The sequence below is a fragment of the Salvia splendens genome, chromosome 11 (genome assembly GCF_004379255.2).
Source record: "Salvia splendens isolate huo1 chromosome 11, SspV2, whole genome shotgun sequence".
Taxonomy (NCBI): Eukaryota; Viridiplantae; Streptophyta; class Magnoliopsida; order Lamiales; family Lamiaceae; genus Salvia; species Salvia splendens.
Window position 1 is genome coordinate 7,725,288 of NC_056042.1, and position 62,469 is coordinate 7,787,756.

A 62,469-nucleotide genomic window follows, 5' to 3' on the forward strand; every position below is an offset into this window, starting at 1 on the left:
CATACAGTCATCTCTCTTGTTTATGTGGCTATAATGTTTTTAGAGAATTCTGGAGATTTTGAAGATTATATTATCTTTAAGCATTACTTCTACGTTGAAATGTGCATAACTGTGTTGTCTATATTTACGTACTTCCTATTTCAGACTAGTGTGAGTAGAAAGCGAGGCAAACTTGATACTGATTCCCTGAGCATGGAGTCCGAGGATAATGAAGATCAGATGGTAAAAACTTCAAAAGATGCTGGGAGTAAGAGTTTTGAATCTCACCAAGAAGACTTTCCCAAAGGAAAGCGGAAAGCCAGAAAACGCAGGCGACTTGCTTTGCAGGGAAGAGGTGTTGTCAGGAGGCGGCGTAGAGCTGGTGTTGTTAGTGATGATGAAAGTGAATCATTTTCTTATTCTAGTGAAGATAGTATGTCCAGCGAAGAAGAAATACAGGGTGGTGGGACATCTGTAGTTGGCAGCGAGGTCTCAGCTAGTTCGGATGAGGGGCGGTAAGACTTGAGTGCGTGGATGATGCTTTTTGTGCCGTGCTGTAACTCAGTTTTTCAGAAACAAGGAGACTTATTTGAATGTGTAAGCTGTAACAATATTGTACATATAGGTTCATAGCATAAATTTTGTTATAAAGTTTAGGTTAATTCCTAGGGTAGGCTGTAAATTAGATTCTTGAATGTAGAATATCTTCTTCTACTTATAGATTTAGGGTGTTTTACTTGAGCTGATATTTTCTCTTTATTGAATAATAGCATTTGGCAAGGAAAAAGAAAAAAGAAAAATTAATTTTACTCAGTGGTCTCTTCTCAATCTTTCTTTATTGAAAAATGATCCTTGTCACCATGGAATACTATACTTCGTTTGTTGTGGCAAGCATGTTTATGATGGCTCTGTTGGAGGTTTCAACTTTTTATAGTGGTAAAACACCACACGGTAAAATTAGTTTGGCTTACCGAAATCTCAAGGTAAAAAATAGTTTGGCTAACTGAAACTAGTTAGATAAAATAAGAGGTCCAAGTGCACGATTCCTAGTTTAATTGTCACAATTAGTTCGGCATCTTTATAATCATTCATCAACATCAATTTCATTATTTATCTCCTTTTTTTTCTTGTCCTTTATTTTTGGACACGTCTTTTCTATCATAAATATTTTCAGCTTTCTAATGCAATCTTTAACATAGAATATGAAGTGATTTATGTGACGACAAATTTATGGATCTTACTTGTTTTGAGTAAGAATCGTGAATGACTTATGGTTTAGATCTTCGATTATTATGCTTCTACGGATTTTTTTTCTATACTAATAATGAATATATTTGTTGGCCTCTTAAAAATGTAGATTAATGGATACTATGCATCTGTTGATGGATACTACCTATGATTCCATAATTCTAGGAGTATACTTAGTAAAAGACAATTCTTGTTGCATTTGAATTGATTGAAGTATTCATAATTTGATTCCCTTAATATGTTAAGTGCAATGTTAAATACCTTGTGATTTCTTCAGTTTCTGTGTTTTAATTTGTTGCATTTACCTTGTAGTTCTTTGCTACATTAGTACTCCCTTCCTCCGCTATTTTTTGTTACTAATTTCATTTTAGTTCGTTCATCAGTACTTATAATGATCTTTGGTTACGGACTCCATATTTCACAAATTTTATCTCACTAATATTTTCTTATAAACCTATAAAAATATATTGATATTTCATTGAATGTTTCAATACACTTTTATTTATATTTTTTTGATATCGGACTTGTGACATTTTATGGCGTACTGGGGGAATAATAAAAAAGTAAAAACTATCCTTTGGTTGGATTGAATAAATTTAAATCTTTATGTGATTCAACATAAAAAAAATACTACAATCTCTACTGAATTCTTGAAGTAGTTATAGTTTTAAAAATAATAAATATATTATGTTCATAAATTATTAAATAAAGTATTCTAAATTATATATAGTCCTCTTAACAATATTTTTATATCCAATATTATATAATCCTATTAACAATCTTGTTAAACGTGAAAATTTATATTTTATCAGTAAAGAAAGTCTCCATAGTGGTAAAATACAAACCAAAAACCAGGACTAGTAAATATTAAAGTAAACTAGGAGTACTCTAAATTTAATAATCTCTTGAGATATCTCACCATAAGTGATTTCTATTTTTTTTCGAAACGTTCCATTAAAAATAAGTTATTTCCTTTTCTTAGCAAAAGAAAAAAAGAATGCATTTGATTTCTTACCTATTTTATTATCTTTCACTTATAAGACATTATTCCTCTTCTATTTTATTCTCTCCACACTTGACTTTTTAAATATCAATTTTTTAATTTGTTTATCCAAAAATAACGTCTCATTACAGAACCTAATGTGAACAAATGTTAGATTTATCAAATCTTTCCTACTCAATCAAAAAGTGTGCAGCCACACATTTGATTCTTGACCATCTAACTCACGGAATCGCAATCATTTTCCTTGGATGTAATTTTGATTGCTGTCGTCTTCATTGATATTCAAGAATTTATGTTCTCATCGGTATTCAATTATTTAATTGTCATTTTTAGTAGTAAGAGCATCCGCGATAGAGGCGAGCGCACCGGCTCGCCGATTTTTGGCGCTCGTCGGTCCGCTCGCCGAACTATTGCAACCGGCGAGCGCCAAATCGGCGAGAATTTCGGCGAGCGCTCGCCGATCGGCTCGCCCCTATTGCAGCGTCCCGATCGGCGAGCGCAATTTTGTTTTTTTTTTTTTTTAATTTTCGAAAGTCTATATATACGCGATTTGAACTTCATTTTCATTCGCACCACTTGTTTTAACGAGTACTCTCTCTATCTTAATTTATGTACAAGAGCAACAACGAGAAATGGATCTCAACAACGAGAAATGGATCTCAACAACGAGCCTACTCCAGGGACGAGCAAGTCTCAAACGATCGGGTCTCAAACTCACACGGTCCCTGTTGGAGGTGGATGGGGTCATATGCCCGGGTACTACAATAACATGTACCCTTGGCAGCAGATGATGCCCGGGATTAGGCATGCACAAGGGTCGAAAACCGCCGGTTTAGGGTCATGAACCGGCGGTTCAAGGGTCGGGGAATGTATGAACCTGAACCGGCCCGCCTAGCTCCCGGCGGTTCCGGTTCCGGTTCAAAAAACCGGCGGGTTACGGGGCGGTTCAAAACCGCCGGTTTTCGGCTTGAACCGCCGGTTCCGGGCCGGTTCGACGGTTCGACGAATTGTTTTTTTTTTTTTGCATTTTTCAACTTTTCAATTTTAATCAACTTACATTACACTTTTCAAGTTTGTTTTTTGTATGAAATGTGAGTAAATAAAATTGAAAAAAATACGGATAAAGTTGCAATTTTATTGAAATTGCATGTTTACAAATTACACGTTACAAGTTACAACAATTACAAATTGAAAACATATGGCGGTCTTGAAGTCTTAAACAAAATTTAAATACAAATGAGACTACTAGTGAAGAACTAATTACAAATGACAAGAAACGATGTTGAAGTTCTTAAACGTATAAGTGTATTATATATATACTCTTAACCGGCGAAGAAGATCTTTCTACATAACTAAATTAAGGACACCTTTAGCAATTCAACTTTAAATGTTGAGTTTCGTCTAACAATCAACAAATATAGTAGAATTGTCAAAAGTTTCCCTCATTTAGCCGTATAGAGAAATATACTTCATCGACTAGAGTATATACAAATACAATTATGTAATTGTTTTTGCATATACAAAAACATATGGCGGTTAAACCCTAAACCGGCGGGTTGTCCACGGTTTCCGTCAGAAAACCGTCGGTTTCTGACCGAAAACCGGCGGTTTCTGACCGGTTTTGCAGACCTACACACTGACCCTACGGCCTAGCCTCTGAAAAGTTGTCGGAACCGTCAGAAACCGGCTCTCGAACCGGCGGTTTACCCCGAAAAACCGGCGGTTTACCCCGCGAACCGCCGGTTCCAACGGCTATACTAAACCCCTACGCGAACCCTACGAACCCCTAACCTACGAAACACTATTTAACCCTTTGAACCGGCGGTTCGAACCGCCGGTTTTGTACCGCCGGTTCAGATTCAATATATTGCCGAACCTGAACCGACCCTTCCGACCCTTCAACCCTTCTGCCGGTTCAACCCGCCGGTTCCGGGCTCGGTTCCGGTTCATGAACCGGCGGGCCCGAACCGGCGGTTAACCGCCGGGCCGGGTCGGTTTGTGCATGCCTACCCGGGATGGCATCCGGGGGTGGTATGCCGGGATGGCAGGGGATGCCGGGAGGTCCGGCGATGCAGGGCAGGCCGGCGGTTCTGGGCGGGCAGGGGGTATCAGGGATGCAACTCGGGATGCCGATGATGCCGGGTTGGGCACCCGGGATGCAGGGGACGCCGGAGGGGGGGACAACGTCTATCGCCCCATTCTTGATTTTGCTACTGCTGCTTCGCACACATCGACCCCAGCGGAGACGCAGTTTACTAGGTGTGATACTTTCTCCTTAGAGGAGTTGGGGATAGATCTCGGGGATGTGGACACTCCCGTTCAAACGGGAGGAGTAGGGCGGGGTCGGGGCGCGGCCAAGAAGAAGAAGGGGAAGAGGGTGGTCGGCGAGTCGTCGCAGCCGGCTGGTGACGACAGCCAGCCACGGAGGAAGTGGACGGACGCGGAGAACGTCGCACTGTCCAAGGCGTAGGTGAGTGTTTGCGATGACCCACTCGCCTCGAACAATCAGAGGATCCTCAACTTGTGGGCTAAAATAACAGCAGCCTACAAGGCATTTTGCCCGGAGGGGAGGATACGCAGCGGGGAGGAGTGCCGGAAGGCGTGGGACCGAATCCGGTCTGGGGTCTCCCGATTTTCGGGGTTATACACCAACGCCCTCCGAATGAAGTCTAGCGGCCAAACTGACGAGGACTGCAGGAGGGAGGCGAAGAAAGAGTTCCCCGTGCCCGGGCTTTACAAGGACTTCACCTACTGGAACTGCTATGAGGTGCGAATGGATTCCGAGAAGTTTCGGGCAGGTGTCGATGCGGGCTGGCCGAAGAAGCAGCGCCTGAACTATTCAGGTGATTACGCCGGCGGTAGCAGCGGCGGTTCCCACGACCTCCCCGAAGATGCTCAGGAGACCCTGTCCCCTCCCGCGTTTACTCGCCGCACTCGCCCGGTTGGTCAAAGGCGGGCGCAACGCGAGCGCCAGAGGTCCCAGGAGGTCCAGTCGGCATCCCCCCCTGTTGGCAGCTCGACAGCCGACCTCGTCTTCTTGGCGCGTCAACAAGTGCGGGCTCAGATGATCAAGATCATAGATCAATGGAAGAATGCAACTGACCCCGAGGAGAAGAGTTTTTTTTCACGCCGTGCTCGTGAGTATGCGAGAGGATTTGAATCCCGGTGCGGCACAGGTGGGGGGCTCAGATGTGGGCTCAGATGCCGCAGATTTGGGGGTCTCGGATAGCGGCGACGACGGTGAGGAGTGAGGCGGAGGCGGAGGTGGGGGGCTCTTGCGTGGATTATGAGTTTTTTTAAGTAATGTAATTTTTTTATTTGACTTTTTATAATTAATGTACTTTTTAAAATTTTAATATTATTATTGAATTTTCCCGTATATGTGTCGTAAATTTAATTTCGTATTTTGTGTGATTGTTTAATTATTTGTTTTTAGTGCTGATGATGTAGCTGGGCTATGACTGGGCTATTGCTTGTCCAGTTGCTTGTCCAGCTGATGTGACAGGAGGAATTTAGTGCTGCTAACGTGGCAGAGGAGTTTGTGGCTGAGCTATTGCTTGTCCACGAGATACGTAAATATTGTGGATGCTCTAAGTAGAGAAATACGTAAATCTTGAGCAATGGATCAGATCAAACTTAATTAAAGTTATATTTACAGGCGTGATATTACAAATTAAAGTATTTTTAAATTGGGATCAAACTTAATTAAAGTGAGATTTACAGGCGTGATATTACGAATTAAAGTGTAATTAAAATTTGTTAGCAGTATATTTAAACCGTACAAAAACAGAGCCAACTGCAACAAACAGCAAATGGTTGAAAACTGGTGGAGATCCTCCTCCCCTCTCTCCCTTGCTCTAGATTTTCTCCCACAATTTCTTCTTTCCATCAAATTCAATGTATAAACCTTGTTCCCTGTTATCTAGGGTTGCCTTCTCCATTTCCGTTTCTATACTCACGAACATTATGTATATGTAAATGTAACTATACATCGCCTCGTTGTTTAATCCCTCACATTGACTGATCTCCGGTGAGCTCAATCTTCTCTTCATTCTTTCTGGAAATTTCAATTTTGATGCTTCTGTTTGGTTGCTGAATCTATCTTATTGTTCTTCTCCTTTTTTTGGTTCTCTAGAGTTGAATTGCAGGACACGTCATGATGATTCCTGATTCTCCTCTTCACGATTCGTCGATGGAGAATGGAACAATGGAAATTCCATGCACGCCGGCGGAAGAGAGTAGGATCGTAGAGGAATTGACCGCCAAAGCCGAGGCTAATTTGCGCGAGGGAAATTCTTATTACGTCATCTCCAGCAGGTAATTGGTTGCCCTGATCGCTCCTGTTTCTTTGATTGAGTTTTAATCCAAACCAGAATCAATAATGTTCCGCTGATACGGAGATTCCGTCTCAGTTATGCACTTATGCTTAACTTTGAGCCTTTCAAGGAATGTAACTGTGATGTCATTGATTTTGAATCTCGGGTAATTCATCGCATCCATCTTTATATCGTAAATGGAAGATGAATGTTTGATCTGAAACTCATAAGTATTCTCTCCTTTTTAAAATGTCGATTTTTAATCTCAGCTAATTCATCTCCAACTTCTGTATATTTCTTTTCATGCCTTCTGTGAATGTCATAGACTGACATATTTTGGACATCAATACGTATGTCACTTTCTTATATGGTTAGGAAGTGACTTTGACTTCTGATGTTCTGCCAAAAAGTATGTAGTGCCTGTTTTTTCGGACATAAGCTTTTAGCATAGCTTGTCAATTGCCCAATAGAAGGACACTTGTTGTTTTAGTGTTGACGATTACATGTGTGTGTTACTCTGTACCCCTTTTTTGAGCAGGTGGTTTAAGGCATGGCAAAGGTACATTGGGAAAATAGAGAATGGTTATCCATTTGATAGCAATTCTGTTGGACATCCATCTGTGGCAAAAGATAGGCCTGGACCAATTGATAACCGTGACCTAATTGTAAATGAAGTAGTAAAAGATAAAGATGAAGATCTGCTACTTCATAGAACTCTGCAAGAAGGGCATGATTATGAATTAGTTCCCGAAGAAGTTTGGGAGAGGCTTCTGAAATGGTACTTCTACTAACCCGCCTCATTCTTGAGGCTGTTTCCGTTAATGTCTAGCGAATTTCTTCTTTTTCCTCAACTCCGAGGAGAAGGAATTCACACAAGCATTTCGCAGGCTACTGCATGCTGTTCACATAGGAATTATAAATATGTTTACGTGGTGAATCTGGTGATGCTTTAAATGGTATTTGAAGTGTTGTCAAAATGTCGTTCGGGTCGCTCGGGTCGCCCGGGTCGCCTGGGTCGAGACCATCACCGCCCCAACATGGGTGGGTTGATCGAGATACATGGTCGCCGTTGGGTCGCCTGGGTCGAGTGGGTCGCCTGGGTCGCCCTAAACACATGCTATCTCTGATTTTCTCAAATCTCTCACATGTTTTCTGACTATCTCAATCATGATTCTCTATATATATGCATCCACCACATCAAACTTTTCAAACCTACTTTCTACACTTTAGAATTCGGCCTCTTCACTCCGAAACAAATAAACAATTCAAAGATCTTTTGCTGCCACCCTTCATATATTCCTTTGTTTTGATATTTTCAGACAATGGTTTCAATTATTTATTGTGTTATGACTTATGAACTGATTTGATATTTTGATCATTTCTATTTTCCACTTTATCTGTATTCACATGAATTGCGTCTACATTTATATTATTTGATATATTATAAACATTAGAGCAATATATTTATTTTATTTAATATTAAAAGGCAAAAAAATTAGCCTAGATATGTGGGTCTCTCGACCCCGTCCACTCGTCGACCCGCGACCCAAATTTTCACCTCATCGACCCGGTGCGCCCCGCGACCCTAACAACACTGGGTATTTCACAATTTTCCTGAAGCTTTAATGTATTTCTCCCCAGGTATAAAGGAGGGCCGGTATTGCGGCGAAAAATGATCTCTGTTGGGGAACACCATAAGCAATTCAGTGTGGAGGTCTTCCCTGTACATCTCAGGTTGATTGACTCTAGAGACCAGAGTGAGGCAGTTATAAGGTTAAGTAAAAAGGTAAGTTCCTTTGTATTAGCGGTGATACTTTCTTTGATGTTATTTTGTATCGTAGTCTCTAAAGTCATAGTATTTCTTCCGACACCATCACATAACGTTGAGATATCCTCAGCACAAGAAGATGGTAGCACTTCAAACTTGCTTCTTTCGTGTTTAATGCGAAATTGTTTATGTCATTCAGATCTTGTATTAGCTTGATTGATTATCCTATCTTTTCCATTTACACTATATCGGAACTGTCATGTATTAGTCAAAGCTATGTGGTACTTGGGTACCATGCTTAGCATAGATACACCCATATGTTTTTTTAGTATTGAAGCTGAAATCTTGTAAGTTCTAATAAATAAGGGATATCCTGGTTTTTGGTGATTCTGTTTTCTGTTTTCTGTTTTCTGTTTTCTGTTTTTAGGCTTCTCTATGTAGCCTTTATGAAAAGGTCTGCCAACTCAAAGCTTTAGATCCAGAAAAGGTTAGTTTATATAATCAAGTGTTTCATTATATCTGGACATATAGTTGTTAATATCATGATTTGTTCTCTTTCTGAAATTTATACAGGTTTGTATATGGGACTACTTCAATAGGAAGCAGAAAACTTTATTAAATTCTTCTAGCCAAACTCTGGAGGAGTCTAATATACAGATGGATCAAGAAGTAAGCTCACACTGTTTTCATATATTTAGATATCTGTTTTTTTTTGTTCCTTGGGACGGAAATTTGAAATTATTGAGTGCTGACATCTACTAAGCATTGGCATTGCTGGTTGACTATATTTGTCTCTAGCAGTTATTTTTATTATACTCTTGCATTAACATGATTGTGAGTTTGCTGATTTCTGAAGGCCCTCTATCTCTTCCTACAGATTCTTCTTGAGGTACCAGTTGATGGATCTACCAGGGTCTCATCCGGAAATAGCTTAGCAATGATTCCAGTAGAGTCCCCAGGATCAACGTCTTCCATTGCTGGTGGGCCATCTATAACTAATGGGACCAGCAGACACGAGCAAACTACTTCAACATATGGGGATATGGAGGGTGGACATGATGGTTTAAAGCCTGGATCTGGAGGAGATAAAGGTCTAGCAGGATTGCAAAATTTGGGGAATACTTGCTTCATGAATAGTGCGCTTCAGTGTTTAGTTCATACACCGTACCTTGTTGATTACTTCTTTCAAGATTACAGTAATGAGCTCAACAAACAAAATCCTTTGGGAATGCATGTAATTGTTCTGTTCCATTTTCTGTGTAAGATTTTTGTACTCAATTTTTATTCAGAAAGTGTTCTGATCATTTTCATATTCCAGGGAGAGCTTGCGCTCGCATTTGGTGAATTGCTGAGGAAACTCTGGTCTTCTGGTCGAACTCCAGTCGCACCTCGTGTATTTAAGGGAAAACTTGCCCGTTTTGCTCCCCAGTTCAGTGGTTATAATCAGCATGATTCGCAGGTTATTTTTCATCTAAATTTGAGATTAAGATACATTGTCTCTTTTTTATAAGGTACCTTGAAAATTTATGTTTTGATGTTGTCATTCGGTTAAATATAATAAGACATCTGTACACATTCATATCTTGGGTTAGTTTGATAGAGAAGATTGCGAGAGGAGAGGATGAAGAATACACACAGAAACACACGAGCAAAAGATGAGCTGGAAAGAAAAATATATAGAATAGATAATAAAAATACAAGAGATAAACCTCTAACGAGGCCCTATGGTAACTACCGTCCACTAATTTCTAAGACACTTTGTTCTTCTATTGAGGAGTTGTTTATAATAAAAACTGTCATACTCCTACTTTGAATAAAACTCCTAATACAATACTAACTCTAAAAGATAATACATACCTCAAACTACTAGACCTCCTTCATAAAACAAATATGCTGATAAATAACAATTAATAACTAAGGACTGCACAGAATGATCTCTATCATAGTGTGTCAGGAACATTGAATTCTATCAATCAATTATACTCCCTCCGTCCGCGAATAGGAGTCCCGGTTCATAATTACCATAAATGGTAAAGTGGCCCCACATTCCACCGACTAATTCCACTCACATATCATTTAAAACTAATATATATATATAAGTCCGGCCCATATTCACTAACGTTCTTCCACCCACTTTTCTTAACATTTCTTAAAACCCGTGCCGGAAAGAAGTGGGACTCCTATTCGCGGATGGAGGGAGTATTATACTAGAATTTGAGTTTGAGGTAAGAGCAGTCCCTTAAAGTATGTTATGACATATTAATATTCTTGTATGCCTCACAAACTATGGATATTAAGACCAGTCCCTTTATATGGTGTCCTGTTTTATCGATGAGTTTTGGCATGGAATTGTAACTGCATGGATATAATCAACTTCCATTTTTTGTTGACATCAGTGTAAAAAGATGATTTGAAATTGTTTTCATTAGGAGCTCCTTGCTTTTTTTCTGGATGGGCTGCATGAAGACCTAAATCGTGTTAAGAAGAAACCCTATATTGAGGCCAAGGATTATGATGGTCAGCCAGATGAGGTAGTTGCTGATGAGTTTTGGAAATATCACAAGGCCCGGAATGATTCAGTAATTGTAGATATTTGTCAGGTGAATAACTTGGTCTTCTATGTGTTTCAATCAATACTAGTTTGATACTTTGATATATCCAGATACTCTTCTTTTTCATTCACTGGATGGTTTTGATCTACAAGAGCTGCATTTACCGTATAACATTTATTATATGGACTGAGAACCTCACTGAACATGTATGGAATATAATCATGTTTTGAGAATAATTACCTGAAAATGCACTGATCTTAAGGCATTTGTGATTGCATGCATACATGAAAAAATTGCCATGTGTTACAAAGATATTTTTATTAGGAAGATGGTTAAATTCTGTTGAATTTTAAAAAAAATTATGTAGGAAATTCAACCAATAAGCATATTGAATGGAAAAGGTTGGTTTTTTCAAAACTGAACAGGGTACTGGGAAAAATGGAAGGAGTTCAAAAATTGTCATGACATATTCATTGAATGTCATTGACAGATTACCTGTAATTATATCTTATAGGTCTTATAAACATAAAGTGATTGGAAACTATCTTGTTGCTGGTATAGAATGGTGTCTGTAAGGAAACAGAAAGAGGAAAACGATAGAAAGGGTATAACAGAAAAAACAGTGTCATAGTGTGATATGGACTTTGATTTCTGTTTTCAATATGTTACCTTCATTGTAAGTGGGGAACCGTTATCACCACGGACACAGGGGTAAATGGGGAACCATTATCGCCTTTTAAAAAACTAGCTTAAACTACTTGGAATGTGAAAATTGTTGAAATTGTAAGTGAAACACAATATTTTCCTGTTCACCGAACCCCTATTTTTATAATTTGCTCTTTTAATATTCATTACCGCATATCACCAAGTATCATTAGTTATCAGTATGTAATATCCAGAAATGAATTTATATGATGCAATCTGTTTCAGGAATAGATTTTTGGTAGATGTTTACAGTTGTAAATTTTTCTACTAGATGGAATTCATTTCTCTGACATGATTTTCTTTGTTTAACTACCTAATGATTAACATTTGATAGGGCCAATACAAATCGACGCTGGTTTGTCCAGTGTGTGACAAGATATCTATAACATTTGATCCCTTCATGTACCTATCATTACCTCTTCCGTCAATAGCTACAAGATCTATGACAGTAACAGTGTTATATGGTAATGGAAGTAGCCTTCCTATGCCATTCACTGTTAATGTTCAGAAACAAGGAAACTGCAAAGATCTTATCCAGGCATTAGGTATTGCTTGCAGCTTACAAAGTGATGAATACTTGCTCCTCGCTGAGGTAATAATATGTCCACTTCTCATCTCTAGTGTTAGGATTTTTTCATTAGTCTTGTCAAACCAGCTTATTTGAAGGCAGGATTCGACTTTTTGCCCTGTAGGTCTATGAAAATCGGATATATCGATATGTGCAAAGTCCATCAGAACTATTGGCTACAATTAAAGATGATGAACATATAGTTGCCTACAGACTTCCAAAGAGGGATGCTGATTTAACAAGAGTAGAGATATATCACCGACATCAGGCCAAGTGAGTTCCCTTTATGTACCAGGACAAGCCACTTATGTAAGCATCTCACAGGCTTGTGTGGTGAAATTAACAAGGACTTCAGTTTGTGTTGGGAAATATTTCTTTCTTGCTGTGCCACACTTACAGGATTGCATCCTTTGCTTCTTCTGTTTTACTATCTAGGTGTCTTCGAATATAACTAGAGCAGACTTATTTGATGATAAGCATGTAAAACCATTCATCTCAAGTTCAAATTACTATTTTTGTGTTAAACTTGCTATTAAAGTGGTGCAGTAATTCTAGGTCTAGCTGTTGTCAACTGTTACACAGTTGGGAGTCAAGAGCGTCACATTCGAACACTGTGGTGGTGGTTTTAGCTATAAACTCAATAGTATTATGAAAGTAATGAGAATAAACTGCAGTGTCATTGTGAAAAGCACTCACCCCTATCCAATGAAAATCCTAATGAGTGAAAATTATTTCTTTGTGAATGTATCTGATGGCCACTTGATCTATATAATTTATTTGTCTCACCTTCAATTATCTCATAATGGTTATTTTCTCCAGTGAGGGTAAGCTGTTCTTGACGCCATTAGTGACGGACTTAGAAGATCCACAATCTGGAGCTGATATTTATCTTTCTGTTGAAAAGATGCTCTCTCCTTTGAGAAGGAAAGGATTAGATACTTCAAGAAGTATGGACTACAGCAGAGAGAATGACTCCTCTTCCAGTACCCCAGAAGAGAAAATGAACACCTGCAGCAGTCAATTACTACCAGCAATCAAATCAACAGTGGAAATAGAGGGAGACGAAATACCCAGCAAGGACTTCACATTTCAGCTTTGCATCACTGAAGATAATGGTTACAAATGGAGGCCTATAATGAAGGATACCCCCATAAGACCTGGTCGTTTGACAAAATTCCTAGTTGAATGGACTGAAAAAGAACATGAGATTTATGATGGTAGCCATCTACAGGTTCTTCCTGAGGTTCACAAATCTCGAATCTTTGCAAACAAAAGCAAGCAAGAAGCTGTGTCTCTATTTAGTTGTTTGGATGCTTTTCTGAAAGAGGAGCCTCTAGGCCCTGATGATATGTGGTATGTAATAACCGTGAAGTTACCGTATATCATTTTTGGGCTTGTTTGTTTTTCTTACATGCCTAAACTTGGATGTAGGTATTGCCCTCAGTGCAAGGAACACAGACAAGCTGGCAAAAAATTAGATTTGTGGAGATTGCCAGATATACTTGTGATTCACTTGAAACGATTCTCGTATAGTAAATGGCTGAAAAACAAACTTGACACAACTGTTGATTTTCCCATCCACAATCTTGACGTAAGCAAATACGTGAAGAGTAAAAATGCTTCTGCTGGGAGTCATACGTATAATCTGTATGCCATTAGTAACCACTATGGGGGCCTTGGTGGTGGACATTATACTGCTTACTGCAAGGTAACTACTTAATCCGGATTCAATACACTCCGGAAATTTACATGATTGTAATCACCATTTGTCATTCTAGTTTGAATATAGCATATGTTCTTCCATGCAAATCCAAGAATTGGAACCGTTTGGTTTTTCTGGGGATAGCTGCATCTTGAACATTGTCATTACTGTATTTACATCCCATTATTAACCTCCTCTTACTTTGTGACTAAACTCAGATTTGTTATACCTTCTTGCAGTTAATTGATGGCGGAAATAGGTGGTATCATTTTGATGATTCTCATGTGTCACCTGTGAGTGAGTCCGAGATCAAAACATCAGCAGCTTATGTATTGTTCTACGAACAAGTTAAACATAATTTAAACTGAACATCGGGGGAGCCATCAGAGCATCATATTCCTTCTTCATGTGTGGCTGATGCTCTTTTTGCTCTAAAAGGCTATCATGCTACCCGTTGATTTGATAAAGCAAAGGCGCATTGGAGTTGACGGTGGGCCATCACGTTTTTAGCCCTGCTAACAGAAAATGTGTGGAAATAGAGCGTCAATGCAATCTAGGTGACATGTTATGCCGAAAAGCAAAGGCAGGAAGATATACTATGATATTATTTGAAGGGATTCAAATTTTGAAGGTAAGCTAGTTGATGACTTGACCTAGTCTGTAGTCATTCATTGGAAGCATTGGGGCTTTAGCGCTTATTTCTGTGTTACCAAATTAAAAGTGAAGTTTTGGCTTGCTTTCTGGCGTGAGATGTCTGCTGGAAAAGATGTGCAGCATCTCTCTTTTTCTTCTTTAGAATAGAACGCTAACCAAATATGAAAAAACAGTTAAAAGTTGATTGATAAAATTATATTCATATCTCTTTCTCTCTCTCTCGTTAAAGTTGGTTGTGCGATGCCTATATACAGGATTGTGTTTTGGCTGTGCACATGGAACCCAGTATTGGAAGATAATTGAATCAAAAATATTGAAAATGCAGCTTTATTATATCTAGATTTATTAGCCCCACGAAACTACTCGTCTTGTTCCAGGCAAAGATTTTAATTATTTACACCTTTTATAAAGAATTACTATTGTCAATTTAATACACTTGAGTTCTTATCCATTTTGCAAATGGAAAATGTTTTGGAGACATAATGTCTAAGACATAATGAGGTTAAAGTAGTCATTTTAGCTTGTTTTATATTTTTATTTAAATAAATATTTTGTATATATACCATACTACCCTTATGCATATAAAAATATTTATTTATATATAACAATTACTTGATTAGGAAAGTTGTGTGTATTTATATGGATGGCTTGATTTAAGCAAATTATACTCAAATTGTATGAAGTGTATTAAATACTCCTATGATGCTAAGTCACGAATTTTATTTTAAAATATAATTTTAAATAATGAATTTAAACTTTATTTAAATAGTACATTATACAATTATATTTTTTAAATTCTAAACTTATATGTACTTAATAGATTTAATACTCAATCTTAATTTTATCATTACAAAACATTATTGAATCTAGAATTTATATGTATAAAATTAATAAATCAATTTAATTGCTTGAGTTCTTAGAGCATCAAAATTAAGATTTGAAATTTATACATGTTTTAATTTATTAATGGACAAAATGTTAGGGAACAACAATTTAAATATGTATACTAGAATTAAATTGTCAGATGGTGTCAAAATAATTTAATTAAGTAATAATTTCTAAAGCTAAAATAATTTAGCTATATAAATTTAATAGTCATATTTCACAATTAAATTTTTTCATTTTTTATACACAACCCTTTCTTTCATGAGATTATAACAAGTAAAAAATTAAGTATATATACATACATCTATTTACTAAAAGTATTTTAAATTTAGAATTTTAAACATTATTAATAACAAAAAAAATTGGACGTGAATAACTATTACTATTTCGTTGGATGATAACACTAAAAAACTAAGTATATATATGCATGTTGTCATTTTTATGATTCAGAATTTAAATAATTATTTAATACTAATAAAATAATTTGATGAGAATGACTATTACTATTTCGTTATACTAGTCTTTTACAATTTAGAACTTTAACGATTATTTAATAACAAAATACTTGGATGCGAATGAATATTCCTATTTCGCTGGGTAATAACACTAAGAATTTAAGTATATATACATGTAGTCATTTTATGACTTCAATTTTTAATAATTATTAATAAAACAATTTGATGCAAATGACTATTATCATTTCACTAGATGATAACAAGTAAAAATTAAGTCTATAACATATTTATACTACTACTATTTTACAATTTAGAATTTTACACATTATTTATAGAAAAAAAATTATTGTATGTGAATGACTATTATTATTTTGTTGGACGACAACACTAACAAATTAAGTATGTATATGCATGTAATCATTTTTACGATTCAGAATTTTAATAATTATTTAATACTAATAAAATAATTTGATGAGAATGACTATTACTATTTTGTTGGATAATAACAATTAGAAATTAAGTGCATATATACATGTAATTATTTTTATGACTTAGAATTTTAATAATCATTTAATACTAATAAATAATTTGATGCGAATGACGATTACTATTTCGTTGGACGATAACACTAAGAAATTAAATATGTATATGCATGTAGTCATTTTAATGACTTAGAATTTTAACAATTATTTAATATTACTAATAAAATAATTTGATAAGAATGACGATTACTATTTCGTTGGACGATAACACTAAGAAATTAAGTATGTATATGCATGCAGTCATTTTAATGACTTGGAATTTTAACAACTATTTAATACTACTAATAAAATAATTTTATGAGAATGACTATTACTATTTCGTTGGACGATAACACTAAGAAATTAAGTATGTATATGCATGTAGTCATTTTTATGACATAGAATTTTAATAATTATTTAATACTAATAAAATAATTTGATGCAAATGACTTACTATTTAGTTGGACGATAATACTAAGAAATTGAGTATCTATATGCATGTAGTCATTTTTATGACTTTGAATTTTAATAATTATTTAATACTACTAATAACATAATTTGATGTGAATACGTTTACTATTTCGTTGGACGATAACACTTAGAAATTAAGTATATATATACATGTAGCCGTTTGTATGACTTATAATTTAAATAATTTTTTAATACTAATAAATAATTTGATGCTAACTATTACTATTTCGTTGGATGATAACAATTAAAAATTAAATATATATACTTATATGTATATTTTTTACAATCTAGAACCTTAATGATTATTTAATAATAAAATAATTGAATGCGAATGAATATTTTTTATTTCGTTGGATGATAGTATTAAGAAATTAAGTACTCCTATATGACTATTAGATGTAAAATGTTTTTATATAATGCAAATTTGTAGAAAGTCAATTTATAATATGAGTTGACTTTTGATAATAATTTGATTGATGTATATTTAGATAAAAGATAGTAATTTGATATGAATTGCCTTTCCTTTTATGATTAATTGATATATATTTATTTATTCAATTATTATTTAATTCAAAATAAGGGTATGTTAGTCTATACAATAATTTGGTTTATGTCAAATTGACATAGGGGTATTATGTCTTGGAGACATTATGTCTCTAAATCATCACCCTTTGCAAATATCTAACAACCTTTAAAATATTGCAATGATTTCAGTACCTTATCCATTTTTATGATATGATACAAATCTGAGTTGCTTGTAATTCAGTTAAATGATTGACAAACACAGATTTTACATGTTTTTAAGGACTAGATTTAACTTATTTTAAATGTCAATTATGCAAATTATGTTCTTAAATTGTATATGTTATACATTTGGTATTTTTGACGTGTTTGTTGATAAATGATAGAAAAAGATAGAAAAAGGTGAAAAAAAGGCCAAAGTGCAGCAGCCTCTGTTCGAGCCCATTCTGGAAGCGATTTTGAAGTCCAATCAGTACCTACTAGATACCAGTCTCTTCGTCTTCGAAAGACCTTCGCGTGGATACCTTAAACATCTAAATCAGAGTTTTGTGGAGAAAGTTATGGCCATTTTACAAACATCGCGCAGTGCAGTCAAAATCTGGCGGAAATTAGGCGGATATTCACGGAAGAAAAGAAATTATTATATTGTGAAGCCAAATCTCTCCTATTTCTTGTAGGGCACGAAATTTATCAAAAATAAACCTTTTTCAGCCTATAAATACCTCTGAACCTAATTCATAATATTTATCTCAGAGTCTCCAATCCTTCTCCATCTCTACACCTCTTTCCATTCCATAATACACACATAATTCATCCATCTTCCATTGGAGCGGAGCTCTGCAGATCCAGGCAAGAGAAGACTGAAGATTGAAGATTCAACCTTGGGTTTTATCAATATCTTTCATGTCTCGTACTTTAATTGTAGTTTTTACTTGTCTATGAGTAGAACATCTTTTGTAGATTTTTTTGGTATAGATATTCAATTGATTCTCCTTGTTAGCTCTTGCAGTTATTTGATTTATCTGGTGCTTTCTATGTTCAATTGATTAGCTACCTCTTGAATACATGTTAGAGTTGATCAAAGTACCCGGGAGACGAAATAATTGACTTGGAAAAATGGATAATTCACACCTTAATTCAATAGAACTCGGGAGAGTTGAGGTTTTGAGTGAGGTCTTTGATCTTATATGCTTTTAGGAGTTAGGGGTTTAAGGATTAGAAGGGGACTTCAAATCTATCACCTAATCTACAGGTTTCTTACCTCGGGAGGGGGTTTAATCTATAATTGTGATCGACTTAATAGCTCTGGAGACCGTAATTCAAGGAAGTCGATTGTGTTTTTGGATCCAAAAATTCTACATTCTTAAGCCTGCTTTGTATTATTTCTTTTTATGTTTTCCATTTTTTTTTGTTTATTTCTTTTAATCTAGTTTAATTAATCAACCCAAAAATTACGTGTCTCTAGATAGTATATTACGCTTAGTATATGGTAGTCAATTGCAATCTTATTTCCTGTGTTCGATATCCGGTACTGACCTTTAGCTATACTAGATCTACCATGTATACTTGTAGGTATTTTTAGTGCTAATAAATAGTGGATCAATTATTTCATCCCACATTGGTCTGTCTATACTGAGATGAATCAGCAGAATATAAATGCAAAAGGAACGGTGTTTCTCTCTCTTTCCATGAATAATTTGATTCGTAGCCCACTTTCTTTCTTTTGCATCACTTTTTTCATCTCTGGTTATATTCCATCTATTTGTTACCCAAAAAAGTAAATGCAATTTATCATAGTTAGAGCATCACCAAATAGTGGAGCCCAAGTCCGAGGCCAAGGCCAAGAAACTCGGCCGGGCCAAAAAAAACTTATCCACCCCAATAGTGGACAAGCCTAAGCCACAAATTATTATCTTTTTTCATTTTTGGTTATGTTTTTATTTAACTAGAATAAAAATTATCGGACTATAAAATAATTTTTTTTGCATAATTTAATAAAAAAAATTCAAACCAAATCTTCGTTGTATTATATAAAAAGGAAAATTATACAATGAAAATTATCGACATCACAAAAACAACACCGCAAACGCATATCACGCTGCGCCCCCTCCCCTACGATTCCAGACCTCTTCAACCAAATCAACCTGCAGTGTCGTATGTGATGTTTCTCTCCGCATATCGGTGAACCGCTGAATCAAGTATGCATTATGTTGGTATGCCTTGAATTTGTTTCCTAATTGGGATAGGATTATGTTTCCGAATTAGGATATGTCTCATGCGTGCCTATTTATATGGGAGTAGAGCACATAATTCTGTGATCGTGATCTTAGATCTGAAATCTGTAACTGCAGTCATAATACAATTTGTTCTCCGCTCTTGCCCGTGGATGTAGCCAATTGGCGAACCACGTAAATTATGTGTCTTTTTTACGTTTTTTTCGTTTGTCGATTACACAATTGTTCTATTCTATCACAACACATTAGTACGCGGTACACCCATCTGCAGGGGACGGTGGCAATACCATGACTTGTACTAGCCCCATCTTCTGGTGCCCAGCGTTCTGCAGCAAATCCTTCATCATCTGTTATCATATTGTGCAATATGATACATGCATACATGATATCGGCGACATCATTTTCGTGCCATTGTAGTAACGGGCACCGTAGAATGGCCCATCGCGATTGGAGGACATCAAAAGCTCGCTCAACATCCTTCCTAACACCCTCTTGTGTTTCGCGCGAAATAGGATTGTTTCGGCCCAACCGGTTGCCAGATCGTCTTGACAAACACGGGCCAACGAGGGTATATCCCATCGGCCAAATAGTATGCCATGTTGTACTACGTGCCGTTGGCCACGAATCTGACTTGCGGACCCTCACCCCGGCACTCGTCATTGAAGAGATGCGACGACTGTAGAACATTGATGTCGTTGTTAGACCCAGCGACATCAAAATACGCATGCCAGATTCGCAAACGGTAGTCAGCAACAGCTTCCAAGATCATCGTGGGGTGTCTCCCTTTGAATCCAGAAGTGAACTGCCCCTTCCAAGCCACTGGGCAGTTCCTCCATTCCCAGTGCATGCAATCGATGCTGCCCAACATCCATGGAAAATGGTTCACAGTCCCGTGCATATGTATCAATCTCTGGCATTCATCGACATTTGGCTTCCGTAAATACTCCGGACCGAAGATATCCTTGATGCCCCTACAAAACTGTCTCAGCGTCTCTAGGGTAATTGTTTCACCCATGTGTAGATATTCGTCGAACATGTCAGCGGGCCCGACATAGGCAAGCTGCCTAATTGCAGCTAGGCATGCACAAGGGTCGTAAACCGCCGGTTCCGGGCCCGAACCGGCGGTTCAAGGGTCGAGAAAATGCCGAACCTGAACCGGCCCGCCTAGCTCCCGGCGGTTCCGGTTCAGGTTCAAAAACCGGCGGGTTACGCGGCGGTTCAAAACCGCCGGTTTTCGGCTTGAACCGCCGGTTCCGGGCCGGTTCGACGAATTTTTTTTTTTTTTTTTTTGCATTTTTCAACTTTTCAATTTTAATCAAATTAATTTACACTTTTCAAGTTTGTTTTTGTATGCAATGTGAGTAAATAAAATTAAAAAAAATACGGCTAAAGTTGCAATTTTATTGAAATTGCATGTTTACAAATTACACGTGACAAGTTACAACAATTACAAATTGAAAACATATGGCAGTCTTGAAGTCTTAAACAAAATTTAAATACAAATGAGACTACTAGTGAAGAACTAATTACAAATGACAAGAAATGACGTTGAAGTTCTTAAACGTATAAGTGTGTTATATATATACTCTTAACCGGCGAAGAAGATCTTTCTACATAACTAAATTAAGGACACCTTTAGCAATTCAACTTTAAATGTTGAGTTTCGTCTAACAATCAACAATTATAGTAGAATTGTTAAAAGTTTCCCTCATTTAGCCGTATAGAGAAATATACTTCATCGACTAGAGTATATACAAATACAATTATGTAATTGTATTTGCATATTTTTAAAGTAGGAATTAATGGGAAAAAAAAGAAATAAAAGAAAAAGGACTTGAGCTCAACTTAAATTAAAAAATTTAAGTTGAGGTGCCTACGTATCCCAATTGCTCATTTGCATTAGGGAATCAAAGTCCACGTAGTTCTCTTACCTTACTTACCTATTTGGCTTGGCCGGCGGCGGTTGACGGTTGGCCTAATCTTCATCCCCGGTGAATTCATCTTGTGATCCCTCTTGACGATCATTCCAATCATTTTTTATTCTCGGACGTCAGCTTTGGCCCAATCATCGAGTAACATCACGGCTTCCATATTTTTCGCCGAGAGCTTACTTCTTGATTCATCCAAAACGCGCGAGCCAACACTAAAAGCGGACTCGACGGCGACGGTGGAAGCCGGAACAGAAAAAATCTCCTTGGCCATTGAAGCAAGGATGGGAAAATCTTTGTCGTGGGTTCCCCACCAATCGAGGACGTCGATTTGGGCGGGAGGAGTAGGACCTTCATCACCAAAGGAAAAGAGTGATTCAAAATATAAATCTAATTCACTGACCATACCTGAGGACCTTCTGCCGGTGCTGTAGTTGTATAGGTCGGCTAGTTGGGATTGCACGTCGGGGTCATCATAATCGGCTTGAAATGCAAAGCCATAGTTATGTTGTGGAGGAGGTGGTCTTCTGACTTGGTGAGTGGTGTTATACTTGGTTTCATATTCGGTGTAGAGAGAGCGCAAGTTATACTCGAGGTTTTGTTGCACAACTGACCGGTCCGGGAGGTTTATTTGAAAGGTTTCTGAGAGGTCGACTCCAAATTCGTCACTGGTATCCGATTGGATTGCTTGAAGGGGACCAAGATCAATTGAACTCAAATTGTTATAATAAAAATCTAAAATTCTAGAGGTACCTGCTAATTTCCATTTTGGATCCAATACCTTTGCAATCAAAAACACGTTAGGAATCTCACTGAAATACTTGAGCCATTTTTCAATCATATAATACAAAACGCACATTAACTCGGGAGAAGAGGAAGCATTTTTCATTGCAGTTTTAAAACCAAGGGATATGTACATGCAATGCTCCAAAACACGAACAGCAGTGCAATAATAAACACCCGACAATTCAACAGTAGCATTTTTGAAATATTTGAACAATTTAAATAAAGCCAAACTGTTATCCCAACAACTATGCGAAAGATATAAATCACGGTAGGGGTTAGTTCTATAAAAATCACATAAAGCATCTTTATGTGTCAAGGTAGAATTCAGACAATCATATGTCGAATTCCATCTATGAGACACATCCATAGTAAAATTCGTGTACCTGACATTCTTTTGATGGCAATATTTCTTCCATGCTTTGCCAATAGCTGGCTTTTGATGGATTAATCTAACTGCATTTCTAATAGGAGAGACATGCTTTTGCCATAATTCAAGCGCATCCTGTACACATAAATTTAAAATATGGCAAATGCATCTTTGATGAAAATACTTACCTCCAATTACCGGTGTACAAGCCGCAATCAAATCGGCAATACTTGCGGTGTTGGCAGTTGCATTATCAAAACCAATAGAAAATATCTTGTTGCATAACTGAAACTCATTCAACACTTGTATAATCAAAGAAGCAATTTCGGGTGCAGTGTGTGGACTTTCAAATTCTCTAAAACCAATTAAACGCTTGTTCAAAGTCCAACTGTTGTCCACAAAGTGAACCGTAATACCCATGTATGAATGACGGTTAAAACAATCCGTCCAAACATCTGAGCAAATGTTCACCCTGTGGCCCATGTTAACTAAATAACGTGATAATTCTACCTTTTTCTCCAAGCACTGCCGAACGGTAGATCGTTGCACGGTCATTCGACCTATTCTTTTGATTGCTACATTCAACCCACTTTGCATAGTAACCTCAAAACTTTTGTCATCAAAAACATTAAAGGGCATATGCTTCATAGCCGCCCATCTAGTCATTGTATCATCAAAATTCTTTTTATCATATTTAAATAGAGGCGCACCTGACGAACCCGAGCCGGCGGGTTGGAAGTTTAGTTGGCTTTGGGTAGAGGCAGTGCCGCATTCTACCGGATGCTTTGCCACTAAATGGCGACGGAGGGTGCCATATCCACCACCGGCGGACCATTTGTACACTTTATCGCAATAGTTGCAGTAAACATGAAAGTCCGAAGTCTCTTCTTGAGAGTTCGGATCGTGAGAACTTGGAATCACCACCGCCACCTTCTTGTAGTGTTTGATAAAAATGTCCGATTTCAAAGCTTTTACCGTGTTAGTGGGTGCAGGGGGAGGCATCTCCTCATTTCCGCCGGTGCTAGAAGGAATACGAGAATGCGATCTATCCTCGTTGTTGTCCGAGTCCGACGATATAGTAACGTCGAACTCCTCATCTTGTTGGGAACGACCTCCCCTACCCCCACCTTGTTGCATTTCAGCAAGTAGCATGGCGGTCCTATGATCTTCTTCCATCTACAAATATTATGTAAGTAGAAGTTAAAAGTATGAACGCAAAAAAAAAAATTAATGAAATTTTGTGCATGTGAATTGGAAAATAAATTTTTCATTACTTACTTGCATGCGTTCGGCTGGCAATCGGGAAACCTCTTCCATAACATCTCGACGACTAGGTCGTCGAGATTTTGAGGGACGCGTAGTGCTTTGATCTTGGGCTATTCCCTTGCCCCGATCACCACGTCCCGATCCACCACGAGAAGAAGACATATTGAATATATTGATAAATGAAAAGTAATATTGACTTTGAATGAAATATGTATAAAGTATAAAAGAAGTGGTAAATTATGAGCACAACAAATATAGTAGTGAGCAGAAAGTGTAGAATTAAACTTGCGCAATTAGAGAGAATGAGGAGAGAATAGAGAAATGGAGATTGAGAATGAAATCCTTGTTAACACAAGAATGGGGTAAGGAAATATGAAGGAGAAGTGGGGTATTTATAGGAGTAAAATTGGAAGAAATAAAAAAAAAATTCAAATTTCAAATTTTCAAATTTTCGGCCGAACCGTTGGTTTACCGCCTGAACCGGCGGTTCAACCACAAAACCGGCGGTTTTTCCACAAAACCGGCGGGTTGGTCCACGGTTTTCCGACACAAACCGCCGGTTTCTGACCTCACCTAGCCCCTACGCCTGAAAAGCTTCCGGAACCGGCGAAAACCGGTCGGAACCGCCGGTTCAAACCGGCGGTTTTCGTCCAAAACCGGCGGTTTTCGCCCAAAACCGGCGAACCGCCGGTTCATACCAATCCCTACTTTGAACCCCTACGAACCCCTACAAACCCTATGCCGTTCGACCCTTTGAACCGGCGGTTCGAACCGCCGAACCGCCGGTTTTGAACTGCCGGTTCAGGTTCAATATATTGCCGAACCTGAACCGGCCCTTCCGACCCTGCGACCCTTCTGCCGGTTCAACCCGCCGGTTCCGGGCCCGGTTCCGGTTCATGAACCGGCGGTTCCGAACCGCCGGTTAACCGCCGGGCCGGGTCGGTTTGTGCATGCCTAATTGCAGCAGTGCACTTTTGATATGTCGACAAACCGACTCGGCCACTAGCATCACGTCGCAAGGTGAAGCACCTGAATCGCTGCGCCAAACACGTCGCTATATGGATGAAGAGTTGTTGCGACATTCTGAATCGCCGGCGGAAAATCTCTGATGGATAACGAGGGTTATCGCCAAAGTAGTCTTCCATCAACCGCTGATCGGCCCCGATATGGTCACGGCAGATTGTCCGCCGATGATGGATCAGCCGAGGGACTGCCGCCTCCGCCTCGTCAGCTTCACGTTACACCGCTGCAACTAGTTCATCGAACTCCCTATTAATCGCTCACAGTCTGTGAACTATGCTTAACCAGCATCCGAAGAAAGCAATTTAAGTTGTCCATTAAATAAGAAAAAACTCACATTTTGATATGGTAACATGAATTCAACAATATTAAAAGAAACAAAAATGATGAGGTTACTAGAAAATCTCAACCGAATTTGCAGACAACATCATGAGATAATAAGGAAGCAGAGCATGAATTTCAGGATGAATGAATAATTATTATAATAGGATCCCAAATTCAAGAGAAACGAATAATAATAATGGAAGGTGAAATAAATAATAGGTGGTGGTCCATGATCCACAGCATCAAATAAAATCTAGGGTATAAGTGGCGAAAAAACAGAGAGGAAAAAAGCACATACTCAATGCCAGCCTAAAAGTAACAAAGAGCAATGCATCTTTCTCAATTCTCCTCATATCCCATCACTCAAATAATTCAGCCGACCTTCCTAAATTCTCCATACTGCTAACTGGATGTGGCCGGGGCTGCCTCTAGCCTTTTTTGCATCTGCCTCTCTTCTTCTTCTTCTTCTTTTCAAGTGATTCTCTGTATGAACCTTGGATATTATGATCAGAGGTGAAATGCTACAACGGCCGAAACCGCCATGCACAAAACTGATAGAGGAAGGCTCCTCTGCATATTTAAGCAGCATGTCATCAGCAAAACATGTCTTTCTAAAAACAAACTAACTATGACTTCTACATTAAACACAAAATATAAGAAAAAGATTCACCTTCAACATGATTTGACCTTCAAAAAGATAAGAAAAAAATATTAAAATCCTCTAATATGAAAAGCTAGCTTACCCGATTTCATATTATTTGAAATAGTTGTTAATTTAATCCTAAAAAATGAAAAAGGGGAGAGAGACTGACCGCGTGGTCGGAAGTAATTGCCAAGTAGCCGTCGGAGGGGCCCTCCGGCGAGGACGTGCCGCCATCCGACACGGAAGAGTTACCACTCACCGATCCCATTCCCAATCCCAATCCCGTGGTATTAAACCCCAAATTATAAACCGGGGTGCCATCGGGCTTGAACAGCCCGAAATTCCTCTCAGAGGTCGGGCCGGGCTTCTGATTCTCATTAAACAAGGCAAACACGTGCACATTCAAGTCCGCATTCGGCCTCATCGGCGTCCCCTTCTTCAGCCTCATCAAATTCCCGTTGTACAGCCGCGCGTTCTCCGGCGTCGCCCCCGCCTCGTCCGCGTCCCCCTTCGACGGCCACCCCGTCTCCGAGATCTGCAAACACACATCCTTATGCCCTAGCTTCTCCATCGCCGCGTACGCCGCGTCGACCTGCGCGTGGAACATGTTGTAGTAGTGTAAGCCCGATCCCTGGTCGATTATCCCCGAGCCCGGCCCGAACAGCACGAAATCGAGCTGCACCTGCTTCGGATTGGACTTGTACGCGAAGAAGGGGTAGGCGTTGATGAAAAGGGGGGATCCGACTTTACTGTGGAATTCGAGGATGCAGGAGAGCTTCTGCGCCAGATCGCGGCGGAATTGGCCGGCGGAGGGCGGGTAGGAGACGTCTAGGATGGCGAGGTTGTGCGCGGTGGTGACGGCGACCTGCTTGTCGAGGTTTAGAGAGACGAGGGCGGCGTGGACGGATTCCATCGCCGGGAGGAGGCTGTTGGAGAGGGCGGAGTCGTTGAGGGTGAGGACCTCGTTGCCGATGGCGATGAAGGTGATTTTGGTGGCCGGGAGGTAGCACTGGACGTTCGATTTCACCCACGCGGCGGCCTGCTTGGGGTCGCGCATGCGGACGAGGTCCTCGTTGCCGAGGCTGACAATGAATTCGACGCCGGAGTTGGCGAAGGCCTTGAGGACGCGGGGATCGGCGTCGTAGAGCTTAACGCTGCGGGCGCCGATGGATTTGACGAGCGGGACCACTGATTCGGGGTGGGGGAGGTTGTTTCCGAGCTGGCCGTAGTTGATTCCGAGCGAAATAGCCGAATTCAACATCAATGCCGCTGCGTATCATTATCATTAGCATATCTATGTGTGCAATGTTACTAATTTCTATGAAATGAAGTAGTAATTGATTAGTCGGAAGGGGTTTTCACCGGAGAAGAGGAAGAGCGGGAGGCGGAGGGGACTCGTTAGCTCCATTGATGTGATGGACTCTGTTTTTGACTCTTGAACCCTCTGTTTTTCTCCATCGCGTTAATTAAAGGAAAATTCATTTCTTTAGGATTACTTCATTTCAACTTTTGTCAGGGTTAAACTTAAATTAACCTATGTAAAACCATAAATTTAATAGAAAGAAGTTAGTTAATGTACTATAATTGAGGAAGAAAGTTTGGGAAATATCTAAATCAGTATTTTTGAATTCTAATCATTCTTTAATGTCATGAAATATCTTTATCGGCCATTTAAGACGGATAGCTATATATATGTTGGTTCGAACTCATATTTTATTTTATCATGAACTTGTTTAGTCCATCAATAAGGTGACGGTGACAAATTAGTTTTGATTTGTATGATTTGTGAGTTTCATGGTATGATTGATTGTTAGGTGAGTGACGAATCTTAGTCAGTTTCACATGGTTGTAATTATAGTTGGATGCGCTTCTATTAGGATCGGCACGAGTTTTAATGTAAAATTGGTGAATTAAGAGAGAGGTAGAGAGAAAAAGTAAATAAAGTATTGTTAGTGGAGAATGGATCTCACCTCATTAGAGGGAAAAGACTTTTTTAAAATTAGAAAGTGCATATTCTTATGAGGCAGACTAAAAAGGAAATAGTACATATTCTTGAGGGACGAAGAGATAGTACTTGGCATTTAGATTCTCTTAGGTCATGTTTGGTTGCAAGGATTCTGTCTAGGAAAGTAATCTAATTCCTTAAATTTTAAATTTCTGTGTTTGTTTTGGTTTTTAATCAAACTAGGAAAGTAATCAGAATCCCGAGAACAAGGAAAGTTAGTACAACTTTTCAGGATTATAAATCCTAACTTTTCTTAGGTATTCGTTTTCTCAGTTTTAGGATTCTTAAATCTTTAATGCAATATATTATTATTATTATTAATTATAATGTTTTAAAAATAATTTAAAATTATAAATCATACTTTATTTCAATATAATAAATAACTATAATTAAAATTATCATAATTATAACTATGTTATTATAATATTTATATATAATTGTTATTATCATAATAATAATTATTAATAATATATTAAATAATTAAAAGATAATTATATAATATAAATTATATAATAATAAATATTAATTACTATTTTATAAATTACTAATTAATCAATAAAATCGTAGAGATATTTTAAAAATTATAAAATTTATTTAATTATAATATCCATAAATACTATAATAATAATAATAGTATTTATTATTGTAATATTTCATGTAACTATAATTATAATTGTGTTATTATGTATTGTGATGGATGATCCATATTTAAACTATCCACCGTAATAATAAATATAATTATATTATTTGTAATTAATAATTTATTCAAATTTTTTTATTATTCTTCTTTATAAATAAAATAATTACAAGTATATTTTTAGTTTGATGTTTAAATCAGATATAAATTTAAAATCTTGATATTTTCCAAACGCAAGAAAGTAAAGTTATTGAGAATCATATTCCCATGATTCATTTTCTCAGGAATCATTTTCCTTGTCAACTTTAATTTCCTGCCAACCAAACATGGCCTTAGAGGTTTATAACTTGCCATTTAGTTTTATTTTCATTCTATTAATATGATTGGTACGATGAAGTAAAAGAGAATGAATCAAAATACAAGGAAATTGTCGTTTCATTTTCACCTTTATTTTGTTTTAAATTTCATTTTAATCATTTGATTGGTATAATAAAATAAAATTAAATTGAAGAAATTTTCTTTATCTTTATTCCATTCATACCTTCATTGTATTTCATTATACTTCCTCCATCCACCAAAATAGTTTGTGGAATGATAAAATATGAGAGAGAAAGCAGATAAAACAAATAAAGTAGAAAAAACAAAGATAAAATATAGATAAAGTAAGACAGAGATAAAAAATACTACTATGTTTAATAAATTGGAAATAACTTTTTCGATTTTAGTACGAGACTAAATTTGATAGATGGGAAAATGGAAAGATGGAATAATTTTTTTTGGACATGGGAGTATTAAGAAATGTATTGGCAAATGAACGTTTTTGAAGATCGATCTCTTTTTCTCTTGGGTAAATTATCTTAGTGAACTCTATAAAACCAGTAAGCCTACATTGCCATTGTCTGCAGCTTTCATACTACTTTACTATTGTTAAGCTCCGATTTAAAACTATGCAACCTCTTCTTGTGTTATTTTCTTCTCCTACTTCACCATTATTTCCCTTATTTTATTGTTAATTCCACCACATTTTCGTGAATATATATAAAGGTCACATTAATCGTCTCATGAATTCATTTTTAAATGTTCATAAAGAAATTTCTGCAATTTGACGAGTATATACATATATATGTAGGGTAAAAAAGGATCTCATTCCATTGTTCAACTTTTCGTTGTGTTTTATTTTTTATATATGGTAAATTGGGATGGCATGACATTTTATAACAGGATTATAGGAAAAGGGAAACAAGATTAAAAAGAGAGTTTGCATTACTTGAAAATTTTATGATACTTTTCTTGTATTTTGGCTGCTTCAACCACAAATATCCTCTTTGTTGCTTTCTTTCCGCTCATATGCGGTAATTTTCTTTACTGTCGTTGAGAGGGAACAGAACATGGTTTTATTATTAATGCTTTTCTTTTCTTTTTTCTAGTAGTATTAATTAACCATACAATTTATTCTGGACTGTGATAAAAGAAACATTAATCCAAGATTTTGTGCAAAATACTTCCTCCATCTCATTCAACATGTCAACTTTTCCTTTTTAGTTTATCTCATTCAAAATGTTCACTTTCTGTATTTGTGAATTAAATCCCTCCATCATCTTTCCTTATTAAAATATTCAATTACTTTTTCCATTCTACTTTATCACAAATAACTATTCTACCTAAAAGTCAAGAATGTGGCCATCTTTGAGTGGGACGGAGGGAGTAAATAGTAGACCAAAAGGTTCAAGTTCACCTGAGATATTATCAAATTAAGAGGGTTAGTAGCAGTATAAGATTGCAAACAAATGAAAACCTTTTCGAATTTAATAAAAAAAATCATATAAACAGAATTTCATAATTGCTGGATTCACTTCTACACTACACCCAAATTGAGAAACTGAAGATGCAAAAAGTTACAGGGCAAGCTGGTTTCAAAATAATACTCCATCGATCCTATCTTAATAGTTACTCTCATTTTTAAGATGTCCCGTTATTAATAAGTCATTTTCGAAAAAAAATAATCTATCTTATTATATTTTTTCGATTATTTTACTTTTACTTTTCTAGTTATTCCTCTTTAATATTTATCCTCTCCTATAAAACTATTTAAATATTAATTTTTTAAATTCCATACTAAAAAATGACTCAGTTATAATGAAACGAAATAAATACTAAAGTTCGACGGTGGGAGGTAGAGCAGCAGCGGTGGTGGGTGTGGGTAGGAGAATAAAGTTTCGGCGGTGGGGAGGAAAGTTGTGGCTATTAAAGATATTCTAATTTTGGGGGCTATTATATTTTGTTTTTTAAGATCTTAGTAGTACAGTAATAATTATTGTAGAAGTATATTGTAATATTTGTGAGGTCTATTAAGAATTAAAATTTCTTTTTATTGCGATACTAACTATCTTCTGTTCTAATTTAATTTGTTGACTTCTTAGAGTAAGATAGCCATGTACTCCCTTAGTTTCTTAATTTTTGTCACATTTTAATTAAGTACTGGTTTTAAGAAATGCAATGGATGGTCCTATTTTTAAATATGAGTGGGAATGAACTAATAGAATATGAGATCCATTGTTAAAAAATGATAAAAGTGAAACGTGACAAATTTTATGGAACGTATGAAAATGGAAATATGTGAAAAAATTTCAGGACGGATTGAGTATAATATTTTTTTATTTTAGAAAATAGAGTAGCTATTTAAATTATGAAATTTAGTCAAATTCTCGTCTGCCATGACTTTTGAAATTAAAATATTACTCGCAAAGTTTTAATTTTCTAAATTGTCCTATCAATGAAAATTTAAATTTTTCTATCAATGCTGAAAATAGCATCTTTTAATGATGTTGAAAACAACATGTTTCACTAAAATAAGCAATTCTTTTTTCTATTTATTTTATTAAAATATTGTCACTCTTAACATTGATTTGTGCATAAATGAGATAATTAAGAAAAGATGAAACTTTATAATTTAATAATATTCTAAATTTAAAAATAATGAATTTAGAATATTAGTAAATTTTAATAGTATAATTTAAATAGCTATTATCCCTCCTTTTATTTTGTAGAACAAATAAATATATTCAAATTTTGTAAATTTGTTGGGCTAAATAAGAAGTTGGCCCAAGTATCTTAACTGCCCCCATGCATTGCACACTTGTCATTTATCTTAACAAAATTGGGTGATCCATCAAATTCTTCCTCATAAATCTATACTACTACAAGATTTACTATTAATTTGACCTTATCTGACATTCAATCCTACAAATTATAAGCAATCCAGTGATGCATCTCAAAACTCAAAACTACTATCAATCCAAATACAGAGATAGTACTTGATTTTGGAGCAAAGCTTCTCTTTTCCATTGATTTTGCCTTCAAAAAGGAAAACAGTCAAAATACATTAAATTCATCGGATTTCATTCATCACCAACAGTCCAACATGCTATGGCGTCTCATTTTCATGCTAGTGCTTTTGGGGATCACATTACCAATTACAGAATCTGCACAAGCAAATCTGCTGCGCACATTCTTCCAAAATATTCAGAAAACAGAGTCACAAATACGCTACCGGAAAAAATATTATCGGCAACCAAATATACGAAATACATGCGATTACTATCAACTGATGCAATTAATCGCTTAATATTTAATTTAATAGTTACAAATACCCGGTCGGCGGACGTAATGGCAGGGGCAGTGGAGGAGAGAGCGAGTGAAGAGCGACGCGAGGAGAGTAGAAGAGCCCTTCATTATCTCTAAGGGCATCCGCAGTGGTGCGGATGTCCAGGCGGAATTCCCAAAAACACCTCATGTCACGTCATAAGGACTTAAACAATGTACGAAATTAAAAATTTCGACACGAATACGGAGAAAATTCAACCACTTTATTTTAAAAAAACATACTTGATTAAAAAAAAGTACATTATTTTTTAAATAAAAATCGGCTCCTCACTCCTCGGATTCCCCGCCGTCGGTTCCCTCGCAGTCCCCGCCGCCGCCCCTCTCGCCGTCCCCGCCGCCCCCCTCGCCGTCGCTATCCAACATCGCGTCAAGTCGCGGCGCATACCGTTGAGGAGGGGTCTAAGCTTCCGCTTGTAGTGGGGGTCTATCGCTTGGCACCATTCCTGCATCTCACGTAACAATGCGTCATGTGCGGCGATTCGGGCATAGGAGGGGTTCTCGGGATCCGGATCGTTTTGGGTGGGTGCTGCCGATTGGACCTCGGCGGATCCGATGGGACTTCCCCTAGACAAACGCGCCGCGGACCATTGCCCAATCGGGCGACGGCGGCGGGCCAAAGATGTGGGAGTGGGGAACTCTGCATCGGCGGGGGAGAGTTCAGCGGAACCAGCACTGTTGTTGTACTCTCCGAATGCGCTGATCCTAGTCCGCTTCGGCCAGCCGGATTCCACACCCGCAGTGAACTTGGGCGAATCCTGCACCGTGAGATACACCTCCCAATATTTGAATTCCCCGAAGCCCTTTTCCGAGTCGGGGAACTGCTGGTGAGACAGCAGCTTCACATCCTCGGCAGATATGCCGCTGGTTGCCGAGCGGAGGTTGTTTGTGTAAATGCCGGCAAATCGGCTGAGCCGCTTCTTCAACCGATCCCACTGTTTCCGGCATTGCTCCGAGTTGTGGGCCTTTCCCGTTGGCGGTTTGAACTGGAGGTAGCTCTGGCTAATGCGCCACCACATCCGGTCGATGTGCTGGTTCGCCCCGACGTATGGATCGTCAACCACACTGATCCACGTCTTCGCCAGCGCGACGCACTCGTCCGAGCTCCAGATGGTCCTCTTGGACCCGCTGGATCCCTCCCCCACGTCAGCAGCGTACACCGGGACGCCCCGTCCCCTGCCCCTCCCTCGCCTTGTCCTCCCCCTCCTATCTGTCGCCGGCGGATTCTCCCGGATCGGAGAAAGCCCCAACTCCTCGAACGAGAACGTGTCGATGCTAGTGAACTGAGTCTCGAGAGGAGAACTCACCGGGTTGTCCGTCGACAGTAAGTCCATAAAGGGCCGATAGACATTGTCCACCGGCGATTGGGGGACCCCCGACCCACTCCCCCCCCGAAGCGCCAAGCGATCCTTGCATCATCCCGGGCATCATCATCCCTGGCATTTGGTGCATCATCCCATATCACCGTGGGTACATGTTGTAGTACCCTGGTATCATGCCCGATGGCATTTGAGATTGGGGCAGCATCCCCGGAATTTGGGACATCGACTGGGAAAATTGCGTACTCCTGCCAATGGGAAAATGCGGAGCCGGTGAATCGCTCGAGGCGGGAGAAGAATCGCTATCGTGGTGCTCCATTGATGATTCGAAACAAAGGTATTTAGAGAGAGAGAGAGATACTCGTTAAAACAAGTGGTGTGAATGAAATGAAGTTCAACGGGATGTATTTATAGAAAATAAAAAAAACATTTAATGCAACACACGGGAATTCCGTGCGGAATTCCGTGACAGTCCACGCAATGGCGGACGTCCACACAATGGCGGACGTCAGGACCGAATTCCGCGCGGAATTCCGCTAAACTCCGTTGACCTACGACGTCCTCCTCGGAATTCCGTATCCGTGCCCGGTATGCACAATGGCGGACGTCCGCCACGAAATTCCGGCACGTCCGTGGGAATTCCGCGTTGACGTCCGCCATTGCGAATGCTCTAAGCCGACATAGTAGCAATGAAATCCGACTAACCACCGCTTCGCCGGATTTCGTTTTAAATTTTCGCCCTTCCTTTCCTTTCAGAGTTTGGCTGCTTTTATTTATTTCATTTAAATTAATTCGTAAGCCATATTTCGCCTTTTAAGTGAAGTAGCGTGACGTGATGCTATGCGAAAATCCATACCTACCTTTCAAATTTTCCATTTTAGTCCTCCTAATTAAGTAAACAAATTATTTTAAATTTTCTTCTAATCATACGCAAAATGCACTAATTAGTAAAGAGTCGTTTTCAATAATTTTAAAAATCGAATCAATAGGTGAACGAACCATTGAAGTTATCGATTCACTGTTTACATGCCTTAATAACGTGATACGAGTATTTAAGTTTTTCTAGGGAGTAGTAATATTTTAGAGCTACATTTGGCCGACCTATATGATTTTAGACCAAAATCTTTTCTATAATACTTTTATGCCCAAATGCAGCATAAGGTCACCCGCAACGCGTCTCGCGGGTGGCTCGTATCTCGTCCCGCCGAGACGAGACGGCGGCGAGACGCGTGGCAGCGTCCCGTCTCGTCCCGGTCTCGCCGAGACACCTCGCAGGCTGTCTCACCACGCGCTTGCGCGACATGCCGCGCTACGGCGCCATGCGTGACGCCCACTCGCCGGCCCGCGAGTGGGCTTCGTCACGCTGACGTAATAAATCATTTTTTAAAAAAAAAATTGAATTTAATTTAAAAATAAAAAATAAAAACGGTAATATTACCGTTTTTTCGACCGTTTTCCTTTTTTTTACTCTATAAATACTCCTATTTCATCCTCATTTCACACACAAATACACATCAAATCCTCCAAATCATCTCCATTTCCTCTCCAATTTTCATCTAACCTCTCATCACAAAATGTCCAGCGATGAAAACTCTGGCGGTGGCGGCTCCGACGGGTTTGACATCAACGCGTTTGGCGACTGGGGGGGCATGTACAACGTGTTGGATGGTTCCGGTTCCAGTTCGTCTACGCCGGGCACCCAGGGCTCGTCGACGCCGAAGGTATCAACCACCCCATTTTGATGTGGATGCATACGCTCGTCCCTCCGCCCCGAGGTATTCGCAGGGATTATCCCAAATTCGGGAGGATTATCCGGATGAACCCCATCCGGAAGGAGGACGAGGCAGTGGAAGCTCCAGGGCATTCGACGCCGTGGAGGAAGAGGCGGAGGCGGCCGAGGAGGATTAGGATGTAGGCCGGCATCCGTACAGCCGCAAGGACACGATGGCGGTGTAAAACGCCTGGATCAGCGTCTCGTATGGTCCCATCGTCGGGAATCAACAATCCCGGAAGTACTTCTGGGAAAAGGTCACCGAGGCCTACAACGAGATCAAGCCAAGAGGGTCCCGCCGCCGCACATTGAAGATGCTCCGCGCTCACTTTGACTGAGTCGACAGGGAGGTCAAAAAATTCTGCGGCATCTACAAGAACGAAGCGGTTCATTACCAAAGCGGAGCCACGGGAGCCGACATTCTGAGATCGGCTTTGCGAGTCTACTTCGATGACATCGGCAAAGAATTCAGACATGTCGATGTCTGGGAGGCCGTCAAAGACGAGGAAATGTGGGCCGGCGGTGTACGGTCCAGCTCGGGCTCGACTTCGAAGCGCACGAAGCACATAGCGGGTGGCCAATACTCGTCTAGTGGGGGCGGTTCGGGCAGCGCCGCACAAGAGGCTGCCTCGCAGGAGGTTGAGGGCATGACAGCCGATGTCGGGGGTCCTCCCGTGTGCGCCGTCGGCCGCAAGGGACCAAGGCGGCTAGAGGGAGGAAGGGTCGAGCGAATCAAGCCAGGCGGGCTCGGGCTCGAACACCATATTGTCCATGTACTTGACCGCCACGATGGCAGACACTTCCCGCATGACGCCTCCACAATACCAAGCCCATCTTGCCGGAATTAAGTATATGGCAAGATAAATTGGTATTCCGCCTCCAGGTAGCTTGAGTGCACCGCCACCGCCTTCGGGAGATGATTCGCCGGCGGAGTAGTTTTTTAATTTCTATAAAATTGTATTTTAAATTATGTTTTTATTTATTTATATTGCCACAAATTTAATTATGTATTTTTTTTAGGATTTTAAGTTGTATTTTTATTTTATTTAATGAAGTGTGTTTTTTATTAATTGATTTTGTTGAAAAAAAAATGAAATTGAATTAATAGTAAGTTAAGAGATTGTTAAGAGACCGATAAAAGATAGAGGGTTGCAGGTTATGTCTCTTAGTTAAGAGATGGAGTGAAAAATACAATGGGGCCATAAATAATTAAGAAATAAGACGGTTAAGAGACGGATAAGAGACAGCGTTGCAGATGGTCTAACATAATTTCTTGATCGATTTTTCAGTTGTACTATTAATATAGCCACAAATGAAGTCATATCTTATGATGGATGCATCCTATCCTAATACAACGTGTCAACCTTTAGTTCGATATGCGGCGATTATTTATTCTAGTTCTGGTTGATGATTGACATTGCACAACAAATGTTGCTTTTGGACTTTTTATTTGTTGTACTATGAGAATTGGGAAAGTCCGTGTGAAATTAATACTACTAGTATTCAAATTTATCTTTGTACTCCGTAAATTGCATGTGCTATTGCTGCTCATACTGGATTTTATATTCCTTCTACCAAAGTGACATCTTACCCCAATTATTTTCAACCGATCGTTTATCAAACTATTTTCAAGGCTGTGTAGCATATTCTATTCATATCATCTGTCAAAAAAAAATTGATCATATATTGGAAAATAGTAAATGAATTATAGGATAATCTCATCACTACATGGAGATAGGAAACAAAAAAAGAATGAAAACTGCCTCTTTATTTCGCAGCTACAAATTTTCAACGAATGCGAATTCTTTGTGTGAGCCTTTGCTTATTGCACAGAGAGGAATGTAATTAGCCGTGTATTCGTCATAACCTCTGCCCTGTTCTTGCAAACTTTCTCGCAACGCCAAAAATAACAGCTTTCGTCAGAAGCCCTCTGTCGATGGAGCAAGCTAGGGCGAGGGCCCCACCAACGACGAGAGCCTTTGAGATGCCTCTACGCGATCGCTTCTCATCTGAAACAAGAGCTGTGGCCTCTGATGCAGAAGTACTCGTGCTCTCCTGGGCTTCCAAGGCATCCATGTCAACTTTAGCGTTTATTTGAGCCATTGTTGCAGAGCGCGAGAGTGGTGCTCCGGATGCTCTGTGCTTCTGGTAGGCACGCAAGCCAGGGTCGATCTTCTTGACAGCGCCCCACATCCCTTGCCGAACACCAAGTTTTGCGATCTCCCATGGTATGCCCATGTCTTCGTAATGAAACAGAAGAACCTCACAAGCAGTCGACTGCCCATCTCTCTTTGATTCAGCTGAATTCAACAAGGGAGTGTCGTCAGATTTTTCGAATTCAGCCAAACAAATATCTAATCCAAAGTATTCTTGCCAAAAAGATCTCCAAGTAACGGAACTCTTTCCTTTTTATTTAGTGATAGTGAAATGCCATTTGAAAAATGTTCTACAAAAAACTAGATTTCATAATACAGAGCTGTCTTCCTCACATATTCATATTTAGCAAGTTCAATTCATTTTTTCATTTGATACAGAAAACCCGAAATAAAGAAGAAATTGCCACTTTCTTCATTGACACAATAAAGATGTCAGTCTGCGGTTAACTTATTTAGCTAGAAACAAAGTGAGCAACTTCACTTTAAAAAGAAAAACCAGTACCTGCACGAATGCACCAACTTGAATAGTACAAATCAACTCGCCTTGGTTTGCTGCGACGGGGAACAGAGGAGCGTGGCACACCCTATAATATGAAGCAAGAATATATTAGCAAGGCTACCAAGAGACGAGTGATAGCCAATTCATAAATATGAATATATCAATGGCGAGATACTAGAATAACCCCGAATCAAAATTGACAAATGTGATTACTGTGAATGACCTTAAATGCTTGAAAATCTGAAGTTGCCTCAAGAATTAAGCAATACTATAATTTTAAAAACTATGAATCAGAAGAATATTTCGAAGTTTTATGCCAACCTTGCATATAAATAACTATATTTCACCATTTATACAAAGTATTCTAGACTAGGAGTAATAGAATTTAAGTGTATCCATCGACAACGAGTACCAAGATTTCTCATCTTACCTTTGTTATGCAGTAATAGTTTCCTCCAGACTGCCAAATTCGACGGCCAATGATGTACTCTCTGTCACTACAAAAGAAGGGAAACTGCACGACAACAAACGAACACAATCAGCAAGTTCACCAACACAATCAGAGCACCAAAATTTGCACGAACAGAAACGCCCCCTACCTTGCGTACCCACTGAACCACCATTGTCCCAGTTGTGTGGCATTCCTCAAGAGTTTCAGCGTGCACGAGCATATCATCCCATTTCGCTCTGAATTCGTCGTCCCAGAAGAAATCTTTCAACATTTCAGGGGTGGCATCTTCATAAATAGTTCTACTACGATATTGTGGAGGTCCAGTCTACGACCAGAAAATGCAACAATTATAACCCAAAAACACCGCATCCAAATCCAACATCAATTCATGATCAAAATGAGATACATATATACCTCAAGATCTCTTTTCCAAGCTTGGTAGCTCATGTTGGGAGTGGACCTATCCATCATCTGGATCCAAACAGGCCCACCATCTTTCTCCTCAACAAGCTTGTGAAAATGCTTGAGATCATCCTCATTCACAGCACTCGTTTTCTCACTCTCCAGCCTTGATGAACTAACCACATACAAAAAAATCAACTTATTAACGAATAAATAAAACCAACAAGGGCAGAAACCCTAGAGCATCTCTATTGCCTCAAACAATCAAAATCAAAAGCTGAATTATCAAACAAAAAGTGAAAATTTTGAGGCTGACCAACCTGTATTCAAAGCACGGAATTGGAGACTCGGATGAGTTTGCAGCCTCAAGCGAGAAATGCCGCTTCAATGAGCTCAAGCTGGGGACTGAAGCAACGAATTGCGACAGCGCCGCCGCTGATTTCTTCACCTCTCCGCCGCTCGCAGCGGCGGAATCAAGAAATCCTACACTCAGATTAGCCCAATTGGGCTTCCACGCCCATCCCAGCAAAACGCCGACGACGATGGCCGCCCAGATGGGCGTCGCGAACGCCATTAGCTCAAGCACAACATCACCAATTGTGGGCTTTTGCAAAATCTCAAGAAAAGCAGAAATTAACGCCATTAACGGCAAACGCGAAAAAGAAGTGGATAAGAAGCAGATTCCCTCGATTCAATCGTGCAGATATTTAGCCTTTAAGTTCTTGAAGAAGAGGATTGAGTTAGGCAGAAATCCAGCCCGATTGGGGCGGGAGGGCAAAATTAGAAAGGAAATATCGAAAGAGAACAGGTTTTGGATAAGGAGGAGTTACATATACCAGAAAAGAAAAGAAAAGAAAAGAAAAGAAATTAATTAATGATGTCCAATTAGCGTGAGAAGTAAGGGCAGGGCGATAGAGACGAAAGAAGTGTGCGGTGTGCGAGTACGCAAACAAAATCCAAGGAAGAGAGAGGAGAGGTGCGAAAGGGATAAGGAAGCGAGTGTTAGTGAGAGAGAAGCGGTGCTGAGATTGCTGTAGGCCCCCTTGTATTGAACTTCACAGGATTCAACTGGTTTCCAATTGAGATCGTCTGCAAATATCTTCCCAATCAGAAAATAGACTCCCGAAATCCCCAGAAATTTAGGATTTATTTTGGGGATGAAGGGGAAGCTGATTGGTGGAAATGGAATGGTAGTTGCCTTTAAAATATTAAGTTAATAAATAGGGAGAAAGAGATTCTTATATGAATCTCATTTCTTGATATGAATAGTGGTGTGTGCATACGCGTTCTCATTTATCATGTTTGACTAAATTTACTAGTTGTAATTGTTTCACTTTTCTCCGTCCATTCTAACATGTGAAGGTTACGAATAAATTAACGAGTAATTCGTATTTCATCATGTTGGATCACATGAAAATTATCAATAATTAAGTTAGTAGAATGTAAGATTGATGCCACCACGGCCTTCACCTCATTTTACACTAATATTAAGTGAACTATTTATTATAAATAGTAGTAGTACTACTTCAACTTTCAACTTTAAACATAAACATAAACATAAACATAAAATATTAAGGGAGATTTTTTAACTTTGTATAATTAGAACCATGATATTTTTTTAATATTTGAGCTACTTTTCGACCGAAAATGCCTTCTAAAGTATGAAGGACATTTTTGAACTTTTATAAAACTGGGGCAGAGTTGTCATTAATTATCTCTATCTAGTACTGAGTATGATATTTTTTCTATAATTTTGGTATCTGAAATAATAATTTTCAGTTCACCGCGCGACCACGAATCGCCCCATTGCGTCATTTCATCTAATAGGGACGCTCGTCCCATCCCGATGGGATGTTAGACTTGCAACAGGTGTCCCTTACCATTCCGTCCAAGCGGGTCGGGCCCCACTCTAATGATTTATTATTATTTTTGTAAAACTAGTATAGAAAAGAAGTGTGACAAGGAGGGAGTTAGTAGTTATTTGTTTCGTAATTAAGTTCGTGAGAATTTGCCTTGTGTTGTGTCTATGCACAAACAAGCAATACATAAGAGCATCCATAATGGGACGGATGTCTCGGCGGACATCCCGGCGGACTTCCCAAAAACACCTCCTGCCACGTTATAAGGACATCTCACTACACTGCCACGTCATAAGGACATCCCACTACACAATGACGAACATCCCCAAGGACATCCCGACGGTCATCCACAAAAAATAATAAAAAAATCGGGACGTCCGTCGGGCGTCCTTCGTGCCAATGCAATGGTGGACCTCCCGGAAAGCCGCGGAACTCCGGTGTCCGCAGCGGACGTCCGTATCCGTATGCATGCTGCCTAATGGCGGACGTCCCGCGCGGACGTCTGTCGGGACATCCGCCGTTGTGGATGCTCTAAGAGAATGTCATGTTTTTTCATTCACTCTTAAAGATCAATAATATAATACTCCATCCGTCCCGCACTACTTGCACTTATTTCCTTTCTGGGCGTCCCAAGTTATTTGCACTCTTTCCATTTTTAGTAACAATTTATACATGCAGCCGTAATTTTTGACTTTGTCTATCACTCATTCCTTAATCTCTGTGCCCAAAAGGAAAGGTGCGAGTAGTGCGGGACGGAGGGAGTACGATTTACGACCACTACCTAAGTTCGTAGTCAAAGTTGAATTCCAATCAAAATTATGGGCCGTGAATGACTGATTATTTTTATCATAGTAACCTTTTGTATCTCCTATTTAAAAATACAAAATCGTCAGCACAAATATAATAGTGGAGTAGGAGTACTATTTTGACACTAAAATGTGCTGCAATATTATATTTACGCCTATTCGTTTGCCTCGTTTAAGCCGCTAGAAATGTGCTGCTATCCTATTAGGCCATCCGCAATGGCGCCTAGCGCACCGCCTAGCCGCAGATGGTCTAGCGCACCGCCTAGCCGAGCGCCGGCGCTAGGCGGTCCGCTAGGCGGTCCATTGCAACCGCCCAGCGGATTTCAGAATTAAAAACCGCCCAGCGGATTTCAGAATTAAAAACCGCCGAGCGCTCGGCGGTTTCACAGCGCTAGGCGGTGCGCTGGGCAATCCGCTCGGCGCTATTGCAGCGCTCCGGATCACCGACCGCATCGCCCAACAGATTTTTTAATTTTTTTTATTTAATGTTTTTTTCATGAAACTCATTCTTGGTTGTTTCTCTTTTATAGAGACATCCGTGAATGTTTTATGTTCCACTTTCGATGTGGGACAAACTCATTCTTGGTTGTTTCTCTTTTATAGAGACATCCTTGAATGTTTTATGTTCCACTTTTGATGTGAGACAAACTCATTCTTAGTTGTTTCTCTTTTATAGAGACATCCTTGAATGTTTTATTTCCACTTTCGATGTGGGACAAACTCATTCTTGGTTGTTTCTCTTTTATAGAGACATCTTTGAATGTTTTATGTTCCACTTTCGATGTGGGACAAACTCATTAATGAGGATGTTGTAATGTTATTATTGAATTTTAAAATTTTATATTATTATTGAATTTTCCCGTATGTGTGTGGTAAATTTAATTCCGTATTTTGTGTAATTGTTAATTATTTGTTTTATATAATTTTGAGTGATGTGGCTAGGCTATGGCTGGGCTATTTGCTTGTTTTGATGATGTGGCAGGAGGATTTTTAGTGTTGATGATGTGGCAGGAGGAGTTTGTGGCTAGGCTATTGCTGGGCTATTCCTATTGTGGATGGCCTTAATATGTTAAGAATCTAAAAATGCTTATATAAAGAGGGGATTTGCGTTTTCTTGAAAAAACACTCCTATTATTAATCACGTCAAATAGAATAAAAAATAAGAATTCCTAAGTCAAGCACCGGAATTCTCAATCAAAATAATGGAATTCAATTCAAATTTTATGGCTTCTTATCGGCATATCGATAGACGATAGGCGTGGAAAACCCCAAGGGCATCTCATTTCTAGATTAGTTTTCAGTTTTCACTATATATATAATGTATAGACTACTATATAAATAATATTAAGTAAATGTTGATGCATTAGAAAATTCTAGTGTAGTACGTAGCATTATTTTGCAGTACTACTTATTAATTATTGTATAATTTTAGACATAAAATAATTGAACTCACATTAATTACAAATACATAGGCAGAGGTGGATATATAGAAGTTTTACTGAGCATATTTTCTTATAGAGAAATAGATATACATATTAAGAATAATATATTATGCACAAGTATACGAATGAGAGCAATTGCATTTATAGATTTAGAAAACATAAATAGTTGTTCTCCTTAATTCATATGCGAATTTTAATTGAAGTGTTTGAATTTCTTGTGGCAGCCGCATAGACTTTCCTGTCATAATTAAATTTGGGGAAGACTTATGAATTTCGATATATGTGGTCGTGGAATTCAAAAAACAATTCTGGAATATTCCACTATTTTGTCATCTAAACTTGTGGCTTACCGAATTTCATTTGGATTAATGATATTGATAATTTGATATGTTAGGATAAACAACAAATTAATGTGTAAGTAAATGGACGGTAGAAACAGTGTTGCAACTCAAAACGAAAATTATATGCTGAAAAGTGAAATATATGAATAACTAGGATCATCTCTGTAAATGGACGGTAGAAATAGTGTTGCATCTCAAAATGAAAATTATGTTCTGAAAAGTGGAATATATGAATAACTAAGACCATCTTTAATTGTACTCAAAGGATATCTCCAATTATTATATTATATTATATTTATATTTATTTTTAAATATATATTACATTAAAAACTAATTTTTTCAACCATATTTACATCATTTTTTAGCACATGTCTTACAATTTTGGTAGCATCATATTGAGTATTGTTCCACCGAAAAATGCAAATATGAGTTTGAGATTGCAGTATGATTCAAAGAAGTTTTCTACATCAAAAATGAAATTTGGTGTGTGATTTGATATGGTCTAAAACCCGAAGTGGAGTAGGCAGCTTTAATGGTATTCAGAGCCTAACTCATTTTTTTTTTGAGTAAAATATACTCTCTTTGTCCCTCATTATATGTCCCATTTTTCTATTTTGGTCGGTCTCATATTAATTGTCTCACTTCATTTTTACCTCTTTTGGTGGTAGACCTCACAATCCACTGACTCATTTTCACTCACATTAACTAATACTCCCTCCGTCCCGCACTACTCGCACTTATTTCCTTTTTGGGCGTCCCAAGTTACTTGCACTCTTTCCATTCTTAGTAAAAAATTTCACCTACAGCCGTCATTTTTTACTTTCCTATACACTCATTCCTTAATCTCCGAGCCGAAAAGAAAATGAGCGAGTAGCCCGGGACGGAGGGAGTATATAAAAGTAAGACCTACAATCGACTGACTTTTTCAACCCACACTCTATTACAATTATTAAAACATGTGTCTGGTCAAAGTGGGACACATATTAGAAGACCGAGGGAGTACTCATTTTTGGGTTTACACTAAAACAAGCTTAATTCACTTTTTACATGTTGTGAGTAAAAAAAGTACCTATTTTTATATTTGAGTTTAGTGTAAATACTTAAGCTAAGTGGTTATATTATACTAAAATAGGTTTGAGTAGAGCGTAAATAGTTGGAGATGCTCTGCGTACATGGATGATACCATTTACACTATTTATTAATTAAATTATTAAAAAAATATTCTTATACCGTAATTGATTTTTGAAATAACGTAGTTTTTCATGCATGCGTCGCTTGGAGGAATATGGTCGACCAAATTTTTTTGTACCCCAATTTTTGGCACCACTTGGACGAATATGTGTGTATTATGTTGAGCAATTAGTTACTTATTAGTTAACCATCAAATTTTCTTTCTAAATACTCGACAATTATCATGGGGAGAAAAAAATCAAAATTCTATACTGATGTAAAAGGTAAACTGTTAATCGTTTTAAATAACTAATTTGCTTTACAAAAAGTTAATGGTGGGCACAAACACAAGAAATATAAGTGGTTATATTATACCTTGCCTCAAAAATAAATTTTAATCTTTAATGTTTTAGTCACGACCTCAGTCAATCATTTTTTTGGTAGAGTAGATGGGCTGCCGTCCATTGTGAAAGGTGCCAATATTATTTTCAGCTAACACTTTTGATTTTTCTCTACAATAAATCACTACTCCTCTACTACCGACCATTCGAGTTCATGATTCGTTTATACCAATTCCTTTTTATCAAATCGCAATAATAATTACATAAACCATTCAATATAAATTCTAGAGTTATTACTTCCTCAAGTCCTCATTTATTGTCTCATTTTCAGTCATGTCTTCAATAAATTGCCTTAGTTATTCAAAATGTTGGGTTTTGGTGTGGCTGGACCAACCATCGGCCCAAGTCATTATTGAGGGCCGAACTCGATTAAGCTCGGCTAACACCGAACTCGATTAAGCTCGGCTAACACCGAACTCGATTAACCTTCTCCAACACCGAGCTCGATTAAGCTCGGCTACCAACCGTTGTATTTGAACAGCTCGTTCAGTTACAACGACTAGTTTTTCAGTTTTCAGTTTCACATCTTGTTTTTCTCCATATATTGGTGTGATTCAAGAAACTAGATAGAGAAGTGAATACACTTTGTGATTCTTGAGCTAGCTAGGTGAGTGATCCACAATCGAGTTGTTTTCTCCGATTGAGTAGCGAGCTAAGTGATAGTGTGTTGTAATCGCCTTCGTTTGCTTTGTATTCGTAATAATATCGTCCCACATTTGTTCGTGAATCTCGCGTCGATTCTGTATTTGATTCTTCAAATTGGCGCCGTCTGTGGGAAAGAAATCGGCGCGATGTCTACGGCGAAATTCGAATTGGAGAAGTTTACGGGCAAGAATGACTTCGGTCTATGGAGATTGAAGATGAAGGCCGTGATGATGCAACAAGGGCTTTGGGAAATCGTCAAAAATGGGGAGGCCGACACCGCCAAGGGTGCGGATGAAAAGGTCGATCCAAAGGCTCAAGAACTTCAACAAAAGGCGTATAGCACTCTGATCCTGAGTCTCAGCGATCGAGTCCTGAGGGAGGTTTCGAAGGAGGAGACCGCTGCGGCAGTATGGAGGAAGCTTGAGTCCATCTATATGACGAAGTCTCTTGCAAATCGCCTTCATTTGAAACAGAAGCTTTTCACCTTCCAGATATCAGAGGCGAAGAGCATCTTGGAGCAGCTCGAAGATTTTGGTAAATGCATGGATGATCTGGAGAACATCGATGAGCAGATCAAGGATGAAGATAAAGCACTTATGCTTCTCAATTCATTACCGAAGAGCTTCGAACAATTCAAGGACGCTATACTCCTTGGAAGAGACTCCAAGATCACCTATGAAGAGGTGTATTCGGCCCTGAAATTGAAGGATTTTCAGAGTTCTTCAACAAGACTGCGTGATCAGGCTGGGGAAGGCTTGAACGTGAAAGCCAATATCAAGAAACCTGAAAAATGGAAGAAGCAGGGTTCTGAAAAATGGAAAGGAAAAGGCCAAAGGGAGTGGGATAAGAAGGAGTCCAGGTCTTGCAACTATTGCAAGAAACCTGGGCACATCAAGAAAAATTGCTGGGCCTTAAAGAAGAAGCAGGCTGATGGCAATTCTGATCAGAACACTGCTGACTGTGCAGCAGATTTGGAGCCGGCTCAGGTCATGAATGTGACTGAGAGGCCCATTGCAGACTCTTGGATCGTGGACTCCGGGTGCTCTTTCCACATATGCAGCCACAAGAATTGGTTTGAGAACCTGACTGAAGCACAGGGATCAGTCTTGCTCGGCAACAACCAGGTGTGTGTTGTTAAAGGCATTGGTAATATTCGTTTTAAGGTGCATGATGGTTCTATTAAATTGCTGACTGAAGTAAGGTATATACCTACTATTAAGAGGAACCTTGTATCTGTTGGTGTGCTTGAAATGAAAGGATTTTCTTGTGTATTTTCTGGTGGGAGTATGAGGATTATGAATGGTGGTGCTATTGTTATGTCAGCCTCTAGGATAAATAGATTATATTATCTGGAGGCTGAGGTCATTGTGGGAGATTCCTATGTTGCTGAGGAACAGAATCTGGTGTTGTGGCACAAGAGATTAGGCCATGTGGGTGATAAAGGGCTTAAAGAATTGATCAAGAAGGGCGTTTTTGCATGTGATGATAGGGAGAGTGTAAAAATGTGTGAGTCTTGCTTGCTGGGAAAAGGAAAGAAATTTCCTTTTGGCTCAGGAAAGCACAACTCCACAAGACCTCTGGATTATTGTCACAGTGATCTATGGGGTCCTAGCCCGGTTAATTCCATAGGTGGTGGAAGGTACTTCTTGAGTGTAGTAGATGACTATAGCAGGAAGGTTTGGGTATGGATCCTCAAGGAGAAATCAGACACATTCAGCAAGTTCAGTGTATGGTACAAGGCAGTTGAAGTTGAGAAAGGGTATGGCTTGAAGTGTCTGAGGACAGACAACGGCCTTGAGTTCCTATCCAGGGAATTTGATAACTTCTGTGTGCAAAGGGGAGTGAAGAGGCATAGGACAGCTCCGGGGAATCCACAACAAAATGGAACCGCGGAGAGAATGAATAGGACTCTCCTTGAGAGAGTAAGATGCATGATTTTTGAATCTGGAGTGCCTAAGAAATTCTGGGCAGAAGCTGTCTCCACAGCAGCCAAATTGATCAATAAATGTCCATGCTCAGCCATTGGTTTTGATACTCCAGATGGCAGATGGTATGGAAGCCTAGGAGGTTATGAGAAGCTTAGGATTTTTGGTTGTAGAGCTTTTGCTCACACAAGGCAAGGAAAGCTAGAACCTAGAGCACTAAAATGCATTTTCCTTGGCTACCAAGATGGTGCTAAGGCATATAGACTTTGGTGCACAGAAGAAGGAAATCAAAAGGTCATCATCAGTCGAGATGTCATTTTTGATGAGTCAATTATGCCATTCAAGCCTACTCTGCAGACAGTGACAACTCCAGAACCTGTTGGGGTCAGTTTTGATCAACTTGAACCAGAACATAGAGCCTCAGATGCTGCTGATTTCCAAGAGCCAATGATGTCCTCAGATGAGGAGAATGAGCAGCCTACTGATAATACTCCAGATGTCTCTGATCCAGAGCCACAAGTTCAGCAATATGCTCTGGCCAGAGACAGAACCAGAAGGGAAATCAGACCACCAGCAAGGTTCAGAGATGCAGATTTTGTATACTATGCCTTGTGTGTTGCAGAGGAGTTGGAGATCTCAGAACCAAGCACCTATAAGGAAGCTATTGGCAGCAAAGACAAAGAGAAATGGAAAATGGCTATGAAGGATGAGATAGACTCTCTCATCAAAAACAAAACTTGGATCCTAGTTCTCAGATCACAGATTCAACAAAGACCTATCTCTTGCAAATGGATTTACAAGAAAAAGGTGGAGGCCTCTGAGAATGATAGTATCAGATACAAGGCTCGCTTGGTTGCAAGGGGTTTCACACAGGAGGAGGGGATAGATTACACCGAGGTCTTCTCTCCTGTGGTGAAACACAGCTCAATAAGGATACTCTTGGCAATTGTGGCTCGGAGAGATTGGGAATTGCAACAACTTGATGTAAAAACAGCTTTTTTGCATGGTGAGTTGGAGGAGACAATCTATATGGAGCAGCCACAAGGATTCATAAGGCCGGGAGATGAGGATAAGGTCTGTTGTTTGAAGAGAAGCCTCTATGGACTGAAACAAAGCAGCCGGCAGTGGTACCTGACTTTTGACAGACAGATGGAGAGACTTGGCTTCAAGAAATCTGCCTTTGATAGCTGTGTTTACATAAGGTACAAGGGAGGTAAAGCTGTTGCTTACTTGTTACTTTATGTGGATGATATGCTTGTGGCAGGCCCTAGTAAGGCAGATGTGAAGCAAGTGAAGGAGGATTTGGAGGAAGCTTTTGAAATGAAGGACTTGGGAAATGCAAAGAGAATTCTTGGCATGGATATCATAAGAGAGAGAGCTGCTAGGAAGTTATGGTTGATGCAGCATAGCTACATCAAGAAGATGTTAATCAAATTTCAGATGATTGACTCTAGAAAGGTATCAACTCCAACAAGTCCACACTTCAAGCTCTCTGTCAGTCAGAAACCAGCTAATGATCAGGAAAGGAAGTTGATGTCTAAGGTGCCTTATGCAAGTATTGTTGGGAGTATTATGTACATGATGTTGTGTACTCGGCCTGATCTGTCACATGCCATAAGCCTGACCAGCAGATACATGGCAGACCCGGGTAGCACACATTGGCAAGCTTTGAAGTGGATAATGAAGTATTTGGTGGGCACACAAGATTTGGGATTGTTGTTCTGCACAGCAGACGGTGAGGATGAGCTCATAGGCTACTGTGATGCAGACTATGCTGCAAATATTGATAGCAGAAAATCCCAATCTGCCTATATCTTCAAGCTCTTTGGTACAGCAATCAGTTGGAAGTCTAATCTCCAATCTGTGGTTGCGCTCTCTACAACGGAGGCAGAGTATATATCCTTAGCAGAAGCGGTTAAAGAAGCTAAATGGCTAAAGGGAATATTGGGGGATTTTGGTGTGGTGCAAGAGGCTGTAACTATCTTGTGTGACAGCAACAGCGCCATTAGCTTGGCCAAGCACCAGACTTTCCATGAGAGAAGTAAGCACATCGACATCAAACTTCATTTTGTAAGAGATGAGATAAGCAAAGGCGTGGTGGCAGTCAAGAAGGTCCACACCTCTGAAAATGCAGCTGACATGATGACTAAACCCCTACCAAGTGCTAAGTTCGAGCATTGTTTAGACTTGGTTAACTTGACTGCAAGAAGATGAGGGAATTTTGGTGAAGGTGGAGTTTTGGCTGGCCGGATGGTGGATGCAGCCAAGGTGGAGATTTGTTGGGTTTTGGTGTGGCTGGACCAACCATCGGCCCAAGTCATTATTGAGGGCCGAACTCGATTAAGCTCGGCTAACACCGAACTCGATTAAGCTCGGCTAACACCGAACTCGATTAAGCTCGGCTAACACCGAACTCGATTAAGCTCGGCTAACACCGAACTCGATTAACCTTCTCCAACACCGAGCTCGATTAAGCTCGGCTACCAACCGTTGTATTTGAACAGCTCGTTCAGTTACAACGACTAGTTTTTCAGTTTTCAGTTTCACATCTTGTTTTTCTCCATATATTGGTGTGATTCAAGAAACTAGATAGAGAAGTGAATACACTTTGTGATTCTTGAGCTAGCTAGGTGAGTGATCCACAATCGAGTTGTTTTCTCCGATTGAGTAGCGAGCTAAGTGATAGTGTGTTGTAATCGCCTTCGTTTGCTTTGTATTCGTAATAATATCGTCCCACATTTGTTCGTGAATCTCGCGTCGATTCTGTATTTGATTCTTCACAAAATCGCTACGATATTAGTTAATGGAGTATTTCCTGTCATAGTGTATCATTTTATAGTTCGTTTATTTCTTTTCAATTCCGAAAGTGAAGCTCAAAAATTGTGTAACCAAATTCATATCTCAAACCTACAAATTCTAAATGGGCTGAACTAACAATAATTTAACCAAGGCTAGGCCAGACCAATTTTCTTTGAAAATATAATTTGATATCCACCCTAAAATTCGACTCAGGCTAGGCCCATAGGGCAAAGTCCTTGACCCAATTCAAACCCAGTAACTCAATCTCTAATTAATCGATAATTTAATGAGGTAATTCATTTGGTTTTACCCCTATAAAGCTGTTTCTACTTTCTGTCTATGGATAATAATGGATAATATTAATTTATGAGTATGAGTTTAGGGCATTTTTTTAAGAAACTTAAAATTGATTGTTAAAGTTATAAGAGCATCTCCAATGGCGGCGTCAGCGTAGACACGCCGATTTTTCGCGGACGCCGGTGCTGACGCCGAACCATTGCAGCCGGCGTCAGCGAGACCGGCGTCAAAATTGGCGCGCCTACGCCGATTCTTGGACTGACGCCTACTCTCACGGCGTCATTGTAGGCCCCGAATCGGCGTCAGAATTTTTTTTTTTTTAATTTTTCGAAACACTATATATACGCTATATTATTATTCAATTTTCCTGTATTTGTCTCGTAAATTAAATTCCGTATGTTGCTACGATTGTAAATTAAAGTATATAATTGTTATTAGTGATGTGGATAGGATATGAGAGGGCTATGGGAGGGCTATTGCATGTCCATGATGTGGCAGGAGGATTTTAGTGCAGATGATGTGGCAGTGAGAAGGCTATGGGAGGGCTATTGCATGTCCAGAACCATTGGAGATGCTCTAAGCTTTGATGGATCATGTCTCTCTCCAGAGTGCTCTTCAATAAACTCTCTCACTAGACTCCAATTTCCATTGCCGGATTATAATGGACTTTGTCGTAGTCTCTAGTTTATACTACTATAAATTATATAAAAAGTTACATAATTTTTAAGTTCATACATGCCTTCTTGTTTATTGGATTCCCTTTATTTCACTATAGTCGAGTCGTATTTCTTTTTTACTATTCCACTTTATTTGAGTGATTTTCTTTTTCGGCAAACACATCTCATGCGTGTTTTACTTTATTATTTATCCATTTCTCCACTTTATTCTTTTTTTATTTTAATCCCTCTCAACTTAACATATTTAACACAATTTCTTAATTTCTGTGCCAAAAGAAATGCCTCTATTGCACATGTACAAATGGAGTATTAACTTTTTGTATACCAATGTACTATTAACATGAAACACTAATGAAATTTTTATATGATTATAAACTTAAAAATCTTTTTATATCAATTCGAAATATTGGCGAAACATTTTATATGTACGGTGTAACTATCCTACCCCTTCAACACTAAACCTAATACTATATCTATCCGCATTCTTCCCACCACCATCCGAAGCCAGCCTCGCCACAAAGTTCCGATAGGCGGGGCACAACACCCCCGGGGTTGAGCCCCAAACCTCATCTCTCAACTGATCATCAAGTATCACTCAAGAAGACTGTGGCTTGCAATTTGAACCCCTTGAGAAATGCCAAAGTTACTAGACAATTCTACAACGGATTTGCTGGTGACATTTCAATCCCATAATTCCTGCCTCTAAAATGAAGATTTTCTAATTTAATACTAATATCAAATAAATATTTCAATGTACCTCTCCTAGTCACACACTTATAATAAATCAGACTTAGCAACCAGATAACTGTCTTAGTATCTCACCAAATGAAGATAGTTTTACATAGAATTAGCTAAACCACCTCTGAGCTACATCCATCCCTTTCAGACTTAAAACTGATGAAACACAAATGACAAAAACTACCAACACAGATCAACACATCACAAACCATCTCTCCCTTCTTTGCAACTCATTTTTCATCAAATTCATTGGAATGAATCTCTCACAGAAGAAACACAGCAAATCAAATCAACGCTGACGAAGCTCTATACCAAAAATTGCAAGAGACGTTACATTACATAGTACTATAAGTTATAACAACAACAATAATTCCTAAGAATGTTGATTTGGATTCACCCTTGGAGGCAACAACATGGACCTACACAAAGGACACGTGACGCGTCCCTCATCAATCCACGTGTCCAAACACTCCCTATGAAACAAATGCCTACAATTGCACAGCTCTCTGATTTCATCCCGCCCGTCTATACACTCCAAGCATATGCTACACCCCTTCTCTCCGCCGCCGCGGACGAATTCCTCGTACTCGATTACGGGGACCCGGTTCTTGATCGCGGCCGTGACGACGTGGACCGGGATCGGGACCAGAGAGGGGGAGGAGCTGTCAAGTACCAGGATGTAATTGCTGGTGGTGGAGCCGGAATCCGGCGATTCCTGGGGCGGAGAGTGCTTGTAGAGGCGGAGATGGGTGAGGGAGGCGATGAAGAGGTAGTGGGCGTGGGAGATTAGGTTGAGGAAGAAGGATACGGTGATGAATTTGGGCAATTTGATGGCGTAGAAGAGGAATCCCATTTTTTCGGACTGCCGGCGTGTGCAGCTGAGATCTGTGGTGGTCTTATAAATAGTTCAAGTTGGGGGATTTGTTGTCTTTTTTTGTTTACTTAATTGGGTATTGCTACTGTCATCATTTTCTTTTAATACTATGAATATATGGTGCTGATTCACTCACTCGTATTCACATCATTTACATTTAAATATGCATTTGACAACATTAGGTGTTTTTTTACTTGATTGCGTGGATAGTGTTCTTTTTTATTCAAATCATATTGACAGAGTTAAGACTTAAGAGTACTCCATGATATACATAGATAAGTGCATTTACAAGCTGAGTTAAGTAATAAAAATGATCGCTAGACCATCATATTTAATTTGACAAGTCAATATCTATATAACTTGCAAAGAAACTTGTTTATATTGCAGTGGCTGTCCTTATAGTTGTGACACGTCACTCTGATATTGGAATATTAGGGCATCCGCATTACGTTCTGTCATGTCCCGTGGACGGGTGTCACCACCTCTAGCTAAGGGCACCCACAGTGGGGCGGACGATAGGCTGCTCGATGCCTCGGGCACACCATCTTCCGCCACTGTGGGTGCACGGACGATGGACGATGCGTCGTCCTCGCCCGACAGATAGTCTGTGGAGGAAGCGCGGACGATATGACATCGTCCGCGCCATCGTCCGCCACTGTGGGCGACGCGGACGATGCAACTTTGTTTTTTTTTCGAATTTTGTCTATTTATTAAACCTCGTTTCTCATTCTATTTTTCATACGAACATTTCTCGCATCTCTCATTTCTCTCATCTCTCACATTTCTCCATCTCTCACAAACCAAAATGAACCATGACGACGACCGGAGTTCCTCGGAGGGCGGTAGTCCGGCCTTGACTCAAGCCTTAAATGCAGCCGTTCAAGACGCAATGGCGGATTGCTTAGCCGAAATGCATCGCGAGGAGGCGGCGGTGGCAGAGCAGATCCCCAGGCTTATTCGACGTCGGACGTTTGTCCTCCGCAAACACGCCGCAGCTCACGAACGTCTAGTTGCAGACCACGGTGGGGCCCGACTGTTTTCCTCCGCCGGTTTAGAATGCCTCGTTACCTTTTTCTCAGCATTGTCTAGACGTTGGAGTCACGTGATGAATACTTCCAGTATCGGGAAGATGGCATCGGCAGACCCGGACTTACGCCGTTACAGAAGTGCACGGTTGCACTCCGTCAGTTGGCCTACGGCACCACGACGGACATGTTCGACGAGTACCTCCACGTCGGAGAAACAACAGGCCGCGAGTGCTTGTAGAGATTTTGTAGGGGAGTTGTGGAGGCTTACAACGACACTTATTTGTGAAAGCCGACTACTGTAGATTGCCAGGGCCTAATGAAGATGCACGAGACGGCACATGACTTTCCTGGGATGCTAGGGAGAATCGACTGTATGCACTGAGAGTGGAAGAATTGTTCGACAGCGTGGAGAGGCCAATTTACTAGTGGATACAAGGGCAGCCACCCGACGATGATCCTCGAAGCCGTCGCAGACCATCGGCTCTGGATCTGGCACGCGTACTTCAGTGTAGCCGGGTCGAACAACGACATAAACGTCCTCAACTCATCCACCCTCTTCACCGAGCAATGCAATGGCAACAGCCCGACCATCGAGTTCACTGCCAACAGGCGCCAATACCACATGAGGTACTACTTGGCCGATGGCATATACCCAAGGTGGCCTGTTTTCCTGAAGACGATCAGCTGCCCAATCGGTGAGAAGAGAGTTTTATTTGCGCAAAAGCAGGTGGCGGCGCGGAAGGATGTGGAGTGAGCATTTGGTGTGTTCCGATCACGATGGGCAATAGTGAAAGGCCAGCGCGTCTCTGGTTCAAGGGAGTCCTCGCCGATGTCATGTATGCGTGCATTATCTTGCACAACATGATAGTCGAACATGAAGGTGGGAGCATCACCAATTGGACCGATGATGAAGATGCATCTAGCTCCTCCAGCACGGCGACCGCGCCCCCCGCTCGAGGATTACCGACGGGCTTCAATGAGGTTCTATCTAGACATGCCTCAATGCGCAACCAACAAGACCATGCTCAGCTCATGAACGACATGATTGAAGAAGTGTGGACCCGTAACCGTCGTCGCTGAGTTTGCGTATTTTTTTTAATTCGTATTGTAATGTATTAATTTTATAAATGAAATGAAGGTTTTTCCCAATTTTTGTAATGCGGACGATGCAACGCGTTTTAGTTTTTTTTTTAAATTTTAAAATTCAAAAATTTTGTTATATATATACCCCAGGCTTCACTTTTCATTTGTAACTTTTCGATTAACATTTTAATTCTCAAATTACGCAATAAAATGGATTCCGATGGATACTCAAGTCCTAGTAGCCCGATGTTTGGAGATGTCGTTCTTTTAGTTAATCGTTGTTTTTTTAATAAGTTTGCATTTATATATTTGAAAACATTTAAATTTAATAACAAAATAATTGTAAAATGCTTAGGGCGGCGCGCCTTAGGGCGCCCCACTGCAGGTGGAAGGGCAGGAGGATAAAATGCTGACGTGGTGGTGCATAGGGCGCGCCTTAGGGCGCCCCATTGTGGATGACCAAAGTTTTAATGCAATATAGATAAAGTAAAAAAGAAATAAAGATAAAAATTTATTAAAATATTATTAATTAAATAGAATCATCTTATAGATAGATAATGACTATTATTATTGATGGGCAAACTCAAATGAATTTTTTTATGGACCAACGCTAGAATATGACAATAATATGATAAGACTAAGGGTATCCACAACGGCGAGTAGGACGACGTCCGTCCGTCCGTACCAGCGGCACAGAGACCTCGTCCGCCGCTGCGCTCGCGCCGCTGGCACGGCGCTGCTCGATGCATCGAGCACGTCCGTGCCAGCGAGCAGGTGACGTGCCAGGCGCTGATTAGCCAACGGCATAGTCGTTGGCAATTTGATTTTTTTTAAAAATCGGTTTTTAATTAAAAAACTGATTAAAAATAAAAAAAATATATATTTTCCCACTTCCCAAAAAAATTATATCCGTTTTCTACCCACTTTTAAGTTTTTTTTTCATTTTTTCCCTAAAAATACGCATTTTCAATTATAAATACCCTCACTTTCAAACTAAAAAATTCACACCACACTACACAATTCTCATCTACATTCTCTTATGTCCATTCTCATCTACATTCTCTTATTTCCATTCTCAATCTTTCTTCCACTCGTACAACTTAACAATGTCCGGCCACGGCGATCACCCCCCGGGCTCCCACGGTTGGAACGCCGATTGGTTCGGTTCACAACCGTTTCCTAGTCCGGAAACGGAATATTCGGCCCCTCCTCAAACCCAAAGTTCAGGAGTTCCGGGTGGCTACCGGCCTTACCCGATCGACGACCAAGATGCCCCCGAAGGGCTATACGGGTGGACACCCGAGCCTAGAACGACGTCGAGCGGCCCCTCCCAAACTCCGACTCCTCCTACTCGCGGTGTCCGCACACCGTACACTACGGCCGAGATGGAGCAATTGTTCAAGGCGTTCTTGTCAATCTCCGAAGATCCGGAGGTTGGCACGAACCAATCCGGCGAACATTATTGGTGGCGCATCTGTCGCCGGTACAATGAAACCGGCCGGCGGGAACAATCGAGCGCAACGAGAGTATGGTGCGCAACGCCATATACAGAGCCAACGAAGAAATCCAAAAGTTTCAGGGGTATTACTTCCAGGAAGAGCGGTCGGCGGGGAGCGGCCGGAGCGAGGTTGACATCATCAGTTCCGCCTTGTCGACCTACCAATCCATGAACTACAAGCCGTTCAAGTACCTCAACATTTGGCAGGAGACGCGGTCGCATCCGAAGTATAGAGGAGGCGTAACATCCTCCTCTAGCGGATCCTTCAAACGGTCAAGGTCGGTATCCCTATCTGACGCCGGCTCCGAAGACGTGGCTAGCCAACTTGCCGGAGCTAACTTGGGTAGCCCCGACGCCGGCCCGAGCGGTTCCCAATGCCGACCGCAAGGAAGGAAGAAGGCGGCGGCCAACCGCCGTCGCGCCGCGACTCCATCTGGCGATGCTCCCGAACCCGCTCCCGTTCCCGTTCCCTATGCGCCACCTCCACCCCCCACCAACTCGTTGTGGGCGATTTTGGCGCCCAACTCAATATGGCCGATAGGTCAACTATGACCCCCGCGCAACTTCGATCGCATGAGGCCATGATATTGGTTCTCCAAAAACAATTGGGGGTAGTGCCACTGGATGAATAGTCTTCCACGGGGGTATTTTTATCCTTTAATTATGTAATTTTTAACTTTTAGGAGTTTAATTATGTAATTTTTAATTTGTAGGAGTTTAATTATGTAATTTTTATTTTTTAGGATTTTAATTATGTAATATTTATTTTATATGTAATTTGTAATATTATTTCAGTTTTTTTTAATGAATTTTAATATTATGGAAATGTTTTTATTTAAATTGAATAATACAATGGTGGGACCCTTTGTGCTTGTCCTTGCGGAAGAGCACCGCTGTGGGTGTTGTGCTCTTACCTAAGAGTAGGCAGAAAAAGTGGGGCCGAGCCCACAACCTTACTCGTTGGCAAGAGCACGGTCGTGGATGCTCTAACATCTGCTTTATTCTTAATTAAAATGGTCCTAATTGAATACGTTGTACGTTGATCATTTACGTGGCGAGAAGATATGGGATCATTTCCTTCTAGAATGATATGTGTGTCATAGACTTTGAGATTATTAAATTTCAAGCATAATCACGACATATGGTGGGGTCCAGAGGTTCCATTATAACAGACCTTGGTCTGCCTAGGTTCCATATTTCTTGGCGGTAGCTCCCCTACCTTCTAGAAGAAGGGGATTTGATTTAATTCCAAGTTTCAGTTCTGTCCGCTCAGATATCAAATGATTCTCTATAATCATAATTTAATTTTTATTACTAAGTAGCAGGGGAATGTTATTATTTAAATTATTACATAAACCTAATTCATTCTGCACAGGGGCGGAGCCAGTAATTCAATTTAGCAGGGGCAAAAATAAATACACAAAGAAATTTAAGAAGTTTGAGGTGGGACATTTATAAAGAAAATTACAAAATTTTAAAAATCATTAACAAATTAGTATAAACTAATTATATTAAGGTGGGGCAATTTCTCCTTATTCCCTCTAAGTGGATCCGCCCCTGATTCTGCACTAGATGTACTCCCCTTATTCCCTCTAAGTGGATCCACCCCTGATTCTGCACCAGATGTACCTATCCACTTTTTCACATGTACTAAATATTCTCAGTGGTTTTATACAGAAACCAAGTTAAATTTTGTAAAATGGTGTAGAATTGAATCGGTTCTTATAAAGACAGTATGTGTATATCATCAAGAAAAAGGGTTGTGGATGTAAGGATGTTGAATTATGTATTTTATACATTTAGTAATTCTTCTTGTATAGGGATTCACTAGGACATATATTGTCTTTTTAAATTAGTTATTGAAAATTTATAATATGTGATATACTTTATTATCTTGCTATTTCATTCTAAATATATATCCAAGGTTTCAAAATTACAGTAAGAGGCAAACTGAATATGACCTATTATCATTTTTTCAACTTAAAAAGAATAAAATAAATACTCACTTAAAACATACCCTTGCAAATCTCCCTGGCCATCATGTATTGCAAACTATTAATGGACCGGCCCAGTTCCCATATTTTGGGCTCTTTCAGCTTGGATATACGCGGGCCCAAGTCAATACTACGTCGTTTGGAGCAGTCTCTGGATTACGTTTTGTGTTATCAACTGATAAAGCTGTTGCGCTCTCGCTCAACTATTTTCAGTTCCATCAATGGATTCTTCATCTCTCTGCGCTTACAATGCTCCAATTTCCATTTCCTCTCGAAATTTCCCTACCTCAAAGAAATTCCATGGGGAAGCTGAATCCAAACTTCCAATTTCCACAATGTTTTCGTCCCTCAGTTTGTCCTCAAACCAGACTACCACTCTTCAGTTTTTGAGCGAGAAACGGCCGCTGCGCCTCTCTTCCACGCCGATAACTCTCACCGTCATCGCCATGGCGCCTCCTAAACCCGGAGGGAAAGCTAAAAAGGTAATGCTTCAATTTAAATTTGATAAGTTAATTTGGGGAAAAACTGAAAAACCCTTTTCTGTTGGTGGCAGTGGTTGGGTTGGTGAAGCTGGCTCTGGAGGCGGGGAAGGCGACTCCGGCGCCGCCGGTGGGCCCGCATTGGGTGCCAAGGGTGTGAACATAGCGGCATTTTGTAAGGACTACAATGCTCGCACGCTGATAAGGCTGGTTATATCATTCCCGTCGAAATCACGGTTTTCGATGTTAGTCTTCCAATTGTCATCATTTAATTTTGATATATTTTCATAATTTTTGATGAATGTTTGTTTTGTTAATTATGCAAGACTTTATTGTTTTACAGGATAGAAGTTTCACTTTCATCTTGAAGACTCCACCTGCTTCGGTATTGCTGCTCAAAGCTGCAGGTACTTGTTGATCTTGCTCTTTATACACAACTCCTAATAGGACATTGGCTATAGTTGTTGATTCTATGGATGAGAAGTTGAGAACTGTCTGTTTAATGAACTAGCAAGTATGGATTGTATGTGGTGCATCAATCACGAGTCTGTGTAGCGTTTAAGGTGTAGGTATTAGTTCATTGCTGAATCGATGGGATGAGGTACGATTGATTTCGTGTTTGAACCTTTTACGTTGTACTAGTAAGAACTAAGAAAGGATCATAAAATAGATAGAATTAGAATTAGCAGGTTTATTCAGTTGGCTGTTTATGTTAGCATTTGATGAGGGTCTTTTTTTAGCCATGGCTCTTGATAGTTTCATCGTATCTTCCTTATCCATTATACACTTTAAAAGAAAGAGTGTACTTTGGTAAACATAGAGAATGTCTGTTCCTTGGTAAACATTGATAATATCTTCCTTATCCATTGCACACTTCTAACCGTTATTATCTTTGTGGTTTTCCTGGACTCAAAGTATATGAGGCATGTTGGCTTGGTAGTGAGCAAATTATTTTTTCCTTGACATCTCACTGCTGTAGTGTTTGGGGCATTACGTTCTTTTTTTTGGGATGGGTAAATTAATTAAATTCAAAGGCTGCACCACGGAGGACTCGAACCTAGGGCATTGCGTTCTTTGTATGCTGCATTGTGTTCTACAATATCAACATCTAGTTCCCTGTATTATAATTATACCTCATTTCAATAGGGTGGTAGCAAGGGTGCTTCGATGCCCGCAAGATTGAACTTTTGTGGACCTTGGCATATTGAAGTTTAGTTAAGGCATCCTAAACTTACTTGACATTATAAATGTTGATCTTCTTGAACCCAGACAAAGTGTTCTGAATCTCCCGTCTCATTAGAATATTGGTTTACTTGGAAGGTTATTCTCTTTATTGTGTAAATGGGATTGATACTTACTACCTGCTTATCATGTTCCTTTAATCCTCCTTTGGGATGTCTTATTTTGAATATTACATGAAACCTTAGCTTCTTGTAAAATCAATGATATGTTCTGCTAATTAGTTCTTACCGTTTAGGTGCGGAGAAAGGTTCCCAGAACCCTAAGCAGGACAAAGTTGGGAAGGTAACAATCGACCAGCTGCGACAATTGCACAAGAAAAATTGCCAGATCTCAACTGTTCAAGTCTGGAGTCGGCGATGAGAATTATAGCAGGCACCGCAGCAAATATGGGAATTGTATGTCGACCCTCCTATACTACTCGAACCGAAAAGGAAGGAACTTGTGTAGGTCGGACATTTGTCTTCCCTTTTAGTTGAATGTATTTTGTTGCATTTTGCATCAAAAGCTGAGTAATTTTTGGCTGTACCATATTCCATGAAATAGTTTATCACAGCTCCTTATTTCTCATCGAGTTTATTGCTAAAGACGACCAACACATAGCAAAACCATAAGGTGTATCTCCAAACAAGATAACTGCAAATATACGTGAAAACTCGAAGAACTATTACTACTCCATTAAATATCTCAGGACTCAGATAAAAAAGAGAAAAAAAAAAATGAAAAAAAACAATCATTCACATAATCACATTTCATTTGAATATTATGGAGAGTGGACTGTGGCCGTGAATCTTACCTTGATAAAATCGACTAAACTCATTTAATTTAAATATTTTCCTCAAATAAAATTCTTCAATCTCACGGTTGTGTAAGAGCTGAAATAGGTCAGCAATTTTTGTGCATGAGTAATGAGTTTGCTTGTTTGCAGAAGATGGAATTATGACATATTGATTTCGGGGAATCTGTTGTATATTTTTGTTATTAGCAAAAATTCAGGGAATTTGTTACCAACAACTAAAGAAGAAAGCAATTTTTCAACTGTTTTATTTTCCTTGTAGTTGCTATCCTTGTTCGTTTAGGAAAAATTATTTTCTTAAAATTCTTGATTTTTTTCTTCGTTTAATATGTGTCCGAATTGGGATTTCTTTCTTTTTCCTTTTTCCTTTTTTTAATTATATTACTAGAAAGTTCACTATTAGTGATTGGATTTGTTTTTGATGAATTGGTGTATTAATAGCACATATACTCTAGTTCTGTGAATTGATATGACAAGATCCACTTTAGCCCGTGTCCCGTGAGAGGCCATTTTAGTTCCGATTATAATCGGTTGTAATGGCAGATCGATTTGTACTAGACATATTTTTTCGTTTTTTTGTTATTAATTCTCCTAGTAATTCATAATGTCACACATAATAATCTCAAACCTCTTAATTATTTTGATCAGTCAACAAAAATAGTCGATTTAATCTTTGGTAGCATGACTCATCACATACCAAGTTGAAAGTTGGTGGGAAAGACTAATACTGTATTTTGGAAAAGTTTTATGATATTATGAGCTAATAATCCTTTAGCTAGAATTCCTTCTTCTTCTTGTATTTTTTTTTATCAATTTTATTGAAATTTGTGCCGTCTACTATCAACACTAATGAATATTCAATATTCATAGTGGACGAAGGGAGTATATGTTTAAGTTGTAGTTTTTCGGGTTTCGATTGAAACAAATATCCGTATAATTGTCCAAAAAAATTATAATCCTAACACGTTAATTTGCCAATTCAAATAGGCTTAGCCGTTTAGGTACTTAAAAAAATACTCCCGAAGGCTAATTTGAGTATTCGAATTACTTTCCTGATCATATTTAACATGAGTATTAACAATATATTCATGACATTAAAAAAAGAGGATGAGTAATAATTTCATGGTCACTAACCTTAATTATCTATTAATTATTAAAGAAGTATCTTATTAATGATCATGCGATTCATGTTATAGGAATTTGGGTAAAGCTATGTGGCATAATGTGGCCGGCCATAAATGGCATTTCAGTAAATATAGGTATATTTAGATATTAATAATTTAATTGTCTCATTTAATGCTTAATTCAGTTGACAATACTACCCTTAGTCTTTAATTGTAGTTTCTTTTTAATTTATTTATTCCATTCTTTTTTTAGAGTAATTTGTTACTTAACTTTTTACTACTTTGTTTTTATTTTATTATGGTATAGCATATTAGAAATAAAGAGGGAGAAATTAGTGAGTAGGCTGTGATGACTATGTGGAATTACATTTCCTTATTAGTGAGTAGTCTGTGATATAGTAACACCAAGGTTAAATGTATATATAAATATATTATAT

At 39.1% G+C, this 62,469-nt stretch overlaps 5 protein-coding genes and 1 pseudogene across 7 annotated transcripts in view; 3 read left to right on the forward strand and 3 right to left on the reverse strand.

The window, feature by feature from the left end:
* Positions 1–788, forward strand: part of LOC121755548 — a 6,434-nt gene extending 5,646 nt beyond the window's left edge. For 2 of the 3 annotated variants that reach the window (XM_042150859.1, XM_042150860.1), the window contains exon 9: positions 145–788. In XM_042150859.1, the coding sequence (XP_042006793.1) occupies positions 145–498 (354 nt within the window). In that variant the 3' untranslated portion in view covers positions 499–788. The remainder of the gene's footprint in view (positions 1–144) is intronic. The other variant, XR_006040765.1, reaches the window with a different exon arrangement.
* Positions 789–6,023: 5,235 nt separating this feature from the next.
* On the forward strand, positions 6,024–14,715 carry LOC121755779 (ubiquitin carboxyl-terminal hydrolase 9-like). Its single transcript, XM_042151165.1, has 14 exons — positions 6,024–6,260; positions 6,366–6,547; positions 7,085–7,324; positions 8,188–8,332; positions 8,742–8,801; positions 8,888–8,983; positions 9,192–9,548; positions 9,633–9,773; positions 10,744–10,914; positions 11,906–12,163; positions 12,264–12,412; positions 12,959–13,492; positions 13,571–13,847; positions 14,081–14,715. The coding sequence occupies exons 2-14, from the start codon at positions 6,387–6,389 to the stop codon at positions 14,207–14,209; spliced, it is 2,718 nt and encodes a 905-aa protein (XP_042007099.1). The 5' UTR covers positions 6,024–6,260; positions 6,366–6,386; the 3' UTR covers positions 14,210–14,715.
* A 10,692-nt stretch (positions 14,716–25,407) lies between these two features.
* LOC121756175 (glucan endo-1,3-beta-glucosidase 11-like) lies at positions 25,408–27,456 on the reverse strand. The gene is made up of 3 exons (XM_042151647.1): positions 27,280–27,456; positions 26,087–27,186; positions 25,408–25,844 (listed from the first exon to the last, which is right to left on the reverse strand). Exons 1-3 carry the CDS (start codon positions 27,323–27,325, stop codon positions 25,782–25,784), a joined length of 1,209 nt encoding a protein of 402 aa, XP_042007581.1. The 5' UTR covers positions 27,326–27,456; the 3' UTR covers positions 25,408–25,781.
* Positions 27,457–36,971: 9,515 nt separating this feature from the next.
* LOC121755792 lies at positions 36,972–40,015 on the reverse strand. Its single transcript, XM_042151178.1, has 6 exons — positions 39,138–40,015; positions 38,830–38,992; positions 38,564–38,740; positions 38,395–38,478; positions 37,968–38,049; positions 36,972–37,609 (listed from the first exon to the last, which is right to left on the reverse strand). The coding sequence occupies exons 1-6, from the start codon at positions 39,458–39,460 to the stop codon at positions 37,170–37,172; spliced, it is 1,269 nt and encodes a 422-aa protein (XP_042007112.1). The 5' UTR covers positions 39,461–40,015; the 3' UTR covers positions 36,972–37,169.
* A 12,275-nt stretch (positions 40,016–52,290) lies between these two features.
* On the reverse strand, positions 52,291–52,770 carry LOC121754378 (probable E3 ubiquitin-protein ligase XERICO). Its single transcript, XM_042149750.1, has one exon. The coding sequence runs from the start codon at positions 52,768–52,770 to the stop codon at positions 52,291–52,293; it is 480 nt and encodes a 159-aa protein (XP_042005684.1).
* Positions 52,771–58,577: 5,807 nt separating this feature from the next.
* Positions 58,578–60,642, forward strand: LOC121754258 (annotated as a pseudogene).
* The last annotated feature ends 1,827 nt before the right edge of the window (positions 60,643–62,469 follow it).

What these genes read in the sequence shown, in the direction of transcription:
- LOC121755792 (XM_042151178.1), bottom strand. Translation starts at nt 39,460, where the DNA reads ATGGCGTTAATTTCTGCTTTTCTTGAGATTTTGCAAAAGCCCACAATT. An exon ending in ACTATTACTGCATAACAAAG is followed by an intron (nt 38,050 to 38,394) that starts GTAAGATGAGAA and finishes TTCATATTATAG; the next exon opens with GGTGTGCCACGCTCCTCTGT. An exon ending in AAGTTGGTGCATTCGTGCAG is followed by an intron (nt 37,610 to 37,967) that starts GTACTGGTTTTT and finishes TGTTGAATTCAG; the next exon opens with CTGAATCAAAGAGAGATGGG.
- LOC121755779 (XM_042151165.1), top strand. Translation starts at nt 6,387, where the DNA reads ATGATGATTCCTGATTCTCCTCTTCACGATTCGTCGATGGAGAATGGA. An exon ending in AAGCTTTAGATCCAGAAAAG is followed by an intron (nt 8,802 to 8,887) that starts GTTAGTTTATAT and finishes AAATTTATACAG; the next exon opens with GTTTGTATATGGGACTACTT. An exon ending in AATACTTGCTCCTCGCTGAG is followed by an intron (nt 12,164 to 12,263) that starts GTAATAATATGT and finishes TTTGCCCTGTAG; the next exon opens with GTCTATGAAAATCGGATATA.
- LOC121756175 (XM_042151647.1), bottom strand. Translation starts at nt 27,325, where the DNA reads ATGGAGCTAACGAGTCCCCTCCGCCTCCCGCTCTTCCTCTTCTCCG. An exon ending in CCCGCTCTTCCTCTTCTCCG is followed by an intron (nt 27,187 to 27,279) that starts GTGAAAACCCCT and finishes AATGATACGCAG; the next exon opens with CGGCATTGATGTTGAATTCG. An exon ending in CAATTACTTCCGACCACGCG is followed by an intron (nt 25,845 to 26,086) that starts GTCAGTCTCTCT and finishes TTAAATATGCAG; the next exon opens with AGGAGCCTTCCTCTATCAGT.
- LOC121754378 (XM_042149750.1), bottom strand. Translation starts at nt 52,770, where the DNA reads ATGGGATTCCTCTTCTACGCCATCAAATTGCCCAAATTCATCACCGTA.